The sequence below is a fragment of the Jatropha curcas genome, chromosome 4, assembly GCF_041381405.1.
Source record: "Jatropha curcas cultivar XTBG-Jc1 chromosome 4, XTBG_Jcur_1.0, whole genome shotgun sequence".
In the NCBI taxonomy this organism is placed as follows: Eukaryota; Viridiplantae; Streptophyta; class Magnoliopsida; order Malpighiales; family Euphorbiaceae; genus Jatropha; species Jatropha curcas.
The window spans coordinates 15861330-15933418 of NC_143154.1; the positions used below are offsets into that span (position 1 = coordinate 15861330).

The 72089-nt window shown below is 37.2% G+C and overlaps 1 protein-coding gene and 1 non-coding gene across 3 annotated transcripts; one reads left to right on the top strand and one right to left on the bottom strand.

Moving 5' to 3' along the window:
- Positions 1-9568: 9568 nt before the first annotated feature.
- LOC105641081 (uncharacterized) lies at positions 9569-19577 on the bottom strand. 2 transcript variants are annotated; one of them, XM_089720493.1, is made up of 9 exons: positions 19298-19577; positions 17509-17733; positions 17286-17374; positions 17031-17166; positions 13239-13313; positions 12632-12753; positions 12459-12534; positions 10620-10679; positions 9569-9897 (listed from the first exon to the last, which is right to left on the bottom strand). In XM_089720493.1, the coding sequence occupies exons 2-9, from the start codon at positions 17620-17622 to the stop codon at positions 9769-9771; spliced, it is 801 nt and encodes a 266-aa protein (XP_089576619.1). In that variant the 5' UTR covers positions 17623-17733; positions 19298-19577; the 3' UTR covers positions 9569-9768. The 2 variants fall into 2 exon arrangements, with proteins under 2 accessions (XP_089576619.1, XP_020537746.1); XM_020682087.3 differs by lacking the exon at positions 19298-19577 and having other exon boundaries at positions 17504-17732.
- A 15579-nt stretch (positions 19578-35156) lies between these two features.
- On the top strand, positions 35157-35263 carry LOC149496885 (small nucleolar RNA R71). Its single transcript, XR_016320694.1, has one exon. It is a non-coding gene; the product is annotated as a small nucleolar RNA R71 (small nucleolar RNA).
- The last annotated feature ends 36826 nt before the right edge of the window (positions 35264-72089 follow it).

Here is a 72089-nt window from a genome sequence, read left to right on the forward strand (position 1 = left end):
GAATTTGATGTGAGATTTGATTTTATTATGTATGATGAGCATGCTCGGCATTTGATGCCATTATGATACGAAGCTATGATCATATGCTAGGCATGTGGGTGTCTTATGTTAATGATCATTTGCTGGGGGTTTAGAGTTTAAAATTGGGAGTGTTTTGTATTCACATGTTTGGCGAGCTCGGTTTTTAAAGGGAAACTCTTGCAGTTTTGCTGTAGGATTTTTCCTAAATTGTTTTCATAAGTTACATATATATATATATATATTTCAAAAACAAATTGAAAAAAATTACTCGCTAAACTTGTCAATACTTAATCACTTCTAATTCATAATCTGATTTTATGATTTATATGTTATATTAGGACGGTGCCTCTGGCACCGAATGTGGCATCCGCCGTCGGGTCTGTTGGGGCTGGGCGGCGGGTGTTACAAGCTAAATCTAAATAAATCTAGGATAAGGAATAATTAATCCAAACCAACTAAGGATAAGGAGTAATTAATCCAAACCAACTAAGGATAAGGAATAATTAATCCAAACCAACTAAGGATAAGGACTAACTAATCCAAACAAATTAAGGATAAGGAATAATTAATCCAAACCAACTAAGGATAAGGAATAATTAATCCAAACCAACTAAGGATAAAAATTAAAAGGGTGGCTCAATTTATTGGTGGCCCAACCCATTAACATCATTACAACTCAAAACTAATAAATATGGGCTAACTTATTATGGGCATGCCATATGCTAGAATTTCAGATTCCATCTCAACATGTGCTTCAATTAATGTGAGAAACTTAGGTGTTCTCTATGCTTCCTTGAGATCTATGGTTGAGTGGTAGCGATTCCGTATCAGCTTCTAACCCCTTAATGCAAGCTTCATACTCGGCTTCATTGTTGGTGCAGTCGAAATCTAACTTGACTGCGATTGGGACGTATTCTCCACAAGGAGTTTTGAACACGACTCCGATTCCATTTCCGTGATAATTTGAAGCTCCATCAAAATACATCTCCCAAACGTCATTTTCTACGTTCAAGAGATCTTCGTCGGGAAACTCCACTTCTTTCATTTAATCTTCCACAGGCAGTTTCGCTAATTGGTCAGCCAAGGCTCCTCCTTTTACTGCCTTCCGTTGTACAAATTTCAAGTCATAAGCTGCGAGCATTGACACCCACTTAGCCATCTTACTGTCAAGAACCGGCCTCTCCATAAGGAATTTCAAGGGGTTTGATTCAGAGATAACATATGTGGTATAGGATGAAAGGTAGTGCTGCAGCTTTGTACAAGCCCAAACTAGAGCCAGACATAACTTCTCTATCTTATTATACTTTAGCTCATAATCTAGCATCCTTTTGCTGAGGTAGTACACGGCATTTTCTACCCTAGTGTCTTCCGCTTGTTGAGCTAGCATTGCACCCATCGCTTCTTCTGTCACTGATAGGTACAATAGCAAAGGTTTTCCTGGCCTTGGCAGTTGCAAGACTGGCGGAGATAGTAAATACTGTTTGACCTGATCAAAGGCTTTCTGACAATCTTCGTTCCATTTGACGGATACCCCTTTCTAGAGTAATTTGAAGATCGGACCACAAGTATCGACCAATGGATTAATGAACCGGCTGATGTACTATAGCCTTCCCAGGAAACCCCGAACTTCCTTTTTTGACTTCGGTGCTGGCATTTCTAAAATGGCTTTGGCTTTTGAAGGGTCAATCTCTATGCCTTTCCGGCTGACCATATGCCGCAGAAACACTCCGGATGTAGCTCCAAACAGACATTTTGCCGGGTTGAGCTTTAAATTGTACTTTCAAAGCCTAAGGAAGAACTTCTCAAGTGCTGTGGTATGTTCTTCAGCTGTTTTCGATTTAACAACCATGTCGTCCACATACACCTCAACTTCTTTATGAATCATGTCGTGGAAGATAGTTGTTGCCATTCTTTGATAAGTTGCCCCGGCATTTTTGAGCCCAAAAGGCATGACCTTATAGCAGTAGGTTCCCCACTCCGGGATGAATGCCGTCTTCTGTTTGTCTGGAAAATGCATCATTATCTGATTGTACCCGACAGCGAGATCAGTCAAGGAGACCATCTCGTGTCTAGCCATTCGGTCAACCAATAAGTCAATATGAGGCAAAGGAAAATCGTCCTTCGGACATGCTTTATTCAGATCCCGATAGTCGACACACATTCGCACCTTTCCATCCTTCTTAGGAACCAGCACTATGTTTGCTAACCATGTTGGGTAGGCAATGGGCTCTATGAACTTGTTTTCCAATTGCTTAGCTACTTCCTCCTTGATTTTCAAGGACCATTCTGTTTTCAGCCTTCGTAGCTTCTGTTTTACCGGCTTAGCCTTGGGGTATACTAGAATCTTGTGTACTGCTATTGCTGGGTCAATACCTGTGATGTCACTAGCCTTCCACATGAAGCAATCGGCAAACTTCTTCAAGCATTTGATGATCTGTTCCCTGTTCTCACAGTCAGATGTAATGTATGTATGTTCATTTTCTTCTTTGCCAATGATTATTTTCTCTTTTTCATTTTTTATTTCATTTATTTCTTTTTCATTATTTTTCCTAGGATATGCTTGGAAAGATTGACACGCAGGGTAACCAATGATCTGTAAGCTTTTATTGATAAGGTCAGAATCGTCCTAAAAAATTACATCAAATTTAAAATCCAGATTTTCCAAATCCGATACAAAAGACTCGGAACTGGACACTGACTCGTTTTCAGACTCAGGGTCAGACTCAGACTCAGTACAGGACTTGACATTAGGTCCAAACTCTAGGTTTGGCTCGGGAAGGGTTTTGTCAGTAGCGCGCTTCTCCTCGGTATACCAGTTGGTGAGAGGCCCTTTATTCGGCTTGATCAGGCTCAGCAAGTCTTGGTTCCCATCATTACTAGTAATAGCTGCAACCTCGTCAAAGAGACTGGGCTAAATGAGATCTTCTATCTCCAGTTCGGTTATTGCCTCTGGCTTGTTGTCCCAAGCATCAGCAAATATTTCCAGCCCGGGCAGCATTTTCTTAGCTGTCGGGAAGTAGAATGGTTCCCGGAAGCCACAATAAGGAATTGTTTCTCCCGGCTTGCAAAAATGACCATTCAAAGTCAAAAGGTAAGGCCGCATCTGTATACTCTTCTTCTTTCTTCTCCTGGTCCTTCCAGCAAGGTCTTCATCAGTGGGCTCATAACCTAGCCCAAAGGTCCCTTTGTTCACCGGACACTCCCAAGCTTGCAGTGTGGGATATGTGTTTCCGGACCTCCCCATAACCATTCCCGGCAGGTAGGACATTTTCAGCATTAAAGGAATCATGCAGTTTATTTGCGTCGTCCCGAAATCAAAGAGAATTCGAGAGTTTGCAGTTTTTCCCTCTATGCACTGTATTGTGTCATATTGAAATCCTAAGAGGGGCAGGTTGGCATTCTCAGGGTTGACCTCAAAGAGAGGCTAGCCCTTTGTCTTCTTCAGTTGGCTATAGTCATCCCCTTGAATAGTGATAACTTTGTCCTTGTAAGGAAACTTGACCTTTTGATGCAGAGAAGAGGGCACTGCCTTAATATGATGTATCCATGGTCGTCGCAGGAGTAGGTTGAAACTGGTAGGCACATCAATTACTTGGAATGGGACCTCCATCATAGCTGGCCCAATTGCTAATTTCAATGTAGCAACCCCCAACACTTCCCTCCGGGTGCTGTCATAAGCTTTGACTATCTAGTCCGATGGACTGAAATCTACTTCCTCCAACCCCAGACAGCTAGCTACCCTTAGTGGGCAGACATTCAATGCTAACCCATTGTCAATGAGAACCATGGGCACGGTCTTTTCTCTAGTATGAACAGTAACGTAGAGTGCATCATTGTGATTGCTTCCTTCCTTAGGCAAGTCATCGTCGGAAAACCCAATGCTTTGCATCTTGGATGCTTGTGTAAGGGTGGATACCAACACTTCAGGGCTAACCTCCACTGATGTTTGTAGCTGATTTAAGGCCTTGCAAAGAGCTTGGCGATGAGGGAAAGATGATGCCAGAAGCTCCCAAATTGATACCCTAGCCTGGGTCTTTTTTAACTGCTAGAGTACCGAGTCTTCTTTTGGCTCAGCTGCCCTTTGGTAGGGCTTATTTTGGACTTTGTCCAAAACTATTGGTTCATACTGTCTCCCACTCTTGGTCATTGCATCGACCTCTTCAGATAAGTCATTCAGGTCCAGGACACAGATGTCATTCATTTCTAGGAATAGTTCGAAAGGATCGATCAATTCCTGGTCAGCAACGATAGCATTTATCGCGTGGTTTGGTAAAGGATTAGTGCTAATATTTGGCTTACTCTTTGGAATGATTGAACAGTTATCCACCAGGTCTTGGATGCGGTTCTTAAGTGTCCAGCATGCTTCAGTCTTATGCCCGTTACCCTGATGGTACTCACAGTATTCATTAGCCCTATAGTTCCTTAGCAATGGGTTGGGTGGTGGCCTTGCTTCTAGAGGCTTAATGTAATTTGCCTTGACAGCCTCTCGGAATACAAAAAGGATTGGCATCCCGAGATCAGTGTAAGTCCTCCTCGACTGGCTGCCATTTCTCATATTCCCCACATGTAAAGGATTCATGGGGGTGATACTTGCCACTTCATGAATTTTGCTAGCTTGGCTAGGCTTCTTATACTTTGAGGTACCCGAGTCTTCTTTCAGTTGACCCATTTGGATTAAATCCTCTACCTTGGTCGCAGTAGCAATGAGTGACTGAAACGTTGGTAGGTACTGAGTTTGCAATTGTTGTTGGTAGACAGGCAGCAGATTTTTTATGATTATGTCTACCTGTTCTTGTTCTGAAGGTCGATTGATCATTTAGGCGGCCTTGGCCCTCCACCTCGTAAGGAATGAGGAAAAGGGTTCGTTGCTCTTTTGTTTGGTGGTTTCCAATTCTCTCCAAGTAACATCCACTTCTATATTAAGTGGTACTGCGTGTTAAACGCATTGCACATGTCTTCCCAGGTCTTCATTTTAGTCCGATCCAGGCTGACAAACCATCTCAAAGCAGCACCAGTCAGAGATTGTTGAAACAACTGAGCAAGGAGCTCGCTGTTCAAGCCAAACGGGTTGAGGGCACCCACATACATTTTCAGGTGCGTTTTGGGACAAGTGGTTCCATCAAACTTGTCCATGTTAGGCATCTTAAACTTTGTCGGCAATCTTGCTTCAGGGAACAAGGACAAGGAGTCCATGTCCACCACTTCCTTATGTGTTTTAAGGGCAGTGATTGACCTTTCCAAGAGTTCCAGTTTTTCTTTCATTTTCTGAGCTTCTAGCTCAGCAGCAGTTCTGGAGGGCATGTCATCCAGGTTAAGGGTAGGGTTTGAGGATGTCGGTGCAGCAGCAGGTCCCTGATTGGAGGTAGCAGGATCCCTTCCCGCAGTGGAAGCCCCATTTCCATTACCTCTACCTAGTTCAGCCATTAGGGCAGTTCTCTGGGCAGCTAATGCCTCATTCATTCTAGCCTCCATTCTGGCTTCCAGTTTTTCCATAAGATTTTGGATGTCAGTAAGTGATGCCATTGGTGCAGTTGAAGTTGGTGAAGTTGGTGAAGCTGGTGAGGTTGGTGATATCACTGTAGGTGTGACTGGAACTTGGATAGGCACTCGAACAGTGGGTACCTGTTAGGATAAGGGTAGCTGGATTAGGGTACAGTGGGTAGTATTGTGTATCAGGGTAGCTGAATGTGAGGTAGATTGACTCCCTTGTCCAATTGTGCATGACTAAAAAGAATATTTTGTGTTCTTTTTAATGTTTTTAATGTTTATGATATGTCATGAATGCGCACAATATCACGTCATAATTCGTTTTAATGATTGTGAACCCCTCCCCCGAATATCATAGCATATGAATGCATGTGACTAAGGGCAGAAATGCACGTGAATGTATGAGTCGCCACCTTGTTTAATTATTTTAGGGTAAACTAGGAAAAACCCTAAGTGACTCCAATTTTTAATTAACCTAATTATTAGATTAATTAACCCAATGTTAAGGCATGGTCTACGAACCCGAGGTGGATCCCGAGACTATGTCATGCTGATGAACTAACCAAAATAATGAATGCTTTGCAGGGTAAAATGATGTAATTGGACCAATGAAAAATGTTTATGTGATTTCGACTTGCCGTTCGGGGTTAAATCCCAAACGTGCCTACGTACTTCCGTTTGAATGGAAGATCAAAGTCAACGTAGTTCGATTGGCCTTTTTTAAAGGGCTTTGAATGGGTATACTTTATGCATGAGTGTGTGTATGCTTCGTGCATTTTGTTTAGGCATTCTGCCAAATTGTTTGATTTGATGTTTTAGGCGTTTGTTGCCAAAAAAAGTGTTGATTTAAGGCTTTTTAGCCAAAAGATTAATTAGTTTGAAGGCTTTTAGCCAAAAAGGTTGATTCAGGCAATTTGTTTGCCAAAAAATGATTATTTAGGCGATTGTCGCCAAAATACTTGATTTTAAGGCTTTTAGCCAAAAGATTGATTAATTTGAAGGCATTTTGCCAAAGAATTGATTTAAGCGATTTATCGCTGAAAGGAGTTAATCTAATTTATAGGCAATGTGTTTGCCAAAAATTGATTAACTGAATTGTAATGTAGGCAATTTTATTGCCAAGAAAAATGTGTTTGAATTAAGGCCATGTTTTCAGGTTTCCAGGGGCTTCGCATCAAAATAGGGCCTGAAAAGTGCCTCGGGTGCGATCATGACACGTTCCGGCGTACTACCTCATTTTCTGTGTCACTTGGACTGTTTTATGAAAATTGGCCTAGTCCATTTCGGGGCCCATCAGTGGCTCGTGCCACCTAGGCCCCAAAATTAGTTTCACTTAACCACTCATTTGCCTATAAATTGACCAAGGCTCTAGGCAAAAGGGAGAAGAATTGATTACTTAATAAAACTCTTGCATTTTCATTTCTCAAACCTCTAAAACTAATACTATAAAAATGTTTACAGATTTATTTTAAGAGAGAATTCATTTTTCCCAAACCTTCAACGGATTTTGTAATCAATGTTTCTCCGAAACACTAATCAATCAACTAAATCTTGGATCATTGTTCAAGGAGCAAGATTATTAGGTGTTCTTGGCTCTTTCCATTCAAATCTTAGGTTTTTCTTTAAAGCAAGGTAAATCTAAGAGTCTAATTTCATTTCCTTTGCCTTTTTCTTTTCTTTGGTGATTAAAATCACCCTTCTGAAACTTGGTTATGATGGAAACCCATGATCAACCAAACAAAGGTCTGTATATGCAAAAGTGGCGCACTTGGCAAATAAGTGGCACACGCCACTTCTTCATTCCCAAACACTCTGAAACTTCGTTTTCTAGGTTTCGGTCTAAGTAAGCCTTTTACACCACAAGAGCTATAGCACGAGCCATAACGTGTCGCGCACGTGACTTCAATCCAAAAGCCCAAATTTAACTTTTATGTAATATTAATTCATATCAGCGCGACTTTTTGAATCTAACAATTGAGCATTCATGCTTATTATAGTGTTCTTGATCCAATTTGGCACTCATAAACAATAATAACCAAGAAATAGATAGTGATAGTCATATTTGTTCATCATTCATGATGAACATCAAATTCTTGAATCCAAATCTTGATCCTAACATGAAATCTAACTTATTTAATTTACTGTCCTTTATATTTCTGCACTTTAAATTCTAGCAATTGAAGATTTAAGCATTTATTTTTATGCTTTCTACTTATTGTTGCACTAACCATTAACTTTTAATTTAGTCTTTGCTTACTGTGTCATTTAATTATTGTTCATACTTCTTTTGGTTATTAATTGTTGCTGTGATTTGTGATTCTATGATTATCTATAATTAATTTGTTTATGTATGGTTTGATTTCACTTAATGTTTTTTATTATATTGGGCATAATATAAAGAGTTCATAATGAGCTCTAATTAATTGGAAATTGTAATAGATAGGGGTTTGAAAAATTTTAATGGGTTTTAGGATAGAATGTATTTTAGGTGGATGGTTTGTAACTCTTTTCTCCTCCCTCTTTCTTTGTGTGGTTTTAGTTTTATGTTTTGCTTTATGGTTAATTGTTAATATTGCTTATGAATATCATAGTTTATAAAAATGCATTAAAATCAATTTTAACATCTCAATTAAAGTTAATACCAATATTATGTTGTGAATAATTAGACAAACGATGGAGGTCAATTTATGACCGGGGCATCCGGGTGCCTAATACGTTTCCAAGATCATATCTGACTTCCTTACTCAGACTTTGATCAAAACCGAGTCAACTATTTCTAATGAAATGGTCAATTCAAGATTTTCCCCAAAGATGTTAGTTACTCCAAAAATAAACTCTTACCAAAGTAACAATCTTTTTTTTAAATCCTCATTTTCACAAACTAAGGTCGCCTTTTTGAAGGTGAAACAGGTTTAAAAAAATAAGAAAATAAATATTATAAATTAAAATAAATCTAAGCTTGTTCCACATCCCAAAAGACGCATCTACAATCACAACCCATGAATTTTTAATTTTAGATTTCAATGCTTACTATGATTCATGAATTCGTTATTCATTGCTTTAATTACTGCAATTATGGTTTTCTGCTTTTATGGGTATGATTATAGCTTTTATGTTATTATTATTATTACTGTTTTTATGTTCTTACTATTGTGATTGTTGATTTTGTGTTCTTATGGTTGCAACTATTGCTTTTGATTCATTTTGATTCATTATTCATTACTGTGATTATTGATTTGGCGCTCTTATTGCTTTGATGATTGCCCCTTTGCCTCTTTTTTTGATTGCTATATATGTTATGAGTTGATGTTGGCTAGAATGAGTTCTTAGATGAACTCTCATTGTTCTCGTGTTTAATTCAATAGTTTATGCATTTATATATTGTATATTGCTTAGATCTAAGGGTGTATGGCTTAGATTTTGAGAATTGGGATATAAATCGAGTAGAACGTAACTAGGACCTACAAGGTTGTAATTATTTTCTCCCCTCTTTCTATGGGTGAATTTTAGTTTTATGTTGTGTTTGAATAATTATGCTTTATGGATGTTATGTTTCTGATAAAATTGCGTTAAATGGCTTTTACACCTCGATTAAGTCAATCCGAACACTTTAAAATGATCGAATGGACAAATAGTGAAATTCAACCCACAAGTCGGGATTTTAGGTGTATAACACCTTTTTATAATATGTTAATTTTCCTAAAGAGGGTGGTGATTCCTTTAATCTTACCAAAGTAAAATAGCATACTCTTAAAGAGGGTGACGAATCTTTTTATTTTACCAAAGTAAAATACTGTATTTTTTAAAATGTCCCGATCGCCTTTCTAAGGCTAAAATGGTTTGAGGTGTTTTCTTATGCTTTGTTACTGATGAGAATCGTGTAACCACTCGCCTATTTCGATGAAATAAAGATTAAAATCCCAATTGTCTTCAAAAACAAAATGGGTTATTCCTAGAATTTAAAATTAGTTATAATGAGGGACATAAAAGGAAAAGTAAATATCTCATGTCAATTTGACAAACATTTTAAGACATCTAAAAATGAAAGTATGGACAAACATTTTGGAATGGAAGTATTTATTACCGTGGTCAAATATAATATACGTACATGCAAATGTTACAGTAGAAGCTAATCCAAGAAAAATATAGTTTTGCACTAAACGATTATCAAAAATCATTTACAAGCTTCAATATGAAGGAGAGAATGCATAGGATATGCCCGAGCAAACACCAATTGAAATATTCCTCAGTTTCTCCTTGCTAATGCCTCTTAGTTAATGTCTTTTTCAGTCCCTTGATAATCTTCCAAAACCATATCAAGTTCATGGCAGACAAAACTACTGGCACAATTAGTGCCAATAGAATCCCAAATTTGTGCATTTGCTTCACCTGTTGAGTGAAAATAGCATCAGCCCAGAACTAATAAACAAATTGACTCTTAAAAACAAACCACAAAATATATATATATATATATATATATTAATGACATCAAGTCTTGATTTATTTCCGTAACTTGCTTGAAATGCGAGTCATTTGGAAAATTTTTTTCGAGGAAAATGTTTTCCTTGCAAAATATTTTCCAAAGATAAATTATTTTCCAAAAACCAAGGGAGTCCCAAATTGACATTCTATCAAAAATATAATCCTAAAACTTTTAATTTTATATACCAGTATTTTAGTTGTTCAATTAGTTTCATATCTTTTTTCTTTTTTCAAGAAAAAGTAATTGTTGCGGTAAAGAGAGTGACTGGTGTAACTACATAGTTACTCCATTGTGACATAAAGGCTACAAAAGTAGCTCCTTTGGCAACGCAGGGAAAAGGCTGCATACATCAACCCTCTCGAGAGCCGACTAATGTAGGATGTTTTCTGCACTGGGTCACCCAGTAGCAGATGTGATAGCTTTACACTTGCAGTAAATTATTATAATACTAACGAAAAGCTTTTTCCGCTAAAATTTAGAACACTCAGTAGGAGGATGATTACTAGCTTACAATTGAATTAAAGAACCTTACATCTGAGATTTTACGCTAATATTACTCTTCTTTTCCAATTTTGCATCACAATTTAAATCTTATCCTATGCTGAAATTTTAGTGGGATAGTTGGTACCTGATCGTAGTGCAAGTAGACATGGTAAAAAAGATATATAAACAGGAGAATCCTAGCAACCTGCAAACAATTTTATACTGACATAAACATCATAATAATGCTCAAGACTGAAAATTTGTAAATATCAGGCGCATACATAGGATTTCAACAAGACCAAAAATTTTATAACCTATAAATATAATAGGAATTTTTGTAAAGATGAAATAGAAAAGTTAGACCACATATTATAATAGCGCAAAGTAAATTTCTAATGATACTATTTTCCTAGCAGAATATGGTTCATATTTTCTCAAAACTAGATGGAACCACAACTCCAATATCTAACTATAATCAGATCTAAAAAGTATCAACATGAGATAAAGAAATGCTACTAATATTGCAGTAGAAAAATGACGGACTTTAAAGCATTTTAAATTAGCTACTTCTAAATTGCATTGCATTTCACTTGTCTATACAATTATAATCCTAGCAATTATAGCATTTCTTTTGGTGCATGATTTTCTTGTTATGAAACAAGGGCCCAAATCATTACAGACATTATTTTATTTAATCTGCCTAAATAACATTTCTGACAACATTTTACATTAATACGTGAATTATGGTTCATCTATATAATAATGGGCATGACCACATTTTCCAAACCACCATCTTAATTTTGGAACCGCTTATTCAAGTTCCAGTTCCTAAGAAAGGTCGAACTAGAACCGAACTACTATTAGACAATTCTTTTGGAGGCTTTCAGAACCACGTGTTCCAGTTTGGGACCAATATATAAACAGCTGTTTTTAAATTGTTTTTAATTTTTAAAATTTTTTAGCTTTGTAGCACAAATAAACTAATAATAATAATAATAATAATAATAATAACAATAAAGTAATATTGAAAAAAAAATTAAATGAGTTCAATAACACGTCTAAAACATTTATTTAAAAAATTATAACAAAATAGAAAATAGATAGGGATTTCGTACATATTCTTTAATTTAAAAATTTTTTTTTTCTTCTTTTATACTTTCAAACCAGAACCGTCAGTTCCAAACCAAAAATACAAGTTTCGGTTCTAAAAAAATGAGGAACCAAATCATAAACACAGTTTTGGTTATGCTTCAAAATCAAGAATCATCAACCATGGTTTGGTTCCAATTTTGATTAGTTTGGCTTCAATTCGGCTATAATGCGGAAGCAAACTATGGTCATGCAATGCATGAGTAGGACATTCCTTTTATTTATATTATGCATGCTAAATTCATCCTTTTGGCACTTGTAGTAGCACAATACCAAGAAACTGGATTGGACGGGAGTGGGAAGATCTCCACTATAGAAGTTGAAGGCTATAAAGGGCATTCATGTGTAATTTAATTTTGTTTTTCTTTTTTGAAGACAGAACAGGGGCAAAGTCAATTGTAGATTTATATAAAATTTTAAAAATATGAAGATACAAATTATTTAAATTAGCATAAAGTTCAGTGGGAAACTTAAAGATATATTCTCAACAGATCAAAAAGTACATGCTTATCATAAAGTAGCAAATGGTTCAATATGGAAAGGTTAAGCACATAAATGTGGTAGGATTTAAAAAATTGATGGATAGACCTAAATATAATAGCATGGAGTGAAGGCCCTATATCTTCATGAAACTATAGCTTTAAACCAAGCAAAATGAAGAAAAAGACCCGAGCTAACCCCAAGTACAGATAAAAGCTTACTTGAACAAAGTCAAGAAAAAAAAAAAAAGTAATGGACAACATATATATGGAATTCACATGACAAATATCATAAAAATATTATGTGAAATGCACATCTCAAAGATCAAGTTGAAATTAAGTTACCCTTCACCTACCAGCCAAGCCAAGAATATTACTACCCCATTTATGAGATATGCTCTAGACCTTTTCAGTCCAGCTATATCAAGATACCTTCACAAAAACAAATTGACCATCAGAAATGAAAAAAAAAAACAAAAAAAGAGACCAACCTGAAAGTAATAAATGATTCAAAACACTTCCATATTACCATCTCAAATTGATCCCAGGGGTAGTTGTCTCAGATATAAGAACCATGTAAGTATAAAGCTGCCCTTCCGAAGTCAACATAGCATATGCCACAGCTATCATGGAAAGAAGATGATGAATCACCTGACACACAGATGATCATGTCCAAGACCTAGTTCAGGCCAAAGAAACTTCACCCTTTGACAAGGAAATAGAAAATGACAGTAGGAAAAGAAAATTATGGAAAAAAAAAGATCCCTGAGATTGACTGCTTAATAAAGTTTTTTCTCAAAATTTTCTATCTAAAATAATAATTCCGCCCTTTCTCACAAGTCTAGGGGACTAAAATTGCAAGTTCCAACAACTAGAAGGGTCAAAGAGTAGTTAGCACCTATTTTGCATAGGTCATTTAGGTTGTCTTAGGTGACGTGGGGAGATCTTAACTTTCTCATGACATAACCAAAAAAATAAATAAAAAAAAAAATAAAAAATAAAAACTTTATAGTTGGTCATGATTGGAAATGATTTCAAAAAAACAAATGCTTGAAAAGAAATCGGAATGAAGTTATCGGTCTTAACAATCTTCACCCAAAGACAGAGATTAGAAAAAGGCAAAATAGATAACTTACATATTCCATCCCACCAAGAGAAGGATAAAACCAGATAATCATCCCGAGGTCAGCAATGAAGTAACCAACAGAAACCTATCAAAGTTACACCAAAGGAGAAGATGAAATAACCTTTCAACAAATAAGACATGAAAATGCAAAAACTATGTAGTAGAAAACTAACTTCCAAGAAGAACACAAAATTATGTTACATTAGTGAGCCAACCAGGTATGCTCTGGTTGGTCTTCTCACTTATGTGGAGTATAGAAAGTCTCAGGTTCAAGACCTCTGGACCATAAAAGTTTCACTAATTTAGTAAGTAAAGAGAAAAGCTACCCCTTATTGTGTAATCTACAATGTAGGGAAAGAGGAAGTTTAATGCTTGAAAAATCACTAGACAAATGGCACATTATCTTACTCAATAAAACTCACATTGATAAATGGTAGTGCAGAGATTCATTCAATCGTAGCACATGCACACAGAAACCGGACTCTGTAAAATTAATCTCATTTGGGCAATACATCATTCATTGATCTAATAATATAGTTGAGTAGGTGCATAGTTTAAGTACAAAAGAATGCTTGAATCACATCCATATCTCAGCCATAAACTGCTTTTGGTTAAATCCTAACACATACTTCACATTTTTTAACTTACAACGTAGTTTCCACCTAAACTCAGTAACTAGCTTTAGTTAAACTAATCCAAGTAGAAGTTCGCCCTCTGAAAACATCACAGAACCATATTGATTTCACAGGAAAATAATCCAAATTGCTTTCTAACCCAGCCTTCAACATTCCTTGGCACTTTTGGTGGAAGTTATTCTTGATTGCTGTTGTTTGCCTTTACTTGAAGCACCACCTCTCCAAGTATCCAAATTAATTGCACTTCTTGGAGCACCCCTTTCTCCAAAAACTAATTTCACATCTCAAAGCACTGTCTTCTTTTTTATCTTTTTGGGAGCATCACATTCTCCAACCCTTCCAAATGACTTTTTTTTTTTTTTTTTCTTAGAGCACTTGTTTCCAAGCTTCATTCACTAATTTTCTGGTGTACTTCTCACCTAAAATACTCTTTCTGGATACTAAACCTTCTCCTTGTGACTCTACACGGAAGACTTAATCATTGGAGTAGCTTCACCAAAATGATTCTCCTTTTTAGTGCTCCATGTAGCAACAAAAATATTCATCACAGGGCTACTAGTACATCATACATGGCCCTTTTCAGAAATCTTCAACAAACTTTTAGCAATTTTTGGACACACAAAGTTCCTTTTCAAGATTTTTTAGTCTATGGACATACTGGACATTTTCAAAATTTTCAGCATCCTGGTTCTTTTAAAACTTTTCAGTTTCAAAATCCAAAAAAAATACTTCTCACCCTTAAAGGTCGGCGGAATTTACAAAATACACAAACTTGGTGAAGCCATGCTTCGTCTCAAACCAAAGAAATGAAAAGCTGAAACTATTTTCTTTTCCTTTCAACACAATGCTTCAACAAAGCTACAAAACATTGTTGGTTAAGTACAAAAGAATGGCTACATAGTTTAAGTACAAAAGAATAGCCTTAATCAGACCCATAATGAAGCCATAAACTGCTTTTACCATACTTGAGATTTTCTAACTTACAAGACATACTTTCTACCCAACCCTGCTGACTAGCTTGCCAAAGTTTAAACTACTCTAAATACAAGGTTTCCCTCCAAAAACAGAATTCAACAAATCTATAATCAGAAAATCCATTATTATTGTGCTCTTCCAGCACAATCAAAAAGAAGAAGATACGAGCAGTACTAGGATTTTCACACTTCACAAAAGCCTTCTTCACAAACATTAATCCTTTAATGCACAATTGACAGCAGATCAATTCCTAAGTTCTCGATCGGACGGCTAGGAAGGAGCTATTTCACTCAAAAACCTAGATTTATGTCTGCTAAACATTGAGGGTTACCAGGATAAGTAAAGTGCCCATATAGTTATGTATATATTTTGTACTTAGTAAGTTTAATACATTCTAATAACTATTATTGTCTAATCCTGTTACTTTAATTCAAAGTTTATTATGAATGCTTTTATATTTCTAATTCTGAGAGGACATGAGCCCATTAGTCTGTTAGGACTTAACCAACATTTAAGCAATAAGACAAATGAGAATTTGAATTTTTTAAGACATATTTATGTGGACAGGAAATCAACAAAATTCAAATTCAAAGGTTCAAGAGTTTTAGAATTATGGTCTAGATTTTATCTAGGATTTAATTTAGATATTATAGTATATTTCTATTACTTTATACTTAAATTTATTTGTTGATTTTAATGAAGTGCTAGTCAAAAGCTTTAATTCTAAGAGGGCAATTCCGTAATTTTGTCCTGGTTGATCTATGTAATGGTACCCCTTTTCAGCGAATATTGGGAGTACAAATCCTTGAAGAATAAGGATTAATTTTAGTCCTATCAAAAGGTTAAATTTAGTTTGAGGTCATCAATTCCCATGCCTGTAATGCTTTTTAAGTAAGCTTTCAGTCAATAAATTTACTGCAGATTATGCGTTTATGTTTGAGTTGTGTGAAGCGATCTAAAAAGTATAATTCTTTCTAATTAGGAGTGAATCCTAGATCATATTAGTGTGGTGCTAGTAATTTTATTTTCGTTTTGCTCAATTTTTCCTTTATTTTCTAAAGAAAGTCAGATTCGCCATATTGATTTTCAAACCCTAAAGGTTGATTTCAGTAAACTCTAGCCCTAATCTTCGAAATTTCAAGCTTTCCCAAGCTGTCCTGCGTCAGTTGTTTGGTGTCAAATATTTTCTTCTGCTGCTCCCTCCTTCCTCTACTACCACTGCTACAGAGTACCAGCTATTGTTAACAGCACTGCCAATGGCCACAAATTCCTCTCTTTTCATCACTGTAATCAGCCCCTAAACTCATCCTTTCATTAAACCAATATAAGCCCTAGTCAGCACTCTCTACTTCACATAAATTCCTACAGACTAGTCCTACAACAGTAGACCACTGAACAGCCAATTTGCTTTTCAACCCCATTCAATCCAATCCCAGTTCAGTCTAAAAACACTACTGCAACCATAACTTTCAACTCCTAAACCTAGAGCCGATAATCTATTAAACCCTAAAAAACAAAATCTATAGGCAGATGTCAAATCTATGCTGTGCCAGAAATATTTAAGCAACAGGCCCTTCCCCACTTTTACAAAAGCTTCATCCTCATTTATATCACCTTCACCCATGCATACAATTCGATTTCATAAAGCATGGACAAATTTACACTGTAGTAAGCTTACTGATGCTCCAAGAGAGCACCAGAGTTTCCATCTTTAATATTTTGTGCAAGTAAAACGGGCTTTATAGGAATTAATCAACAATATAGCTCATAATTTGCAGCATTGAGCCTCAAAAACTAGGTGTTTTTATAGTCACTAGAGCTGACTATAGAACACGCAGTACTGTTCAAGTATAATAACTAACAAGAAAAAAAAAAATAGTTATAATAAAAAACTATTTCATTTATTGTAATATTTTCCTAAGAGTAAGCATTCACAAATATCTTGAGCCGGTTGATCATTGCCTCAAGCTTAAAAAAGAAAGAATCAATCTAGATAGTAGAATATAGATAGCAAAGCAAAACTTCAGGATCCACCACTCATCTTTAGTAATACATACTGAAGCACAATCACAATGATCAGAAAAGAGATTCCAACTCCTAAGTCAGACCTTACTCGAAACAGAAAAAATCAGAAAATAAAGGAAGACAAATATCTTAATTTGAGGAGAAAATAGTGAATCTAAGCAATTTACCCCCAGCGCAAAAGTGGACAGTGAAGAACTTTGAAATGTGATAAGACCAGCATGACTATCAGAAAAGAGTTTGGAGCAAAATACTAAGTACAATGATATAACTGTGATGAAAATGGCATGCAAAGTGGATATGGCCCTGCATTGATAGTTAAAAGAATAACAATAATTAGTAATTAAATAAATAAATAAATAAATAAAAGGAATTAGCAGCAGAAAGGGAAAACAATGTTAGATTAGTTGAAAATATTTTATTACCGGTTATTCCATTCAATACGTTGCATTTTTGTAAGGTTGGAATAGCTCTTGAAATAAACAGCACTGAAGAATCGGGTAAGATCATAAACCTAAATGGAGAGGAACAAATTAAGGGAAAGCAAATGGAAATGAAGTCAGAGACGATAATGCATTCTTCAAAAAAATACAATAAGAATGTATGTTTACTTTTACTGCAGAAAAAGAGTGAAATATTATACCATACCATCTTGCAAGAAAAAATGCCAACAATAATAGAAGTGTATGGTATAAAAGAATCAGCTAGCAAATATTCCTTCAGCAGCAGCTCTGCCTGATCTTGGTAAGATTTTATTGCCATGGCAGTTCCTGAACTACAGCATAATCCACAGTGAATGAGAATAACTGAAGGGCCTCTTTGCCACCTGACTTTTATGTATATATTGTTCTATATGTTCCTCTTTTATTTGTTCTGTAAATGCGGCAAGGAATGAAACACATAATATTAGCAATCAGAAAAATATTATGCAAAGCATTACAAAGGAATTTAGCCTTTGGTGAAATCTTCTGACTGATTAACTGCAGAAGCAATATTGCTTTACTGCAGTTTTGACTACATACTGAGATGATGAGATGTGGGACACTAGATCAAATTGAAAAGTTTATTTGGAAATTCATCAAAAAGCTACTTAATGTTGAAGATCTTAAAGAAAGGCACAATGAACTGCTAATACAAGTATAACCTTCCTTATTGACAAAATGGGGGGAAAAATAAATTAGCCAAATGGAATATATAGACTGATTGAAGGCATCATGCACTTAAGACAAGTAAGAAAACAGATGAATTTACCATGTAAAATAGAGCATGGACACACACAAAAAAAAAAAAAAAAGATAAATCTTTCTATCATTGTAGTCAGTGATGGAGGCAGGGGAAACTGGAGGGCTCCCCCCCCCCCCCCCCCCCAAACCAAAACAAACAAAAAAAAAAAAGAAAAAGAAAAACAATAATAATAATAATAATAATAATTTTCAAGCTTTTATTTAAAGAAAAAATTGCACAAGGACCCAAAGGCTGAAAATTTATTTTGCACCTCCTAGAAAAAAAAAAAAAAAAATCTAACTCTGTCTTTGATTGTTTTAAATAATAGATGCACAATTAAGCATGAGAAAGCAATTAGAAAGCACAGAAACAAATAAGGTGGCTTATTTATATGAACCAATAAATAGTCAAACACGATCCTAATAGGCAAGAAAATGTAACTTTCAGGGACCACCATCTAGCATGTTAATGCAAATTTTCGTCAAAAGGTTACACAAATGCACAAAGTAATGCAGCAGAAAGCTCATTGCAGAATTAAGTCCCATACCCCACCCAGCCTACAGAGGTAAACGTGCCTCATTAATTTAATCGAGCATTAAGTATTGGCTGAATCAACATTATCAACAGTTGCATTTTCATTCATTCTGACTCCAAAAAGGGGCAAAAGAAAAGGGAAACTGCCCCATGAATTGCTGCAATTTGATCCATTGTCAGATGTCTAGGACCAACATGACGATAATATATATATATATATATATATATATATATATATATATATATATATATATATATATGCTCTTACTTTTCAATTCATAGGCGTAAGGATTTAATAAGGTAATAAAAAGTTTAAGTTCCCCATCCAACCATAGATTCAGATGTAATTGTTACTGTTTAATTCTTCATATTCTGCCAACAAAACAAAACCTAAGACATAACAAATTCAGGGAAAGGACCAAATAGAAATCAGATAAACCTATCTTTACCCTCAAAACTACAAAAATTACCACAGCCCTTTAGTTTTTCTTGGGTATGAATAGCAAACAACTGTAGCACGAAAAATATGTATTTAATAATATCAACATGATTTTTTTAATATTAATTTCTTTTTCCTCCCCCAACAAGAAGCAAACATATGTTCGCAGAAGAGAAAGAGACAGTTCTGATTCTACTTGCGAAACAGAACATTTCTTGAAGCGTTAAGCATCGATTTTACCTGAACAGGAAATAGTTGCCGGCAGATACGGTTAAATCTACCCAGTCCGATTTTGTTTTCGTTATTGATTGAAAGAGGAGTTTTGGTTCTCTTTTAATTTCTAGCGAATATATAAGAATGTGTTGGCCACGGTATCGTGGAGCTGGTGTGTTGCCTTGAGAAATGAAATGAAGAAAAGAACCAAGGTGATGAATGCTGAATTCTTAGGAACGTTCTGCTCACGCAAAACCAATCGAATGGCATAAAGTAAAGCACCCACACGCTTAGCGTTGTGGACCAAGGTCACCTTCTTGATTCTTAAAAATAAGAAAAAAAAAATTAAGCCTCACCAGTTTTTGTTTTTTGTTTTTATTTTAAAAATAAAAAACTGTTTTATTTTTTATTTTTAGTTTCAAAAACTATTTTTATTTTTAAGAATTCATTACATACCATAAAATATATTCTGATTTTGAAAATAAAACTATTATTCTAAATATTTACTTCATAACATTCTGACTTAATAAAAATATTTTAGTGCCTTAATTATATTTACATGCCGCTAGAATTTTCCAAAAATTGAAATAAAAGAGATAATATTGAAAATTGACTGTAATAGAATAAGGAGCATCTGAATAGTCTGATGATGTTGTAGATCAACTACTCCGATTCAGCAACATGCGCATGACAAGTCAATGCGGTAAGCATAAAGTTTAGTAGTGCTTATTTTCCATTTATAGCAGGAAAATACACTTAAGCAGTCCTAATATCACGTATTATCATACACAATATTTTATCATAATCATGATATAGCATATTTCAAATACATAATATAAACATTCATAGTCAGCATGGTTAATTAAATCCAATAATCATATATCACTAAACTATACATACTTAATCATGATATCACATAAATTAGCATATGTTCATAAAAATAATATAATTATTTATATAATTAATTTATGAAAATTATGTTTTTTATTAGGCTTTTAGCATACTTTTAAGAATTAAATAGCAGACAGAGAATTCCATAATAAATATACGACTCGAAAGTCAATATAACATCATACGATCTATCGGTCGGAATCAAATGGTCATATCCAAAAATGGGGTTTGTTAGCCTTTATAAAAATTGGAGTTCGTTAGCCCCTATAAGACACTGTGTGCCACATATAGACAGTACTGTATTCATATGGCATGTCATACCTCTATATAACTATTGACTCAACCAAGTAGAACAAGGCCGATAAAATATTTATTATAATTAATTCATTTTATAATTTATTCATACCAATGTTCTTAAATAAAATATCCAGTTTCATAATTACTCCAAAATGATTTATTACAGTTCGAAAAATATTATCTTTTATAAATCCTCTTTATTCGTAAAAATTATATTCTTTTATACTAAACATTTCATCATAATTCATATCCATAAATCATTTATTAAACGCATAATTATACTTATTTTTTTATAATTTATTATATTCACAAAGAATATTTTATGAATGGCACCAAAAATTTATATCCTCCAATTGAAATCATAATCATAACATATTTTCACATAATTACTTATAATTCACTAAGAGGCACAAATTCTAAGACTATGGCACAAATTCCCAATGCGCTAATATTAAACATAGTATATCACCACCTAATTAATCCATATTTCGCTTATTTTCTAATATTCTCCTAACTTGGACTTAAGTGGATGAAATAATTAATTAATTGGTCTAAAAAGATTTTTAAACGCAATATTCTTTAGCTTCCTAAATTATGCTAATTAGCTACCAAATTGATGTAGTAGTCATAAAATCCTATTATTTTTATTATTCCTATTATTTACCAATTAAGTACCGAATTAAGCTAGATATCACCAATTAACTATCTATTCACTTAATTAAATTGCTACTAACCAATTAATTTATTACTACTACTAAATTATCACTAATCCTAATTAATCATAAACTTAATTAAGGCTAAATTATAATTTGATCCTTGGAGTCCTTAATAATTATAAATGGGTCGCACTTGGAATAAATAGACTAATGGTATATTAAATTATCCATAGTCTAAAATTAATCCCTTTCAAGGATCCAATTTATAACGATGATTCTTAATCAAGTTCCAAATTTTTAGTCCATAATTAATGCAAATTGCAATTTCATCCTTACAAAATGTTGCAATGGTCCTTAAAGTTCTCTTTTTTTTCCAAATCCTCCTTAAGCATAGAGAAATTTTTCCTTAGTCCTTGGAACATGTCTAAATAAGTCCATGAGTCATGAAAATATTATTTGGTATCCAAAATAAATTCTATTTAAATTTCACAAAAATCTATATTTAGCATCTACAACATTCATGCATGTAGATAGAAGCATAAAATCACTAAAAATTAACATAAAGTTTTAAGAAAAATTATTATTAGGTTCGGCCAAATCAACATCCATACACTAAAAATTTACACAATGTGCATATTTACAAATATTGAACATTTAAAGCATATATCAACTTATTTATAACTCAAAAATTAAGTCTTGAAGCATGTAAACAAAGAAATCAAACATAAATTCATAGAATACCTAAAATAAGGGAAATAATCACAAATCTCAATCTTTTTATGCTCTAATCTTCTCCTTTCCCTTGGATTGGGAGGTCTCTCCCTCTAAATCAAGGAAAAATGAGGAGCTTTAAAATAAAAACGAAAATGAAATATATATATATATATATACACACTAAAAAGATGCAAATGACATGTTTTATGCAAGACTAGCAATGGAGAATGAAAATATATAAGGGTTTGAAGAGAGAAAAAGACAACGAAATAAAATGTGTAAAAATTACACTCTTAAATGTTTGATCTTGCAAAATAAACTTCAAAACCGTTGTATATGCCTTAGTTCTCCATAATATCTTATTTTGGTGAAGAAACATAAGTGTTTGAGTAGGGAGAAGAAGGTGGTTCGGTTATAGTGATGAAGAGAAGAAAAAAGGAGAAAGAAGGAAGAAGGAAGAAGAAAAAGAAAGAAAAGAGAGAAATGGGAAGAGGAGAAGAATGGTGCGTTGATTTTGGGAGTGTGCAACAAAATGAGTGGTTTTATTTTGTCTTTTGGTTAATTGAATGCATTAGTTTAAGACCATAGGATAATAGGTGCATACAAGATTATGAACCATGGGATTTGGTGTTTTAATTATTGGATAAGGAATCTTTTTAAAATAATATCTTTTAGTCTTTTCACGGTAGTTAAAGCATAAATCCTTAGTCTTAAACCATTGGGTAAATAACACATAGGTGCACACACCAATTTTGTCTTTATTATAGAATGATATAGATTTATTTTGGTCATTTTCAATCAAATGGCTAAAATTTGACACTAAACAGATGCATAATATAAATTCTGACTGTCTAGCATAAATTGCACTGTGTTATCAAAACACAGTCTCTACACATGATAAATTACTAAAATGCCCTTATAGCATAGTAATTCACTAAAACCACAATTAAATCATAGTAATATGTAATTAGACTCAAAAATTATTTAATGCATACTAATGACATGCTCAGAAAATATGGATGTGACAACTCTCCCACACTCGAAATTACCTGAGAATAGCTGTCGATACTACTGTCTCATACTGTCCTCTCTCTCTCAAGTGGCTTCTTCAACCTCATGATTCCTCCATAAAATCTTAACCAAAGGTATTCTCTTATTCCTTAGCTCCTTAACCTCTTTGGCTAAGATTTGAACCGACTCTTCCTCATAAGATAAATTTGTCTGTATCTCAACTGCCCTAGGAGAAATCACAGGAGAAGGATCTAACCTATATCTCCTCAACATTGAAACATGGAATACATTATGGATCCTATCCAACTCATGAGGCAAAGCTAGTCTATAGGCTAACGGACCCACACGCTCTAGAATCTCGTATGGACCAATGAACCTAGGACTTAGCTTCCCTTTTTTACCAAATCTAAGGACCTTCTTTTAAGGTGAAACCTTAAGAAAGACCTTATTACCCATAGCATATTCCACATCTCAACTCTTTAGATCAGCATACGACTTCTGATGGTCTGAAGCCTCTTTTAGTCTACTCTGAATCAATTGAACTTTTTCCTCTGTATCTCTGATCAAATCTATTCTAATGATCTTTCCCTCACTCAACTCTGGCCTACAAAGAGGTGTCCTGCATCTCCTACCATACAATGCCTCAAATGGAGCAATCTGAATACTCGACTGGTAGCTGCTATTATAGGCAAACTCAATCAAGAACACATGAATGCTACTTTTCTTTTCATTCAATTTCCTATGTTTCGGAGGGCTATGAACTCCCAATCATTGTATCCTATTTTCTTTTTCTTTTCAATGAATAATTCCATCGGTTCTCTTCTTATTGATTCTTGTTTTCTACACTTAGAGACAACAAAAGACAACAACAAATCTTTTCTTTCAAAATTATTTGCTGGATTAGCATTTGGGCCTCCTACCCTTGGATTAAGAAATGAAAGCACATTAAAGTGGATTATTTAACTAAGGACGGAAACTTACATTTTTGAAAAAAAAAAATGAGGTGACCATTTTATCACCTACAATATTCAGAAAGAGATGAAATATGCAACTCCCTCATGTATGCATGAACCTATTTAAGTGCTAGGGATTTTATTCATGGTTTTTCTTTATCGATCCTTCCAAGGAAATCAATGAGAAAATAGCATTTGACCTCCTGATCGCCGTCCAAAAGAATCCAACACTCAGGCAGGATCAACAGCCAAAAATCTTCAAAACAAATGAGCAAATTTTGACCAAATAAGCAGAGAGGAAGGTCTTGTAATCAACAATCATACCCCATAAACAAAAGGGAAGAAAAATCTGAAAATCAAGCTCTTTATCGATCATACTTCTTTCAACATCATATAGAAGTAAAAAAAAAAAAAACTACTTTAATACAATAGTCGTTCATTCTAACTACTCATTCGCCTATTCTCCTTCTAGTCAAGTTGATGGCATTGAGCAACCAGTCGCAAGTATGTCACAAATGCATGACATAGATTTTGCATTTAAACTAAGCACCATGCGTTAATCTCATTTTTTTTATGGTCGAAATCATCATCTCAGACATAGAACCTTTTGATCTGGTCTTGATTAACGATCCGATTAAAAGGCTTCCCATCCGCAGTGACCAATTTAGCGGCACCCTTGGCCAACAGCTTCTGAATTCTAAACGGTCCATGCTAGTTGGGTCTGAATTTCCCTCCAGGATGACTCTGGGCTTCGTGATCTAACAATCTGACCAACACTAAATCTCTATTCTACAAAGCCCTTGGATGTACCCACTTATTGTAGAAACGGGCAATCCTTCTCTTTCTCATCTGATCATGGAATCTGGCATTCAATCTTCTGCCATCTAAAAGTGCCAGATCTTCATATCTTTTTTTGACCCACTCTTCTTCGGTCATACCAGCTTCCACAAGAACCCTGAGAGACTTCTTTTCGAGCTCTACTGGTAACACTGCCTCCATCCCATATACAAGCTCAAAAGGAGAAGCTCCATTCATTGATTTGGAGATAGTTTGATGCTCCCAGAGTGCGAAAGGAAGTTTATCAGCCCAGCTTCTATACTTCTCACACATTTTGGACAAAGTTCTCTTTATCTCCTTATTGGCGGCTTCCACTGCACCATTAGTGTAATATCCCTTCCCGGTCCACCCGTAAACCCGAATAAACCGAGTCGAGACGTTACAAACTGGTTGACTGTATGTCTTGTCATGCTGATATCATAATGTATATTGAATATAATATCATGCTGATGTTGTTTACAATAATAATGTAATTTATATTTACAAAACATGATACTAGTATCAAAATGAAATGGGCCCAACTGAGTGCCCTGTACATGCCATAAAAAGGGTAGACAAAGATACATATTAAAATGAGTAGCTACCCTGAAGACTGAGTCTTCTACAGATGAACTGTGACAGCGGTTTTCGCAAGTGTACGAAATCGCAACAAGTAATATAGAGTAAGAAAGTATCGTATCCACAGGGATTGTTTATCAATTACCAAAATTATGTTAACCTATTATTATTTAGACGATGATAAAAGGAATTCGCTGTAAAGTAAATAAAATTCAAAGTAAAAGAGATCAAACACAAAATTTAGGTGAAAAGAAATCAGGGGATTAAGCTACTAGGGAATTTGATTTCATTTAATTCTATCCAGCTTATTCTATTAGTTCATTAATCAAGTTTAATTGTTCAAGTAGGAGAAAACAACCCTAAGGTTACTAACAAGCTCTCCCGATTTATTGTTAGCTATTCTAATCCAATTTAATCACCTATCTTAATAGTGAAATTAAACATGAATCAGATCATTAGGTTTTATGGTTGTTTTATGAATTCACAACTTAATACTTTATTAACTTATGAAAGCCCCCCTTGAGTCAAACCATATAGTTTCCACATCAAGTTATTATTCTCAAGTAAATTATTACCTTGTTCATATCAATAACCCTTCTCCCGAATGTGATTATTGAAATAATTCAATCCAGGGGAATTTTTCTGCCTGGAAGCCTTAAGCACAATAATAAGTTATAACAAGAACAAAGAAAAATAAATCTAATATTATAAGCTGGAATCGAATTAAATTACATCAAATCCCTTGTATAAAAGTTTAGCTAGACATAGTAATTAAATTAAGCTCAATCATACTTGAATCATTCATTATATTTAAAGACAATAATAAAGAAAGAAACAAGATGAAGAGTTTAGAATAAAACTGTATCACAACTATGTTGATGGCTTCCTTGAATCTTAGCACAATTATTTGAAGCTTGAAATCTTTGAGAAGAAGAGAATTATGTAAAGTGTTGCACAAAAAACGAGATCCCCTACTATGAGAAGTTCCTCCCTTTATATAGAGATCCTGAAGGCAAGTCTGACTCCTTTTAGGAAAATAGAATCCTTATTTAGCACAAAATCCTTTATAGGAGATCATAACTGTTTAGGCTCTTGATTTCTTCTTGATTAGGACTCCTTTTTCTTCAAGAATAGGTCCAGGTCTTGTTTAGTGTGTTTAGGAAACTCCCTAAGTCGGCCCATGTGAGAAAGGCTTGATTTGCGTGTTAAATTCACGCTGGTTCCGCCTGGGCAGCACGGGCGTGCTTCATGGCACGGGCTGGGCGTGCTGTAGTCTGGAGGTCTGGCTAGAGTTGCCATGGGCGTGCTATGCTTGACACGCCCTGGTCCCATTGTAGCACGGCCGTGCCTTTTGACACACCCTGGCCGTGCTCTCTTCTGTCTCTCCTTTGGTTTACTTGGCTTCTAGCACGGGCGTGCCTTCCAGCACGGGCTGGGCGTGCTAGAAGCTAAGTGCCTTGCATTCTAAAGTTCTTTTCTGCGCCAAATTTCTGCAATTTTCTCTTAGATCAAGCGGATTAAAGACTAAGGAAGCTTTTAAACACAATTATACTAAAAGTGATTTAAAATTAAATTAAAGAAGTAAAAACTTACTAAAATTCTAATAAAAACTATATTAAAAATACTATAAAATTTACACTTATCAAAATTCCCCAAACTTAAACCATTGCTTGTCCTCAAGCAACAAAACTAAGAAAAAATAATTTGACGACACTAGTTTAACATGGTTGGAGATGATTTCAATAATCTTTCAAGATATCATGATTAGTAAACAAGTAAATAAACCCAGTCGTTCTCCATGCTATTCATATTTAAGCTTGACTTTTATTTTTGTATAAAACACATTCATTGAGTAAAATACAAGTTTAAAGAGATTGTCAACACTAATATTTATTCAATTTATGATAAATAGGACATGAATTATCTAAAGAATTTTCAACCTTTCAAAAATAAGACAATTGATAGTGCAACAGTGGCATTCCCATATGCAGAATTAGTCATTCTTTCTCCACGATTTAAATGCATACAATTAAAAGATCAAAAGGTCTTTATTTTGGGTTGTAATGGGGCTTTCTTGGTGCAAATTTTGCTTAATCAAAAGAAAGGATAAAAGGGTAGTCAAAGAGTACAAAAGAATGTATAATATTCAAGATTCTATTTTAATTAAACTTTTACTAGTTCTAGGGAGTGTTGGTTTTGAAGCTTTCTTACTAGCTAGAGGCATCTTGTGCAAGGTCTTTTCTTAATATTTTGGCACTATTCTTACTTGCTTTACCATTATTCTTGCATTCTTTTGATTGCTTTGCATGTGCCTCTTTATTGATTCTTTCCTCTTTTCTTTATTTGTTAGTATTGATTGATGAATTCTCCCTCTTTGTTGCTATATTCTAATTAAAAGTCGAATCTTTTAATCATACAATCCTTTGTACTTAGGGTAAGAGATTTGAATTTGGCTTTAATGGCCTGGTTTATTTATGGTGAAGAAGAAAATTGTACGGTTTAAAGCTTCAAAGTGGGTTTCAAAGGTCATATATTTTTGTTTAGGTAGTTTAGGCTATATAGGTGTCAACAAAAATTGCCTAAATCATCTCTTTCAAGATGTAAACATTTAAATTTCTCGCCTCGAAGGAAGTTCTAATTTTTGTTCTAGGAATGCCAAGGTTTAAAATACTTTAGAGTAAAACACACCTTTATATCATAACTTTCATAAAAATCAGTGTTTTAAAAGTCTAGAAACAAATAGTTTAGATCAATGAACATGATTGAGTCAAAAATTCAAATTCAAAACTTAAATATGCTAGAATTTAGAATCGACTATATTTAACACTCATTACTAGACATGAGAACTTTCAAGCTTACTTGTAATCATTCCAAAAATGTTAAACAAAAACAAAAATTTTTGCCAAAATTCCCTTCCCCCAATTCAATCAATCACATTGTCCCCAATGTGCATAAATTCCCCAAACTTATTGCATTACTAGAAGGAAAGCAGTAAGAGAGAAGAAGAAATCTTACCAACATTGTATTGAACAATACAATAGAACGGGTGTGGGAAGAGTCTTAGCTAAAAGAGCAACTAAACATTAAGAACAAAACAAGCTAGTAAAAAGTTATAAAAATTCAAATAACAAATAAACTAAAGTGAAAGCAACCAAGACAATGTATTAGAACAAATAAACAAAAATAAAACAAAGAAAAGTGAGAAATCCGTCAATTCTCTGGTGGTGGAGGTGGCTGCAGAAGCTGGAGGATGGTCTGGAGTTGGCCTTGCATGGTGTCCATCCAAGAATCAAGACTGCCGTTCATAATCTCGATGGACTGGAAACGGTCTGCGATCATCATTTCCATACATTTAAGGCGCGTGTCAAAGAGGTCCATCCGAGACATCATTCTTGCAAGGACTTCATCGTTCGACATGTTGGCTGTGCCTTGGAACGATGGACCGACACCGGAAGTACCTGCACCAAAAGAAGAAGGAAAAGGAGGAGGATTATCCTCTTCCATGTTAGCTCCACCGGCTGCCTCTGCTCCTGCATCATCAGGATTAGCCTCTGGGGCGCCCACTACTTGATATGTATCCCCGACTTTTTCAATCAGTTTCATATGTATCATAACATCTAGGTCCAGTCTAGTACTACGCCCTCCTCCTATACTATCATAAATTGGCCTAGCCGGGTTCCAAACCTGTAAGTATCTAGCAATCCGAGTTACAAAACATCCCACCATTATGGCCCCCTTGTCGGCTCCAGCCACCTTTCCAAATTTTTGGCAGAGCCAATAACCAACATTCAATAAAACCCCATTCTCAATAGCCCACAGAAAATATAATTCGTTCAAACTTAGCACCCCATCGCTTTCACTCCTTCCAAAAATGGAATTAGATAAGAATTTGTGATTGTAGCGCAAGGAAGGTTTTTTTAATTTGGATGCTTTAGAATATCTAGGATTGTAATTCACTTCACCTGTCAAATTTTGCCAAGTATTACGCGCACTAAAATCACTAGATATTTGTATCTGGCTATTGTCTGTAGGAAACCCAAAAATGTGGCTAATTTCATTCACAGTTAGTTCAAAGTCTTGACTAAGAAGCCTAAAGTTAACCCTGCTTGGTGGTGAATTAGGCAATAACGGAATAAAAGCGCGATAGGAACTCAGAAATTCTAGAGTTAGAGGGGCATAGACTAAGTCCTTCATATCAATAAATTCCCCCCATCCTATTCTCTTAAGAGGGTCTAACACAATATCCCTAAGACCCACTTGCGCTAAGGCAGCCTCATCGATAAATCTATTCGGTAAAATAGGCCGAAGAGATAATGTTGTGTACCTTTCTTGTTGATCGGATGAGGCAAATTCGAATGGAATTTCAGGAGGTGAAGGAGGTTGAGGAGCCGTGGAGGATCGCGTAGTCGAACGCTTCCAAGCAGCAACGGATGATGCGGGTCTGCTACGTTTGTATCTAGGAGGCATTGTTGGAGTTGATTATGTGAAAATTTTGGGTGGAGAGTGTTTGATTTGAGAGAAAAGGGAGAAGAAAAGAGAAAGTTTGAGAGAAAGGAGTTGACGGCTAGGGCGTGCGAGATGGAAAAGAGAAGGTTTGGAGGCGTGCTCTTTAAATAGGGGCGCCAATAAATGAGTTGGTCTGATCGTGGCACGGCCGTGCTGATGAGCATGGCCTGGGCGTGCTCCCCTCTGACTTGCAAAACAACAAAAGTGGCGTACCTGGCATGGGCGTGCTACATAGCACGGCTTGGGCGTGCTCTTCTCTGCCTCTCGTTTTGAAAAGTGCCTGGTGATAGCACGGGAGTGCTATCTGGCACGCCTTGGGCGTGCTTGTCCCTGCCTCTCAAGTTCTTTTTGCGCTCGCGCATATGAAAGTCGCGCTCGCGTATTTTGCTGGCAAACTTTCTGCCTCTCAAAGGTGCTTTCTCGCGCCCGCGCATATGAATATCGCGCTCGCGTCTTCTCGCGTCTTCTGGTCCAATTTCTTCTGACACTCAGATCTGCTTGTCGCGCCCGCGCATATGAATGTCGTGCTCGCGACTTCAGCTCGCGCCTGCGTATATGAATGTCGCGCTCGCGACTTCAGCTCGCGCCCGTGCATATGGAAGGTGCGCTCGCGAGTTTTTCTTGCAAATCTTCTGACTCTCTTTTCTAATTGTCGCGCTCGCGCTTGTGAATGTCGCGCTCGCGACTTGGGCATTTTTCTTTGTTGAGACTTGCTTCGTAGCGCGACTTGGGCGTGCCACTTAGCACGGCTAGGGCGTGCTTGGTTCTGGATTTCCACTTTTTCCTACAAAAACTCTTAACTAAACAAAAGAACACTTATGGAGAAAATTTGGGATTTTGACAAATAAAATAGGGAATAAAAATAAATAAATGGACGAAAATTTAATAAAAATAGATGGGTTGTCTCCCATGAGCACTTTTGTTTAATGTCGTTAAGTTCGACGCACTTATCTTAATTTAGGCTAAGCAAGACCAATTGTAGTCATGATGGGTTCAAAGGTTTCATTATAATAGCTTCTCAAACGTTGAGCATTTACCTTGAAACTTCGATTCGACTTACCATCCACTATTTCAATCGCGCCATGAGGAAAGATTTCCTTGATTGTGAATGGTCCAGACCATCTAGAGCGCAACTTACCAGGAAATAACCGAAGTCTAGAGTTATAGAGCAACACCTGCTGGCCTACCTTTAGATCCCTCATGATAATGCGCTTATCATGCCATTGTTTAGTGCGATCTTTGTATATTTTGGCATTTTCATAAGCGTGAAGGCGCATTTCATCCATCATGTTTAGCTGTAGCAATCGCTTTTGACCAACCTCCTTTGCATTAAAGTTAAAAAATTGAATGGCCCAAAACGCCTTATGTTCTAACTCTACAGGAAGATGACAAGCCTTACCATACACCATGCGATATGGAGACAAACCTATAGGCGTTTTGAATGCCGTTCTGTAGGTCCATAGAGCATCGTCTAGCTTTTTGGACCAATCCTTTCTCGGTTGTCCAACAGTGGTTTCGAGGATCTTTTTGATTTCTCTGTTAGTGACCTCTACTTGTCCACTGGTTTGAGGATGATATGGAGTACCTACACGATGAGTGACACCATATTTTGCAAGAAGGGAGTCTAAATATCTATTACAAAAATGCTTACCTCCGTCCGTGATTATCGCCCTGGGAGTTCCATGCCTTGTAAAAATGTTTTTCTTGATGAAGCTCATCACACTTTTGGCATCGTTATTTGGAAGAGCAACAGCTTCTGCCCACTTTGACACATAATCCACCGCCACTAGAATGTATTGATTTGAATATGATGGTGGAAAAGGTCCCATAAAGTCCAGACCCCATACATCGAAGATTTCGACTTCAAGGATGCTGTTCAGGGGCATTTCATGTCTCTTCGAAATGTTACCTAACCTTTGACAACGATCACAAAGACGAACATAGTTATAAGCATCTTTAAAAAGATTAGGCCAATACAAACCACTTTCTAGTATACGCGCAGCTGTCTTGTTTGCTCCAAAGTGGCCTCCACATTCCATTGAATGGCAGAATTTAAGGACACTTTCTATTTCAGTTTCCGGTATACATCTCCTGAAGAGCTGATCACTACAATACTTGAACAAAAATGGCTCCTCCCAATAGTAGAATTTGATATCATGAAAAAATTTTTTTCTTTGTTGGTAAGAAAAATTGGGAGGAGGAATTTTGCAAACAAGATAATTAACAATGTCAGCGTACCAGGGGGTTTGAGCATTTGCCACTAGAAGAAGTTGCTCATGAGGAAAGCTTTCATTGATTTGTAGCTCGCTTGTGTCTTCTTCCCCCAATTCAAGCCTGGAAAGATGGTCAGCAATGAGGTTCTCGGTCCCCTTTTTGTCGCGAATTTCTAGGTCAAACTCTTGCAATAGAAGTACCCAACGAATGAGTCTTGGCTTTGCATCTTTCTTTTCCAGCAAGTATTTGATGGCGGAGTGATCTGTGTAGACTATTGTTTTAGCTCCAATTAGATATGCCCTGAATTTGTCAAAAGCAAAAACAATAGCTAGCAGTTCCTTTTCCGTAGTTGCATAATTTAATTGTGCATCATTCAATGTGCGAGTTGCATAATAGATAACATGCAACTTCCTGTCTTTTCTTTGTCCAAGAACAGCTCCTACAGCATGATCACTAGCATCACACATGAGTTCAAAGGGTAAAGTCCAATCTGGTGTGGTGATGATCGGGGCTGAGATTAACTCCTTCTTTAACCTGTTAAAAGCATCTAAACAATCTTTGTCAAATTCAAAAGGAACATCTTTAACTAGTAGATTGCAAAGAGGTTTAGTGATTTTTGAGAAATCCCTTATGAATCTCCTGTAAAATCCTGCATGCCCAAGAAAACTTCTTATGCCCTTCACTGTGTTAGGGGGAGGTAGTTTTTCAATTACCTCAATTTTTGCCTTTTCTACTTCAATCCCCCTTTGAGAGATTTTATGCCCTAGGACAATACCTTCACTAACCATGAAGTGACATTTTTCCCAATTTAACACAAGATTAGTATCTTCACATCGTTGCATTACTAAAGATAAATTATGAAGGCATGCATCGAAGGAAGAACCAAACACAGAAAAATCATCCATGAATATTTCAATAAATTTTTCCACCATATCAGAAAAGATGGACATCATGCACCTTTGAAAGGTTGCAGGGGCATTGCATAGCCCAAAAGGCATTCTCCTATAGGCAAAAGTGCCATAAGGACAAGTGAATGTAGTTTTCTCTTGGTCTTCAGGGGCTATAGGTATTTGGAAGTACCCTAAATAGCCATCTAAGAAACAATAAAAAGGATATCCTGCAAGCCTTTCAAGCATTTGATCAATAAAGGGAAGGGGAAAGTGATCTTTGCGTGTTGCTTTATTTAATTTTCTATAATCTATACACACACGCCAACCTGTGACTGTTCTTGTGGGGATTAATTCATTTTTTTCATTAGAAATAACAGTCATACCTCCCTTCTTTGGAACAACTTGGACAGAACTTACCCAATTACTGTCTGAAATTGGATAAATGATGCAGCATCAAAGAGTTTAATAATTTCAGCCTTAACTACCTCCTTCATGTTAGGATTCAGTCGCCTTTGATGCTCGATTGAAGGTTTGTAGTCTTCTTCCATTAAGATTTTATGCATGCACACACTTGGGCTTATTCCTTGTAGATCTGAGATAGACCATCCTAATGCTTTCTTGTGCCTTTGTAAAACCTGCAACAACCTTTCCTCTTGATCAAGCGTTAAGTGAGAAGAAATAATAACAGGAAAAGAATGGTTCTCACCTAGAAATGCATGTTTTAAATGAGGTGGAAGTTGTTTCAGTTCATGCTTAGGAAGTTCCTTTTCTTTTTCATTCAAGATGCTTGACTCATTAGCATTATTTTCAACATGCAAAGTGGTCTCCACACATTCATCGACTACGTCAATTCTAAAACAGTCTCCATGATCCATAGGGAGTTTACAAGATTTAAGTACATCAAATACAATCTCTTCCTGTCCAACTCTAAGAGTCAACTTACCCTCAATAGACATCTATCAATGCTCTTGCAGTTGCAAGAAAAGGTCTTCCAAGGATTAGAGATCCTTCCCTGTCTTCATCAATATCAAGAATAACAAAATCAACAGGAAAGATGAATGTACCTACCTTTACAAGCACGTCTTCTACAATCCCTCTAGGATATTTAATTGAACGATCTGCTAATTGCAAAGACATCCTTGTTGGTTTGAGCTCTCCCATACCTAGCATCTTAAAAACTTCATAGGACATAAGATTAATGCTAGCACCTAAATCTGCCAAAGCCTTTTCAAAGTCAAGATTACCAATGTTATAAGGGATAGAAAAACTTCCTGGATCTTTTAACTTTGGAGGCAGTTTGTTTTGGATAATTGCACTGCACTCCTCAGTTAACATCACTGTTTCTTGATCATCAATTTTTCGTTTCTTGCTCAAGATATCTTTTAGGAATTTAGCATAGCTAGGCATTTGAGCAAGAGCTTCAGCAAAAGGAATATTGATTTGAAGCTTCTTAAACACATCCAGAAACTTGAGGAAGCTCTTGTCATCTTGTGCTTTCTTTAATCTTTGTGGAAAGGGAACAGGGGGAACATAGGGTTTTACCTTTTCTTTTTCCTCTAAATCAATGATAGGCACTTTTGATTGTTCTTTTTCCTCCTTTTCTTTCCTCAGTGGTTCATCTAATTGTTTGCCACTCCTCAAGGTGATAGCCTGCACTTGTTCTTTTGGATTCTTTTCAGTATTGCTAGGTAACGTACCTTGAGGTCGAGATGCCATCATGTTTACGAACTGCCCTAACTGAATCTCCAAATTCCTGATTGCAGCTTGCTGGATTTTATGGTTCTCCCTGGTTTCATTCATGAATTCCATGTGTGATTTGGAGAGGGCAGTGAGGAGGTCATCATGAGATTTCTTTTCTGGAGGGTGGAACCTTGGGGGTGCATTCAAGGCATTGTTAGGATTACCATAAGATAGGTTAGGATGATTCCTTAACCTGTTATCATATGAATTTGAATAAGGGTAATTCTTTCTTCCTTGATTCATCACATAGTTCACTTGCTCCAAAGTCTGCGGATTTAAGGAGTCCATGATGCATTCCCCAATTCCATGTTGTCCATTGCACCTATCACACACTTGCATAATCGAATTCACAGGATTAGTAGTTAACATGTCCAATTTCCTTACCATGTTATCTACCTTGGCATTAAGTGCTGTAATGGCGTCTATTTCATAGACTCCTGCGGTTCTTCTTCTTTCGGTATTATTTTGGTAGTGGCTGTTGCTTGCCATCTCCTCTATCAATTCATAAGCTTCATCAATTCCTTTTTTTTCAAAAGATCCACCTGCAGCTGCATCTAGAGTAATTTTGATGTTAGGAGATAATGCATTATAAAAAGTTTGTACCTGTAGCCACTTGGGCAAACTGTGATGCGGGCACTTCCTTAGCAAGTCCTTGAATCTTTCCCAAGCTTCGTACAAGCTCTCTTGATCATGATGAGCAAATGTCATTATCTCATTACGCAGCTTGGTGGTTTTTGAGGATGGGAAGAATTTAGCTAGGAATTTTTGAGCTAATTCATCCCATGTTGTAAAACTTCCAGCGGGACACGATTGTAACCATGATCTAGCTTTATCCCTAAGAGTAAAAGGAAAAAGCCTCAACTTGATTGCATCTTCAGAAACACCATTTTGTTTGAATGTGTCACAAATTTCCAAAAAATTGGTGATGTGAGCATTAGGATCTTCACTAGGCAAACCTCCATATTGGATCGAGGTAGAGAGCATTTGGATAATTGCAGGTTTAATCTCAAAGTTATTAGCTTCTACCCTAGGTCTTGTAATACTTGAGGTTGTCCCATTCAGATTAGGTGTTGTATAATCCCTTAAGGTACGAATCGGATGTTAAAGTGGTGGTCCAACTACGTTTTCGTTTCTGTTTTCGTTTTCGTTGGCCATGTCTGCTTGTTGTTCGAGTTTTATTTCTCTTGCTTTTCTTGCAGCGTTGTGCCTACAAAAGGTTCTTTCAATTTCTGGGTCAAAGACTAGAGGTTCAGTCGTCCTTGATCTTCTTCGCATAAAACACCTGGAACAGCACTTAAAAGAAAATTAAATAAAAACAAAAGAGTGTCTAAATTAATAACAGGGTAATTCGTATTGATATTGATACGCCAATCCCCGGCAATGGTGCCAAAAACTTGACAGCGGTTTTCGCAAGTGTACGAAATCGCAACAAGTAATATAGAGTAAGAAAGTATCGTATCCACAGGGATTGTTTATCAATTACCAAAATTATGTTAACCTATTATTATTTAGACGATGATAAAAGGAATTCGCTGTAAAGTAAATAAAATTCAAAGTAAAAGAGATCAAACACAAAATTTAGGTGAAAAGAAATCAGGGGATTAAGCTACTAGGGAATTTGATTTCATTTAATTCTATCCAGCTTATTCTATTAGTTCATTAATCAAGTTTAATTGTTCAAGTAGGAGAAAACAACCCTAAGGTTACTAACAAGCTCTCCCGATTTATTGTTAGCTATTCTAATCCAATTTAATCACCTATCTTAATAGTGAAATTAAACATGAATCAGATCATTAGGTTTTATGGTTGTTTTATGAATTCACAACTTAATACTTTATTAACTTATGAAAGCCCCCCTTGAGTCAAACCATATAGTTTCCACATCAAGTTATTATTCTCAAGTAAATTATTACCTTGTTCATATCAATAACCCTTCTCCCGAATGTGATTATTGAAATAATTCAATCCAGGGGAATTTTTCTGCCTGGAAGCCTTAAGCACAATAATAAGTTATAACAAGAACAAAGAAAAATAAATCTAATATTATAAGCTGAAATCGAATTAAATTACATCAAATCCCTTGTATAAAAGTTTAGCTAGACATAGTAATTAAATTAAGCTCAATCATACTTGAATCATTCATTATATTTAAAGACAATAATAAAGAAAGAAACAAGATGAAGAGTTTAGAATAAAAACTGTATCACAACTATGTTGATGGCTTCCTTGAATCTTAGCACAATTATTTGAAGCTTGAAATCTTTGAGAAGAAGAGAATTATGTAAAGTGTTGCACAAAAAACGAGATCCCCTACTATGAGAAGTTCCTCCCTTTATATAGAGATCCTGAAGGCAAGTCTGACTCCTTTTAGGAAAATAGAATCCTTATTTAGCACAAAATCCTTTATAGGAGATCATAACTGTTTAGGCTCTTGATTTCTTCTTGATTAGGACTCCTTTTTCTTCAAGAATAGGTCCAGGTCTTGTTTAGTGTGTTTAGGAAACTCCCTGAAGTCGGCCCATGTGAGAAAGGCTTGATTTGCGTGTTAAATTCACGCTGGTTCCGCCTGGGCAGCACGGGCGTGCTTCATGGCACGGGCTGGGCGTGCTGTAGTCTTGAGGTCTGGCTAGAGTTGCCATGGGCGTGCTATGCTTGACACGCCCTGGTCCCATTGTAGCATGGCCGTGCCTTTTGACACACCCTGGCCGTGCTCTCTTCTGTCTCTCCTTTGGTTTACTTGGCTTCTAGCACGGGCGTGCCTTCCAGCACGGGCTGGGCGTGCTAGAAGCTAAGTGCCTTGCATTCTAAAGTTCTTTTCTGCGCCAAATTTCTGCAATTTTCTCTTAGATCAAGCGGATTAAAGACTAAGGAAGCTTTTAAACACAATTATACTAAAAGTGATTTAGAATTAAATTAAAGAAGTAAAAACTTACTAAAATTCTAATAAAAACTATATTAAAAACACTATAAAATTTACACTTATCAAACTGCAGCAGTTGTAAGCCGACTCTCTATGGTCCAAACTCAAAACCTGCGAGTTAAACAGGTAACTCGCTGAGCAAAGAAAGCTCAGTGGATATCTCAACATATAAAGAAACAATTAAACACATACATGTATAGAAAGAACCATGTAAACACATATGGCACATATAAGCACACACATCATGATACTTTCATGATACCTTGATTATCTTTTGTACTGTTTATAATACTGTATAATTCATGAAATGTTATGTCAAGATATCTGTATGGCTCCATAAGGTTATAGTGAAACCGAAGTGATAAGAAAAACTATATGAAACTGGATGAATACTGTATGCTTGGCTGCTATGGCCCATATAATCATATCCACTCAACGGCCTGTAGCCGGAGTATCAAACTGTATGAGGTGCAGATCTGCTATCCTATGTCGCAACATAGCCTTATCTACATGGTTTCTACCTAACCTCAATGGAGCATAATGTGAGTATGTCAATAATATAACACAACATCATATTAATAGGTCATAACGTCATAATTCATAATGTTTATTTGATTTCACATCATTTGCATGCTTGCATGTTGTTTTGATCCATGTTCTAATGTTGTATTTTGGTGTTAAAATGATTGGAGGCATATAAGTGAAGCAAAGGAATACAATTGCATTGAAAAAGAAGTCCAAAAGTGCATGAAAATACAAGTCGCGAGCGCGCCTTGCAAAGTCGCGAGCGCGTAATGCACACCTGAAGGTCAGTGAGTTTCCAGGTGAAAGTCGCGAGCGCGCACTTGAAAGTCGCGAGCGCGTAGAGTGCAAAATGAGAGACAGTGAGTTATTGAGCACAAGTCGCGAGCGCGTACTTGAAAGTCGCGAGCGCGAGAAGTGCCAAATGAGAGACAGTGAGTTCCCAGGCCAAATTCGCGAGCGCGCGATGAAGGTCGCGAGCGCTTACAGGCCAAGGGCCAAGTACGCGAGCGCGCACTTGAAAGTCGTGAGCGCGAGAAGTGCCAAATGACAGTCAGAGAGTTTGCGAGCACAAGTCGCGAGCGCGCATTTGAAAATCGCGAGCGCGAGGTGTGCAACGCGAACTCTTCATGCGATTCGCGCGCGCTTCGCGTTTTCCAGCCTGCACAGTCTGTACTCTTTTGGTCATATCTCTCAATATACAACTCCGATTTGAATGATTCAAAAACCCATGTAAAGCTAACACATAGAGGAACAAATAACTCTTAATAACACTTCCTAATTCCATCATTAAATGGGGTCAAAATCAAGATGAAGTTACTGGTAAAATTTTCCAGCAAAACCTGTTTCAACATAAACTCAATATTCACTTCATTTATTCAATACCTCCCCTGTTCTCCCCTGTTTCTCACCATTACCAGTCCTCCCACTCAACATGAAGCAATATTGTCTCACTAGCAACACACCACAAAATTCTCATGCAAAGAAAATGGAAAAATAACAAGAGATATCAAACCTTTACTCCAAAAAGCTTGAGCTCCTCTTTAACTTCTTTTTTCTACACTCTTTGAACTCCCTTCACCTATAAATAAGAATTCTTATAAATTCTAAAATAATAGCACCAAATGATTCAATTATGAACTTCAAGAAGGTTTACTTACTTGGATAGAAGAAAAATTGAAGTTAAGGCTTAACTACCATTAAAATTGAAAGGAAGGTGGAAGAGGAAAGGAAGAAAATGAAGAAGATGAAGATAAAGATGAAAAATGGGAAAGTGAAGTGATAATCATGGGTAGGCCATCAAAAATCAAAGGATTTATGTAAAACTTCCTAAATGGTACCTCAATTAGCAAAAGGCTATCACTTAATACCCAAGCTTGATCTTTTAATGCAAATAAATCCTCACCCATATGCTTTGATCTTTTTCTCTCACTCAAGTAACTCCACTTATAAACCCATTCTACCCCAACCGGGTTTGGTTCAACTCGACTCAACTCGACTACTCAACTCTATGCTAAGACTCGACTCGGTAGGATGTCACAATTAGCTTGAGGCCAATAAGGAGAAGAATGGCAATGCTCAACCTTATATCTATATAACAACTGACTGACGTCTGCTTGGAAGTGAGAACCATTGTCTATTACTGTGTGATGAGGAACACCATAGCGACAGAAAATGTTCTGCTCAATAAATCTAGCCACCTGTTTGGCAGTCAAAGTTTTGTAGGACTGAGCTTCAATCCATCTGGAAAAGTAGTCCACAATGACTAAGATATACTGATGACCATTTGATGCTACCGGCGTGATCTTACCAATAACATCTATACCCCAGGCTGAAAAAGGCCAAGAAGGAGTTGTTGGATGGAGCTCAACAGCAGGCAAATGATTTTTGTTATCGTGGTACTGGCAGGCTTTGCAATGACTATCATAGCTGACACAGTCACCTTCCATCTGCATCCAAAAGTAGCCTTGCCTCATAATCTTTCTGGCCAAACTCATGCCACTTAAATGGGTACCACAGACTCCATCATGGATCTTCTTCATTATCTCTTCTCCTTCCTTCTTGCCTACACATCTTAGAAGCATTCCATTCCAGGCCTTCCTATACAGTTCACCATCGGCTAGGACATACTTCAAAGCCATTTTCCTTAGAACCGATTGGTATTCTTTTGTTGCATCATCAGAAAAGGTTCCATCTTTCATGTATTGCAAAATATCCATAAACCAAGGTTCTTCCTCTGACTCAACTTGATTCACAAAATGTTCTTCATAGCATTGTATATTTGCTGCGGTAATGATAAATGGCTTCTTTGGGATCTTACTCAAATCCTGCCACGCTGAGGCTAGTTTTGCCAAAGCATCTGGGATTCTATTACGAGTTCTACCTATGTGAGTAAAAGTGATATTGTCAAAGAGTGCTGCTTTCTTTAACAAGTATTTAACATAGGGCTTCAGCCTATCTTCCTCAACTTTCCATCTTTCACTGGCATGCTCAATCACCAACAATGAGTCTCCTATCACCTCAACCTCCTTAGCGCCCGTTGCAAGAAGAGACTCGATTCCCATAATACATACTTCGTATTCTGCCATATTATTGGTGATTGGGAACAACAACCTTTTGCACATTGTTGTCACCTCGCCATTGGGCGCTTCTATCACAATACCAGCTCCAGCTCCATTCCTGTTGGCTGATCCGTCCAAGTATAGTTTCCAAATCCCTTTTTCAACACATAACAAATGTTCGTCTAGAAATTCTAGTTCCCATGGTTCATCATCTGCGATGGGATTCTCAGCCAGGAATTCTACAACAACCCAACCTTTGACCGTCTTCTTTGTGACAAACTCCGCATCTACACTGGACATCTGAATTAACCATTTGGACAACTGTCCTTCTAGAGTAGGTGTTTTCTGAAGATACTTCATAGGATCAATTTTAGAAACAAAGGTGATCCTGAAAGAATCAAAATAAGGCCTCAACTTCTTGATCGACCAGACCACTGCCATACATGTCTTCTCTATCAAATTATACTTCTCCTCAATAAGCAGTAATTTCTTACTGATATAATAGATGGCCTTTTCTACTCCAGCAGCATTTGGCTGTGTCAACATAGCCCCAACTCCTGCATCCTCTACAGACAAGTACAGAATCAAAGGTTCTCCCAGTCTAAGAGAACTTAACACTGGTGGATTCATCAAGTACTCCTTTAATACCTCGTCTCCACTCGGACCATTGTTTCTTCGATCCTTTCAGACGAGCGATGTCATCCACATTGTCCGTTTCCTCAAGTCATATAAGTGGCTTTGTTCTCTTTGATTCCTCAATCGATTGGACAAGTACAATACCAATGTTTTGAAGTATTCCATGGTCAGCACCATTCTGGGGGCAAGAAGTGATAAGAACCTTCACCATTCTCCCATCACAGAAGTAATCACAGAATTTTTAGTCTTTCATTAAGAAGAAATTCTATTTCAGCTAATAAGGGCATCAATTCTCTCAAGCAGGGGGCAAAATCCTCCAAGTCGGATTCAGGGGCAAGTGTTATAAAAAAAAACATACACAACCCAGGGTGGAACCCAACCATCATCAACCTCTTTTACACAAACCCAGGGTAGAACCCGGTTAATGGTTAACCTTTTTCTTACATGAAACCTAGGGTGAAGCCCCAACCAATAACCAACCATTTTTCATCCAAAACCAAGCCATTTGATCATTTCGACTTTAGGTGGACCCTTGGTTCTTAAAGAAAAGAAACAAAAATAAACAAAATCTTTGTTCAAGCCCTCATTAAGAGGCAAAACATCTTTTCAAGCCCTCATTAAGAGGCAAAACATCTTTTCAAGTCCTCTAAGAGGCAAAATCTCTTTTCAAGCCCTCATTAAGAGGCAAAGCATCTTTTCAAGCCCTCATTAAGAGGCAAAACATCTTTTCAAGTCCTCTAAGAGGCAAAACATCTTTTTAAGCCCTCATTAAGAGGCAAAATCTCTTTTCAAGCCCTCATTAAGAGGCAAAACATCATTTCAAGTCCTCTAAGAGGCAAAATCTCTTTTCAAGCCCTCATTAAGAGGCAAAACATCTTTTCAAGCCCTCATTAAGAGGCAAAATCTCTTTTCAAGCCCTCATTAAGGGGAAAACCTCTTTTTTTCAAGTCCTCCAAGAGGCAAAATTTCTTTTTAAGTCCTCAAAGAGGCAAAAACATCTCTAAGTTGCAAACATAAATACATGCATTTGATCATTTCATTTCAAAGAAAAAAACAACGGCGGGGTTTCCTCCTCTGCCCATCCTCAAAATTTGCTCCTTCAGACAGCCACTGGCTCTCATAAATCATTTTTATGATAGCCAGTGGGGGGCAACTGTGAATACTCAAATTTTGAGTCTCAAAAAGCCCGTTTTCCTGGACTGCAAACAGTTCGGCCGGAGAAGCCTCCGGAACGAAAAAACTAGAAAGTCTGTCGGCCGCAGCGGTGGCAGCCGCTATCGCCGGCGGCGACAGCGGCTGCGGTCGCCTGTGAATACCCAAATTTTGAGGCTCAAAGAGCCAGTTTTCCCGGATTGCAAATAGTCCGGCTGGACCAAAGGCCATTTTGGAAGTTCACCGAAAGTGTGCCAATATGGTACTTGAAACGTCCGGGACATCGCGAGGATCGCGGAACTGGTCCCGGAATTTTTTTCGGAGGTCCGGAGCTCCCGAAAAAGCCTTCGGAGCGAGAATCAGCAAAACCACCAGGCACGGCGGCCCAGCCACCGAGCCCTGGAGGCCCGAGCCGCCGAGCCCCGGCGGCCCGGCCACCGAACCCAGCCGCCGAACCCCGGCAGCCCGGCCGCAGAGACCGGCCGCCGAAACAGTCCGTTTTTCGCCTATAAATAGTGGCCCCGGGCCTTCTGTTTTCGACACTCAGTCTGTGTTGACGGACGCTCCTTCTCCCTTACGCTCCTTGCGATTCTTTACTGCTTTTCTGCATTTTTATTCAGCTTTATTATTTTCTTGCTTTGTTATTTGGTCATTTAAAATTAAATTAATTAATATTCCCTTAACGAGGAGCTTAACCTGGAGTTAAGAAGTGGCCGTCGATTAAATCAAGTACGTGAACTAAACTCTGCCTATTTAATTTTAGCATTTCATACATTCTTCTCTTCTACTCCTAATAATTCTATAACTGCATAAATGCATTCATGACATCTTTAGGCAAATAAACTGCCATGAATAAATAAGTGTAGGCTAAATGCCCGGTTAAAAAATAATCGTGGTATTAAAGCCTAAATCCGATAATATTGGCTTAAAATACCTAGTTAATTAATAGCTATGGTATAATCGCCTTTATTTCGAACAAATCTGGCTTAAGTCCAATTAATCAATAATTGTGGCTAAAAAGCCTTAATCAATCACGTTTTGGCAACAAATTGCCTACAATTAAATCAACCACATTTTGGCAACAAATTGCCCACGGTTCAATCAATTTTTGGCAAACAAATTGCCTATAAATTAGATTAACCACTTTTTAGCGACAAATCGCTTAAATCAGAAGCTTTGGCGAAATGCCTTAGAATTAATCAATCTTTTGGCTAAAAGCCTTCAAACAATCATTTTGGCGACAATCGCCTAAATCACATCAACTTTTGGCAAAAATTGCCTAAATCAATTCATTTTGGCTAAAAGCCTTAAATCAGTCATTCTGGCGACAAACGCCCGAATAATCACTTTTGGCAAACAAATTGCCTAAATCTTTTGGCTAAACGCCTTCCAATACCAACTTTTGGCACAAATGCCTTAATCACTTTGGCGACAAATCGCCTAACCCATTTTTGGCAATAAATTGCCTAAATCAATTTATTTCGGCTAAAAGCCTTCAAACAATCATTTTGGCGACAATCGCCTAAATCACATCAATTTTGGCAACAATTGCCTAAATCATTCTTTTTGGCTAAAAGCCTTAAATCAACAATTTTGGCATCAAATGCCTAAAAGTCAATCAATCTTCAGGCAAAATGCCTAAACAAAATGCACGAAGCATACACACACCCATGCATTGAGCATACCCATTCAAAGCCCTTTTAAAAAGGCATATCGAACTATGAGGACTTTGATCTTCCATTCAAACGGAAGTACGTAGGCACATTGGGATTTAACCCCGAGCGGCAAGTCAAAATCACATAAACACTTTCACTGGTCCAATTGCATCATTTACCCTGCAAATGATTCATTGTTTTGGTTAGTTCATCAGCATGACATAGTCTCGGGATCCACCTCAGGTTCGTAGACCATGCCTTAACTTTGGGTTAATTAATCTAGCATTTAGGTTAATTAAAATTGGAGTCACTTAGGGTTTTTTCCTAGTTTACCCTAAAATAATTAAACAAGGTGGCGACTCACACACTCACGTGCATTTCTGCCCTTAGTCACATGCATTCATATGCCATGATATTTGGGGGAGGGGTTCACATCATCACAGCTATCTTTAATGGTTTGTACTACTTCGTCGGCACCAGGAGCATCCTCAGTCTCTAGGGCAGCTTTTTCTTTCATTTTTGTGTGCTTTGACATCTCCAGCATCTTCCTCTCGGCTTCCTCTGCATCTTCTACTGCTAGCAATGATTGGAGGATCCTCGCCTTGGACTTATGCTCTTGAATCATCTTTGAAGCTTCGTCCCCAATCCCAAGAAAGTCTTCAAACTCTGGCATTTTTTGGGACCATTCTGAGCCACTTCCTGGTTGAACCATGCCAATCATAAATTGTGTACCATCCACTAATTGTTCAAAGGAAGGCTCTGGAGACTTGATGATCTGTTCCTCAAAATCTGTCATAAAAATCTCTAAGCCTGGATACGTCTTTCCTCTGCTCTAAAACCCTTCGGAAGCCTCTAGGGTAAAGAAAATCCTATTCAATCCCGGTTCTTTCTTCGGAGACTGAACTTCACACTTCTCTTTCTTCCTGTTCTTTGAGTACCCCAAACCGTATCGGTGCTTCTAACCACATGAAGATGGCACTGGTTCAAACCTGCCTTGCAAATCTCGGCCTAACCCCTTGCCGTACTTCCATTGCATTTTCTTCATCATCTTTCAGGAGAAAGGGCTCATCCTATTAACTGCACTTTTCTCTTCAGTGGTTATAACATTGTCAATTATAGCCACTTGAAATCCAGATAAGGGCACAACTGCCTCTAAACTTTCCACAGCAGCAACATTTAGTTCTTCCTGAGCGTTAATTGTTACAACATCAGTGCCCTAAGGTATCTTGACCTTTCTGTGCAATGTGGATGGAATCGCACCCAAAGGATGAAACCACGGCCTTCCCAACAGCAAAGCATAATTAGCCAAGATTTCCAAGACTATCACTTCCACCTAACTCTCTACTACTCCTGTTGAAATCTTTGCTCTGAATATTCCCTTAGCACTATGCATGGTGTTATCATAAGCTTTTACAACCATGGGAGATGGCTTGAGCTTCGACTCTTCAATCTTGAACTTGGATAACATTTTTAGCGGACAAACGCACAATGCTGACCCATTATCAACCATCACATTACGGGTCTCTCTTCCATTAACACCAACTTGGATGTATAGAGGTTTAAAATGGTTCCTACCTTCGGGAGGAAGATCGAAATCGAAGAAAGTTACCTCACCTATCCTGCGCTACAGCACGTTAATCATATCCACACTCTGAATTCTTGCAGGAACTCTGACGAACGTCATAGCCTCCAACAGAGCTTCTCTGTGTTCTTTCGAAGCTACCAATAAATCCCATAACGAGATGTCAGCCTTAGTCCTCTGTAATTGACTTAGTACTGAATTTGCTGTCACCCCGCTCGGTACTCTGTTCTGGCTACTTTCACCTATTTCAGTAACCTTCTTCGGTGCTTTATCCCCTTCAACTTCCTTTTTCTTCTCTTTGAGTTGCTCTTCACCCTTCTCTGATATCTTCTTTTCTGTCCCATCAATGACAATTCCTTTTCCTCTGACCAGGGAATTGTTGTTAGGATTTTATACACGACCGCTCCGGGTCAAACTCTGGACACCAACTTCATTCACATCATCATCACTACTGTAATACCACTGGTTCGCTTGATCAGCCAAACTGTTCTGAATTGCTAGCTGAACCTGTTCATCTTCATTGTCTGGTATCTCCCTAATCTTGACTATGATACTCTTTTCTATCTGGACTTTCACTGGCTTCCTTTCCACTTCTTCTTCACTGCTGCAGTCATCCCAAATGTTTAAAATAGCATACATCCTCTCTTCCAATTCCGCCTCTGCCAATACCAACTCTTCAGGCAAACCACTTCCAATCGCATTAACTGATCCACCTGTTTGAGACTTGTGAGACGGATAGTTATACTGGTACTGGGGCAAAGGATTATTCCGCGTGCTCGGCTTACTACACTCAGAGGCTTAGTGATCTTCCCACTATCTATCAAATTTTGTATATCATGTCTGAGCTTGAAGCAATCATCGGTAGAATGACCTTTGCATTGATGATACTCACAGTCTTGATCAACAAAACTACCCCAAATAGGCCTAGATGGATCAATTGATAACATTGACAACACTCCATTCTTGATGCAAGATCTCATAACTGTGCTTAAAGGTCTACTTAAATCAGTGAATTCCCTTCTCATTTTCTCATTAACAGCTCCAACTATATTGCTACTCCCCGACTGGTTTGTAGCAGCATTACCAGCATTTCTATTCTGATCACCATAGGAAGACCGGTAATTACCAAACCCCCGGCTTTTCCTTTTCTCTTCGTTGTACAACTCTTCAATATTTAATCCAACCCTTTGTACCAGAGAAAAGTCGGTGAGAGGTTGAGCCAACATCCTCTCCTTAAAGTAAGGTAATAAGCTTCGACTAAAAATCCGGATCAACTCTTGATCCTTTGGCCTCGTCTGGACCATAAACAACTTTGTTCTCCATCTTCAATAGTAATCGGAGAAGCTTTCATCATTCCCTTGCTTTAAACTCTCCAAATCGCGGAGACCAAACTCATCACTATTATCTGTTTTAAAATGCTTGAGAAAAGCAGTCTGAAGCTTGACCCAATCTCTCTGTATCTCCACATCCAAACCGTCATACCATTTCTTATAGATCTTGTGCAACGTCTGAGGAAATGCCCGTAACACATCCTCTTCATCATACCGGTTCATCTGGACAACATGAATGAACTCAGACAAATGAGACCTTGGGTCATTATCTCCTTCGAATAAGGTATGTTTAAAGGTCTTGGAAAAAGTAGAACTTGTGGGCTTCAAGACATATTCGGCCGCATGAAAATTGGTGATTGGATCTTTTTCTTTCAAAACAGACATCTTCTCCACCTTATCCTTCAATTCTGCTAACTGCTTTATCAGATCGTTTTCAACCGGACCAACATTACCAATTGATGCTTGGTTACCCAAAGTGGGTTCTGGAGCCTCCCTTTCCACAACTATAGGGGAAGAGAGTTGATTACTTAAAGAAGGAGGAACATGATTTTGTGCCCTTTCTTGAGCAAAAGCAGTGGCTATTATATCAGATATAGCCTTTAACTGGGCCGGAGAAAGACCAATCTCATTCACACCACTGTCAGCCATCTCAACTACAACTAGATCTGAACCAGAAACTGAACCAGATAAACTTGAACTAACCACAGAACTAACCGAAGCACACTCGGGGATTGGGGACACTCTGACCAGACGTTGACCAAGATGTCGGTGCCACACTCCCGAAGTGATTTCCCGGAACGGATCAATTCTGGCTGATAAATAAAAGGACCTGAGTTAAAGGGGGTTCTGCATGTATGCATGAAGAATATAGGCACATAGGATGAGAAATGCAAATCTAATGTGCTAATAACCAGTATGGAAATAAGATCTCGTTTTTGACGACTGGACCTAAAATTCAGCATGAATAACATAGCAATAATTTACTTTGTAGTCAAGCATTTCTGACATTATCTGTCATCGATCGTTCCTTTTGGATTTAACAATCGGCTATTTTCTCTCGAGTCCCTAATTTTTGCCTTAGAATGAAAGAATTTCCAAGCGGGATATTCCTTATTATTTTTTTTTGTTTTTGTGTCCTTACTTTTTGCTTTGGAACAGATGGTCCCAAGCAGGATCTTATTTTAATTAATTACAAATTTTTGCAATCTCACGCTTACTTTCAAAAAACGTGAGAAATGTGAAAATTCAAAGGAATCACAAGCCCCTTATAACTCCCTTTTCTTTTGGGTATCAATTCACTATAAATGATTGCATTATGTTATTCAAAACGAATTAGAGGTCCACTCTCAAAATCAAGATCAAACGTCCATACCAAAAATTAGCTCTTATTAATGCATGGCTGAAATGAAAATATCACGTGATGCATGAATGTCACAGCATATGAACAGTTTATAACACGCAGGGAACGGGAGTTGGGAAATGCATGCCTTCCAACCTTATCTCTCCCGCACACGAATTCCATTGGTAAAAATTCTAACATCTGTTTCCTAGGATTTGGTATAATCTCGACAACCAGTAGGGGGTTTTGAGATTGGCGATATAAACTCTCGGAATGAATGCGACAGAACAACAGCAAACAGACTCAGGTTTTCCTTATGGGGAAGTGACTAGGGCTTTCAACTACATGCATGGGCTTTGGTCCATTGGGCTTACAAGGTCTGGGTTCCACAAACAGGATTCGGGCTTTCACGTGGGCCTACTCCTTTTGACGCACCTTTTAAGGTACTAGGCTTGCGATTGGTAAAATTGCTAATTCTCGAGTGGATGTGCCTAAAACGCAAGGTTTAGGCTGGATCCACCTCTGAAGTTAACAACAATACCGAGGGATAATTTCGGGTAGAAAGTGGTGAGAAGAAAGGAATGCAGTATGGATGCAAGAACTTAGAAGAATAAAGGAAAGCAAATAAACAAACAAGGACGATTAAAGAATTTTCCGACGGCTTTCTAACCAATTTTATTTCTAATTTTAGAAAACGTAGGCTTTTTAGAGTTAATTTCTAATTACAACCGACTAATTATTAAAAATAACCGGGGATTAGCGGCTGCATTCCTCAGCGGAGTCGCCAATCTATTTTTGTACCGCACCCCCGAGTGACTCGAAAACATCCTTTTATTTATTATTTTTATGTTGTTTATTTTGATGTGGAAAGTAATCTTATTATGGAAAGTGGTGATAAAACATTTTATTGGATACGATGCCGATAAATCGGTCTTATAAACAATTTTTGAGTCATCATCCATTATTTCGGCAATGGGACCGTTTTCAATTTTATTTTATAAAAAGAAGTGACTTCATTTTAAACCCAATTTTATTTAAGGCCAAATTATTAAAAAAAAGACTGGTCAGGCGCACCAATGCGATTCTGGGTAAGGGAATTAGGTACGCGACCCGTTGGAAGCCGACGCCGGGAAAAATCGGCCTCTTTTAACCTATGATTTCTAATTTATTTTAGTTAGAAAAGCCAAATTATTTATTTACTTAAACCCAACCCCAATGAATCGGACCGAGTTCTTATATGGAAAATTACTTAATCGCCCCAATCAAATCTAATTATCACATTTATAATCATTCAAACCAAAGCAATTAAATCGAATAAATAAAAGACCCGCTCTTGCCTTATGGTTCAAGGTGAGCAACAAACCGAACCTAAAATACATCTTACCCAATTCAAAATTAAACCCAAAAACCAAAAAACAAAATCATGCATAATTATTATTTAGCACCTAAATCACATTTTATTTTTTAATTTAATCCTAAACATGCAAATTACTAACAAACCCATAAATTTAATTTCATTTTTCATTCAACCTAAAATTGTAAAATTCATACAAGTAAATACACAAAATTACATTTTAGTACTCTAAACTTAATTAATTTGCAATCTGTTCATAATTGGACATCTTCAGATTTATTGGAGAAATTAAACTTTATTTTGTGCAAAATTTATCATTTTTTTTAAAAAAATTATTTTTGGAATCTTAGAACAGCTGCGTCACGGATCTAATAGTTCCGTGACGGATCTGTCCCTAAAACTCCAGATCCATTAGAAACTTATTTTAAATTCACAATCTGGAAAATAGAACACTGGTTATAGAAATAAATTTTGGATATGAACAGATTCGTCACGCATCTTCCAGATCCGTTACGGATCCGTTGGTTGTGTGACGCAACTGCTCTGGCCCAAGCTTATTTTTCAAATGATTTGTTTAGATCATTTTTTTTATCTAAATATGTAACTTCCCTTCCCGGTCCACCCGTTAACTCAAATGAACCGAGCTGAGACGCTACAATCTGGTTGAACCTATGTCCTTTCATGCTAATATCATGTTGTATGCTGAATATGATGTCAACCTGTTGCTTTTTACATTAGGAAAATATAGATATGTACTTAATATTTACAAGACATGATACTAATTTTCAAAATGAAATGGGCCCAACTGTGTGCCCTGTACATGCCATGATAAGGATAGACAGAATCAAAATATCAAAATAAGTAGCTACCCTGAAGACTGAGTCTTCCACAGATGAACTGCAGCAGTTGTAAGCTGATTCTCTACGGTCCAGTCTCGAAACCTACGAGTTAAATAAATAACTCGCTGAGCAAATAATGCTCAGTGGATATCTCAATTTAATAAGAAATAAAACAATAAACATATAAGCACACATATCATTATACTTTCATGATTTTACCTGCTGTTCATGATGCTGTATAAATTTTGCAACTTTTATTAACCATCGTATAATTTATAAATAATAAATCACATAACTGCATGGCTCCATAAGGTTATAGTGAAACCAAAGTGATAAGAAGAACTGTATGAACTGTATGAAACTGGATGAATACTGTATGGCTGGGCTGTTATGGCCCGTATATAAATCATATCCACTCAACAGCCTGTAGCTGGAGTACCAAACTGTATGGGGCACAGATCTGCTATCCTATATCGCGACATAGTCTTATCTACGTGGTTTCTGCCTAACCTTAATGGAGCATATTATGTAAGAATTATTTAGAAACTATCTAATGAGGAATAATGCATACCATTGATAACGTATAAAGTAACTTGCATGGAAATACTCTAGCTATTGCACCCGCGATGCAATTCTTACTAATATTTATGTAACTAAATTTTACCATTCAGATTAAGGAAATTCTTAGTTTGAATTTAAGTTCACTTAGAAGGTAAAATGCAGTAATAATTTTAGGGTGAATGAATCTACATATGCATTCCAACATCATTTCTAATGTGCTCTTGAAATCTGCCAGACAGCCTGTACATGTTTCACAAATCCTAGCATAACTCTTTCTGTATACGTCCAATTTAGGTTATTCTAAATTCTATGGTTAGCTAACATCTTAAGGTACAAAGTTTTCTTCTATCACATCTCTTAATTACGTTGGAAAGGTAGTCACATATTGAGCTCAAGTAGCAACTGCCAGTCTTCCCTGCTGTTGGTTTCCAGCCTGCCCAGTTTATACTATTTTGGTCATATCTCTCAATTTATAACTCCAATTTAGGTGATTCTACATTATATGGTTAGCTAACACATTAGGCTACAAATTTGTCTTCTACCACATCTCTTAATTACGTTGTTAAGGTAGTCAAACATTGAGCTCAAGTAGCAACTGTCAGTCTGCCCTGCTGTTGGGTTCCAGCCTGCACAGGTTATACTATTTTGGTCACAGATCTCAATTTATAACTTCAATTTAAGTGATTCTGCATTCTATGGTTAGATAACACATTAGGGTACAAATTTGTCTTCTACCACATCTCTTAATGACGTTGGTAAGGTAGTCAAATATTTACCTAAATGAGCAACGTCCAGTCCGCCCAGACTGGTGGTTTCTAGCCTGCCTAGTCTGTACTATTTTGGTCATATCTCTCAATTTATAACTCCAATTTAGGTGATTCAAAAACTCATGGACAGTTAAAACATAGAGGAACAAATAACTCTTCTATAACACGCCCTAATTCCATCGTTAAACAGAGTCAAAATCAGGGTTAAATTACTGGTCAGTGATCCAACAAACCTGGTTCAGCATGAATTCAATGTCTACTTCATTCATTCAATTCATCCCATGCTTTATCACCATTTACAGACCTCTAATTCAACATTCAGCAACATATCTTTGCATTATCCACACACTACAGAAGTGTTCATGCAAGAAAATGTGAAAAACTAAAAGAGATATCAAACCTTCAACCAAAAGAGCTTTAAATCTTCTTCTTAGCTTCCTTTTCCTCCAACTTTGAGCTCCCCTCTCCTATACATCATAACTCTTATAAATCATCTAAAATATCACAAAAGTACGAAATTTAAGAAAGGCTACTTACTTGGATAGAGTTCTAGGTTGAATTTAGTGTTTAAATCACATGAAAAGTGATGGAGAAAGGAAGGAGATGAAGAGAAAGATAAGAGGAGATGAAGAGGAAGATGGAGATGAAGAAGAAGACGTTGAAGATGAAGATGAAGAAAATGAAGAAAGCAAACTGAAATGGAAGTCTCGTGTAGTCCAAATATATCTTTGATTGTGTGTTAAAAATTACCAAATAGTACCTAAATTTTCCATATGTTACGTTTTAATACCTAAACTTTCTATTTTAGTGCAAGTAAGTCCTACTCCTTATACTTTGATCTTTTTGTTTCATTCAAGTAAGTCCACTTCTTTTACTTATTTATGGTACATCCCATTTTACCCCACTCTGGCATTAACCGGTTTCTAGTTCGACCCGACTCGACTCATGTATATGCAACGATTCGATTCAGTAGGATGTTACAAAATATGCTTTAAGAAAACCTAAAATGACCAACGATGAATAGAATACAGTTTAAAGAAGCCTAAACTACTAAAACCACAAAAGTAAATAAAAATACAAAGAAGGGTTAAGCAGTTACCTAATCCTCAGATTGAGGATTGTAAGTGGCTTAAATGCCTTAACAAATGATAGTTAAGGCCTCTCAGAAGCTTTATCACCAAGGATTCAAACACTTATTCTTTTCTCTCTTGATTTTTTCTTTTTTATGATTTTGTTTTTACCTAAATTGATATCTAATGGCATTTTTTCTTCAAATGAACTCAGAAGAGTCTCTGGAGAAAAATATAGCCGAAAGTGAGTTTTTCAAAAAGCCCCTTCAAATGAGAGAAAAAGATCAATTTATAGATGTAGGGCAGCAGAGGATAGCTGCATCACGCAGCTTACGGCTAGGTGACGGATTTGGTAGATGCGTGACGCAACTTCCTTTCTAGACCACAGCCAGGTGTCGCTCAGACAGAATAAAAAACCGTTATGTCATCATTTTTGGTGACGTTATACAAATCCGAATTGTATTTGGATTAGAGTTGCATGACGGAGTTGACAGTGCCGTCACGCGCCTTCTTAGCTGCATGAAGTAACTCTGACCCAACCAGAAACTTAAAATCAGTCTAATTTAAATCCTTGGATTAAAAGACTTCTAGATAGCATTAACCCTTCGTTCTGCATCCTCGTATCCTCATTGGATCAGGCGGGGGCATAAAGACACGCGTCAACAACTAGCATCTTTAACTACTACTTCTTCATCCTTTCCAATTGTCTCAGGTTCATTGCTTCCAAAATCCATAAAATTCTTTTTATCCTGAGGCACTTCAGTTTCAACCTCAGCTTCCTTTCCTTTTCTCTTTTTCTTTTTCTTTCCCTTTTTCTTTTTCCAATGTCCTCTTTTTCTAAACTTAATTTCTTCTTTTCTATTCTATCTTTCTCAACTTTTTCTTTTTCTAAAATATCTTCTTTTTCTTTTTCTTCCTCATCTTCTTCATCTTTCAGTTTCAAGGAACTGCTCTCTAACTTTGAAACATTATGACACTCCTTCTTTTCCAAATCTACTCCTAGAAACTCAAAAATAGGAGTCAACACCATATCATAGGGCAGCTTTTTAGGATTACTCTGCATCTTATCACAGATAGCATGACACAAATTAAAAGGCTTCATTTCAACTATGTGCCACATTATGCACAACTCAACCCGATTAACATAAATGAGAGAGCCGCTCTTAGGATAGATGTAGTGCACAACTAATTTGTACAACCACTTCATATTATCATTATGATTGGAGCATGCAATCACACTCTATTTTTTTGCAGTTCCCTTTCCAGTAATTTTTCTTATAAACTCATCCTTTTTATACTCATCAACCCTAATGGTTTCCTTAATTTTAGTTACCCTGGACCCATTGTTTGGAATTTTATAAATATCACTCAGGTCTGTGTAGGATAACACTCTAGTTTCTCCACCAATTTTCATAAAGAACATTTTTGGACCAGTGGCTTTAAGAGAGCCATAGAATTCTTTCACCACATTCTCATAGCAAGGCTTATTCACAGATAAGAACTCTATCCACCCTTGAAACTTAAATAACTCTTTAAAATCAAACTCTGGTTTCCCAAAGAACTTCCAATCAATCATGTAAGAGTGCATGAGAGGATTTGGGGATAAGATAGATTTACCTTTGCCACTAGAAGTTGAAATCTTTTCTTTTGCTTTTTCTTTCCCTTTCGATTTCTCCGATTTGCTTTTCAATTTTTTCCTTTCCTGAACTTGATTCCATTATCGATTTCTTCAATCCCGACTCTTGATTTTCGTACTTCTTAGTTAACTTATTGAGAAGTTGTAATTCTTTTTCAGTCAAAGAATCAAAGGAGGAAGAGGTGGAACTGGATTTTGTCATGTTTAGGATTTTGAAACAGACAGGAGTTAGGGTTTCGTTGTGAGGAAGAGATGGAGAAGAGAAAATAATGTTTTGGTAGAAGGAAGAGAAATTAATTTAGAGAAATTGTGATTTTAAGAAAGAGAGAAACAACTTAAAAGAGAAGTTATGACAGAGGCGTGGGAGAGAGAAGAAAACAAAAAGCATATAACGGTTTAAAAGAAAACTGAACTGACTTAAAAAAAACACTTAAGCAAAATTTAAAATAAAAGAATTAACACATAAACAAAAAAAATTGCCGCCAAAAAAAAAAAAATGAAAGTGAAATAAAATAAAATAAAGAAACAAAATAAGATAAAAAAATTAAAAAAAAAACTGACTGTTTTAATTTATCTAAAAATAGAATCTAATGTAGATGGTGACACTAGAAATCCACAACAGAACCTTATATAGCTCTTTTAGACACAAAAACGATTTTTAAAGTAAGCACAAAGAATAGAATTTTAAAACATAACACAGAATAGATCTTTTAATCTCAAACATAGAAAGCATTTAGAACATACACACAGAGTTCTTAAGTTAAGAGTTTAGAACTAACATACCAAGTTCTCTTCTAATTAAGCAAAATTGGCTTTCACTAAAAGGTTTTGTAAAAATATCTGCCAATTGCTTTTCTGTGGGAATGAACTCAATCACTATATCACCTTTTTGAACATGATTACGTATGAAGTGATGTCTGAGTTCTATGTGCTTTGTTTTGAGTGTTGGACTGGATTCTTAGATAAGTTAATAACACTTATGTTGTGACATTTGATTGGAACTATTTCTAATTTCAGACCATAGTCTGCCAATTGTTGTTTGATCCACAGAACTTGTGCAACACAGCTTCCAGGAGCAATATATTCTGCTTGTGTAGTAGAGAGAGTAACAGAAGTCTGTTTTTTGCTAAACCATGATACAAGGGCGCTATCTAGAAACTGGCAAGTTCTAGACATGCTCTTTCTATCTATTCTTCTTCCTACAAAATCGAAATCACGATACCCAACAAGATCAAATGTATCATCTTTAGAATACCATAGACCCAAATTAGAAGTTTCACAAAGATATCTTAGAATTCTTTTTACAATAATTGAATGAGATTCTCTAGGACATGATTGAAATCTAGCACATAAACAAACACTAAAGTGAATGTCAGGTCTGCTTGCAGTTAGATATAGTAAAGAACCAATCATACTTCTAAACAATTTAATATCCACATCCTTTGCATTTTCATCTTTTTCTAATTTTAAGGATGGACTCATTAGTGTACTACATACCATGGCATTCTCCATTTTGAACCTTTTTAACAATCCTCGAGTGTACTTGCCTTGGTTTATGAATTCAAATGTCACATTGTTTGATTTGAAGTCCAAGGAGGAAGTTTAATTGTCCCATCATACTCATTTCAAACTCACCCTACATAATCTTAGAAAATTCCTTGCAAAGAAGGTCAATAATAGAACCAAAGATTATGTCATCAATATAGATTTACACAACTAGAATATCAAGTGCTTTATTTGTAATAAATAGTGTAGTATCCACCTTTGCTCTAGAAAAGCCTTTTTCAATAAAAACTTACTTAATCTTTCATACCAAGCTCTAAGACCTTATTTTAAACCATAAAGTGCTTTAGTAAGTTTGTCAACATGATTTGGTTTATTATAAACTTCAAAACCAGGTGATTGTTCTACACACACTTCTTCATTTAGAAAACCATTTAGAAAAGCACTTTTCAAATCCATTTGATATAACATGAAGTTTTTAAAACATGCAAATGCACAACGCATTCTAATGGCCTCAAGTCTAGCAACTGGAGCAAAAGTCTCATCAAAATCGATGCCCTCTTCTTGGTTGTAACCTTGAGCCACTAACCTTGCTTTGTTTCTCACAACATTTCCTTGCTCATCAAGTTTATTTCTAAATACCCATTTTGTTCCAATAACAGAATGGTTTTTAGGTCTAGAAACAAGTTTCCAAACTTGGTTTATTTCACACTAATTTAGTTCTTCTTGCATAGCAAGAATCCAAGTTTCATCATTTTGAGCATCTTCTAAATTCTTAGTTTCTATTTGAGAAATGAGAGCAATATTACCAAAATATTCTCATTTTCTGTTTCTGGCATTTGACTTTCAGTTGCATTCTGATCTTCATGTTCATCTTCTAGTTCCACCTGATTATCAACATTCTGCTCACTTTCTGGCTGTTCTAGTTGTTTTGAGTGTTCATTCTGCTTTTCTTAACTGAAATCTACAACATCATCATTTTCTAAAATTCTAGAAGTAGAATGAGATTCATCAAAACAAAATGAATAGAATCTTCTACAACTAGAGTTTTCTTATTAAACACCCTATATGCTTTACTATTACTAGAATATCCTAGAAAAATGCCTTCATAAGATTTAGCATCAAATTTAGCAAGGTGATTTTTCTTATTGTCTAGAATAAAACATTTACACCCAAAAATGTGAAAATAACCAATGTTTGGCTTTCTACCTTTGTATAGTTCATATGGAGTATAGTTCAGATGGAGTCTTTTTCAGTTTAGATCTTACCAAAGCCCTATTTAGAATATAACAGGCAGTGTTAACAGCTTCTGCCTAGAAATACTTTGGTAAATTAGAATCACTCAGCATGGTTCTAGCCATTTCCTGAAGTATTCTATTCTTGCGTTCCACTACTCCATTCTACTAGGTGTTCTAGGTGTTGAGAAGTTATGGGAGATTCCTGATTCTTTGCAGAAAGCATCAAATTCCTGATTCTTTATAGAAAGCATCACTTCTAATCACAAAGATGTTGAACCCTTTCTCATTTTGTATTCTCTTGCAAAGACGAACAAACATGTCATATGACTCATCCTTATTTCTAAGAAAGAGTGTCCACGTGAATCTAGAGTAATCATTAACAATAACAAGTACATAAGATTTACCTCCAAGACTAGAAGAAGTAACAGGTTCAAATAAGTCAAGGTGTAGCAATTCTAAAGGTCTAGAAGTGGAAACCATGCCCTTGGATTTGAAAGATGTTCTGGTTTGTTTGCCCAATTGACAAGCATCACAAATGCAATCTTTTTCAAACTTTAGCTTTGGCAAACCACAAACCAAGTCTTTCTTAGACAGTTTAGAAATAAGGTGCATGTTTGCATGTTCAAGTCTTCTATGCCATAATTAACTAGAATTATCAACAGAAACTAAGCATATGTCTAGGTTATGCATATCAAAAAGGTCTACTAGGTATATGTTCCCAAACCTTTTTCCAACAAATAAAGTTTTGTTATCATGCATGTTCTGAACTTCACAATAAGAGGGTTCAAAGATCACTCTTCTATTTTTATCACAAATCTGATTTACACTTAATAAGTTATAATGTATCTACTAAGCATACATCTTTTATTGAAGGATTAGAACCTACCACACCAATACTTAACAATTTTCACAAAGACCATTTTTGGACTAGTGGCTTTAAGAGAGCCATGGAATTCTTTCACCACATTCTCAAAGCAAGGCTTATTCATAGATACGAACTCTATCCACCCGTAAAACTCAAATAACTCATTAAAATCAAACTCTAGTTTCCCAAAGAACTTCCAATCAATCATGTAAGAGCGCATAAGAGGATTCGGGGATAGGACAAATTTACCTTTGCCACGAGAAGTCGAAATCTTTTCTTTTGCTTTTTCTTTCCCTTCTGATTTCTCTGATTTGCTTTTCGATTTTTCCTTTCCTGAACCCGATTTCTTTAGTCCTGACACTTGCTTTTCGTACTTCTTAGTTAACATCTTGAGAAGTTGTAATTCTTTTTCAGTCAAAGAATTAAAGGAGGAAGAGGTGGAACTGGATTTGGTCATGTTTAAGATTTTGAAACAGACAGGAGTTAGGGTTTCGTTGTGAGGAAGAGATAGAGAAGACGAAACAGTGTTTTGGTAGAAGGAAGAGAAATTAATTTAGAGAAGTTATGATTTTAAGAAAGAGAGAAACAACTCAAAAGAGAAGTTATGATAGAGGCATGGGAGAGAGAAGAAAGCAAAAAGAATAGAACGGTTTAAAAGAAAACTGAACCGACTTACAAAAAACTGATTTGACTGTTCTTTTTAAGGCAATTTTCGAAAATAATTTTGAGAGAGAAAATATTTTTGTACTTATAAAAGAATATTCTCTTTATCCTACAATATAACCTAATTTACTAACCACTGAAATCTTCAATAATCTTCATGATCTTCAAAGAATCTTGGATTTGTCGGAACTTGCCTTCTTTAGCAATTTCCATATTAAAAAAATCTGCATAAAATAATTTTAGCACATATAGAAATATTAAATTTATTTGTTTTGCAAAATCATCAAAATCTCAAGATAAAATTGACCCTTGAGCCAACAATAGTCATTCTAACTTTATGTTTTAAAGGTAACCAAATGGCATCCGAAAGCCATTATTTAGGTTTTGTATTTCAACGCTCTCTTCTTTTGTTATAATAGAAACTAAATTTATATTCATATGTTGTCATTTTATGTGTTTTTGCTTGCAATGATAAGGACCTCTTATATTTAGTCAACTGAATAAAAAAATTATGTAGCCGTGGAAAGTACAAAAACTAAATATACTACATAAGAAAAATACAACAGTAATTAAGCCATGAAAAATGCAAAAGTAAAAAATTGGTTGAACCTATAATAAAATCCTAATTTTGAAATTTTCCTCTTCTCATCAAAAGAAGCATTCCAGTTAATACCATAGTAAAAATAAACATTAAAGACAAATTAATCTTACTTATTCAATTAGTAAAAATATGAAACTCGAGTTATTTAAGGTTTCTTTAGGTTCAATATCAAATTCAACTATATAATATGAAAATGCTGTTGTTTATAAAACAAGGACAGGCTTACTAACTGCTACAATTTACTAAACTTATATCAATATAATGTTTCTAAGCATTTACTAAACTAGGTTGAATTTTATCGAATCAAATAACCAAATATAATACAATAGGCATTATGTATGCAGCGTATTGCATGATTATCTTTTTTGCAAACAACTTTTGATATATAGGGATGAAGTTGTTTCTGGTATAACAATACCTAAATTTATAGTTATATATTTTCATTAGCATTTCTTAAGTTCAAAATGGATTTTTTACATAAATATGCCTAATGTAGTAACAAAATTAGTGTCAAGTAGTATTTGGTGTCCTTGATATCCAATTAACTAGCATCTCATTCATATAAATTTAATACATGGAAACGGATCATTGCTGGAACAAAAAATTTGGTATGTCCTTGCCTGCATGTAAGTCCATTTTAATTATGACTTTAGCTCTTTTTAAGAAGTGTGATTGCTAGTTCAGTTAATAACTTTCAGCATCTTTAAATCTCTCAAATATTTTTACTATTTCATATTGTGCTATGAAATTTCATCTTATTTGTCAAAGTTAATATCTCAATACTTGACACAGCATTAATGTCACAATATTTTTTAGGTTTTCTTTTTGTAACAAATTAATCCTTTGTTTAATTTGTTTAGTAATTTGTTTAATGTCACAATATGCTCTTCTTAACATCTTTTGCAAATAATTTGTTTAATTTGCTTGTCTTTTTTTAATCTTACTTAGGTACATTAACTGTTATTAAATTATTTGATTTTAGATAATGGCTTTTCTAATTCTATAATATTGTTTTCTTTAGATGCAAAGCTAACAGATGATGAGGTGAAAAATCGTTGTTCACAAAAACTAGAAAGAATTCTGAAAAGTTGCTATAAAACTTTTCAGGATTATCCAACAATGCTAAGACCTATTTACCATTAGGAAAAGGTTGATTTTATAACAGATTAATCCTTGATGAATTGCGTTATAATAAAATCTCTTTGTTAGAGAAACATGAACAACTACTAAGGAATTTGACTGTTGAACAGAAGTTTGTTTATGATAAAATAATGACAGCAGTGAATGAAGACAAAGGTGGATTGTTCTTTTTATATGGTTATGGAGGTACTTGCAAGACTTTTATTTGGAGGACTTTGTCTTCTAGAATAAGATCTAGAGGTGATATTGTGTTAATTGTTGCATCAAGCGATATTGCATCTCTTTTATTAGCAAGAGGTCGAACAACTCATTCAAGATGTAACACCCCCTCTCTGATCCCATAAGGCCAGGCAAGAAGCTGTGGGTCCCGTATATCTATGGCACAACCCAAGAGGGGGGGTGAATTGGATTTTCTAAAAATAAAAATTTTGGCTATAAAAACAGAACTCAGAATTCTAAGTGCAGCGGAAAAATTAATGAACTTGTGAAAATAAGTTATGGATTAGAACTTCCTCATAATGTTCTATTCAGGAAAAATAGAAAGACTATGCAAAGTGCAGCTATTAGTTAGAACTGCTTCACAATGTCTTATTCAATATTAGAACTGCTTTATGACGGAAAGCTATTGTAATTAGAACTTCCTTATAAAGTTTAGCAAATCAGAAAGGACTATGTGAGAGACAGTTATCAAAATCAGAACTGCTTCACAAAGCTTTAATCAAGTTTAGAAGATTGATTAGAAACCCAAATAGTGAAATATATTGAATATAAAGGAATTGTTTAGAACTTGGTATATTCACTTTAACAGAATTCCAGAGTTCTATTGTTCAGAGAAGATTAAGGCTTATTTCAATTTTCGAACATCAAAACCATTAACAACTTTAGCATTTCTAGAGTATAAATAGAAGTGTAAGTAAAATAGTATCAAGCAAAACTTCAGAAATTAAAAAGATCAACACAGTGATTTATAGTGGTTCGGCACTAACTCGCCTACATCCACTCCCCAAGACTCATCTTGAGATCCTCAACTATGTTATCTCTTTTCAAGGGTAAGAGACAAACCAATAGTACAAGGCAATAGACTCATCTTGATTTATAGTAAACCCGCTGCTGGTTGTCGAGATTAGACCAAATACTAGGAATCAGATGTCGGAACTTATACCAACGGAATCCATGTGTGGGAGAAATAAGGTTGGAAGGCATGCATTTCCTAACTCCCGTTCCCCTGTATGTTATAAACTGTACATATGTTGTGACATTCATGCACCACATAATATTTTCTTTTCAACCATGCATTTAAGGGCTAATTTTCGGTCTGGACATTTGACCTTGATTTTGAGACTGGACCTAAAATTTGTTTTGAATAATATGATGCAATCATTTATAGTGAATTTATACTCAAAAGAAAAGGGAGTTATAAGGGGGTTGCGATTCCTTTGTATTTTCACATTTCTTGCATTATCTGAAGGTAAGTGAGAGATTACAGAATTTGTAACGAAACAAAATGAGATCCTACTTGGGACCATCTGTTCCAAGGCTAAAGGTAAGGATACAAAAACAAAAAAATAATAAAAAGTGTTCCGCTTGGAAATTCTTTCATTCCAAGGCAAAAATTAGGGACTCGAAAGAAATAGTCGACCGTAAATTCCAAAAGGAACGGTCGACGATAGATAATGCCAGAAATGTTTGAATACAAAATAAGTTATTGCCATGTTATTCACACCGAATTTTGGGTCCAATCGTTGAAATCGAGATCTTATTTCCATACTGATCATTAGCACATTAGAACTGCATTCCTCATCCTATGTGCTGCTATTTCTCATGCATACATGCAGGACCTACTTTAACTCAGGTGTTTCTATCTATCAGTCAGAATTGATCCTTCCCGGGAAATCGCTTCGAGAGCTTGGCACCAACACCGTGGTCAACGTTTGGTCAGAGTGTCCCCAATCCCCGAGCCTACTCCAGTTAGTCCTGTGATTCGTTCAAGTTCATCGGATTCAGTTTCTGATTCAGGTTTGGCAGAAATTGCTGACAACATTGTGAATGAGACTAGGTTCTCTCCAGCCCAGATAAGGACCATTACTGAGATAATAGCTGCTGCCTTGGCCCAAGAGAGGGCACAAAATCAGGTGCCTCCAGCTTCAAGCAACCAGCCTACGATTGAGGAAAGGGAAATTCCATAACCCACTTTGGATAATCAGGTGTGAATACCCAAATTTTGAGGCTCAAAAAGCCAATTTTTCCCAGACTGCAAATAGTCCGGCCGGACCGGAGGCCATTCGAAAAGTTCACTGAAAGTATGCCAATATGTACTTGAAACGTCCGGAAAATTACGAGGATCGTAGAACTGGTCCCCGAATATTTTTTGGAGGTCGGGAACTCCCGGAAAAGCCCCCGGAACGAAAGACTAGCCAGTCCACCGGCCAAGGCGGCGCCGGCCGCCGGGAAGGGCAGCGCCAGCCGCCCGACCAGGCGGCAGTGGCCACTAGGCTGGGCGGCAGCGGCCGCCTTCCAGCCCAATTTTTGCCTATAAATGCAGCCCCGGCACTCCGTTTTTACTGACTCAGTCTGTGTTGACGGACACTCCTTCTCCCCTACGCTCCTTGCGATTCTTTACTGCTTTTCTGCATTTAGCATAGGCTTTTATTATTTTGTTGTTGTGATACTTGGTCACTTAAATTGAATTAAATTAATTAATATTCCCCAAATGAGGAGCTTAATTTGGAGTTTTCAAGCTGAAGCTAAGAAGCGGTCGTCGATTGACTCAGGGAATAACTAAACCCTATCTATTTAATTTCAGCATTTCATGCATATTTCTCTTCTACTCCTAATTCTACAACTGCATTCACACCACCATAATCATTTTGGCGGCAAACTACCTCAATTAAACATGATTAAGCTTAAATGCCCGGTTAATTAATGATCGTGGTATTAAAAGCCTAAATCCGACAATATTGGCTTAAAGTATCTAGTCTATCAATGACTATGGTATAATCGCCCTTATTTCGAACAGTTCGGCTTAAGTCCAATTAATCAATAATTGTGACTAAATAGCCTTAATTAAACACGTTTTTTTTTTTGGCAATAAATTGCCTACATTGCAATTCAGTTGATCACTTTTGGCAAACAAATTGCCTATAAGTAGATTAATCTTATTTAGCGACAAATCGCTTAAATCAAAGTCTTTGGCAAAATGCCTTGAATTAATCAATCTTTTGGCTAAAAGCCTTCAAATAATCACCTTTGGCAAACAAATTGCCTTAAATCAATCAATTTTGGCGACAATCGCCCAATCAACATTTTTTGGCAAGCAAATTGCCTAAATCAATTCATTTTTGGCTAAAAGCCTTCAAATGATCAATTTTGGCGACAATCGCCTAAATCACATCAATTTTTGGCAACAATTGCCTAAATCAATCTTTTTGGCTAAAAGCTTTAAATCAACATTTTTGGCAACAAATGCCTAAATCAAATCAATCGATTCTTTGGCAAAATGCCTAAACAAAAATGCACAAAGCATACACACACTCATGCATTAAGCATACCCATTCAAAGCCCTTTTAAAAAGGCCTATCGAATTACGTTGACTTTGATCTTCCATTCAAACAGAAGTACGTAGGCACGTTTGGGATTTAACCCGAGCGACAAGTCGAAATCATCGAAATCACTTAAGCATTCCATTGGTCCAATTACCTTGCAAAGCATTCATTTATTGGTTAGTTCATCAACATGACATGGTCTCGGGATCCACCTCGGGTTCGAAGATTGTGCCTTAGACATTGGGATAATTAATCTAGTAATTAGGTTAATTAAAATTGGAGTCAACTTAGGGTTTTTTCCTAGTTTACCCTAAAATAATTAAACAGGGTGGCGACTCACACATTCATGTGCATTTCTGCCCTTAACAATATACATTTTATATGCATATTTTCGGGGGAGGGGTTCACAGTTTGGCGACTCCGCTGGGGAGATATGTAATCATTTTACATAAAGTGGACTACGATTGTTGTGTAAACTAACCTGCCCTTCTTTAGGGTATTATTTTACTATGCTTTGTTTTGCAGGGTACCCTAACATGAATCGAGTATTCTTTCTTTAAGAATACGAGATGAGGAAATTTGGACTCAATTTGTACAATTTAATTAAAACATTTTAACTTGTTGATTTATTTGCACGATTGAGAATCCTTTTCTCCATTGCATAAAAAATGAATTTCAAATGAATTTCTTCTCTCTCTGTTCAAACTTCTGAGTCTGGATAGCAAGTAGCGCTGATCGGCAGGTCTCTTTGATTATGTCGACGGACAGCCAAAGCGTCCTCCTTGTTACCGCAAACCCTCCCTAATCCTTTTGGGGATGGCCCATGAGTATGCATACCGTTGGACCCACGCGAAACTCTTTGTTTCACATTTGGTTAGGTATATCCATGCTCAAGGTTCAAGGGTCCCTTAATAAGCCAATTCTCTATTTGTGTCATAGCCTATATAACCTATCCTTTAGGACTGTATGCACCCAATGATGTGAATCATATCATAAACAGATTATGACGTGATGTTGTGCGCATTCATGACATATCATAAACACAAAGAGAACACAAAACACTTTTTTGTTTTTAGTCATGCACAGTTGGACAAAGAGTCGATCTACCTCACATCACTACCCTGATACATGAACCACTGTACCCTAATCCAGCTACCTTTATCCTATCAGGTACCCGCTATTCGAGTGCCTATCCAAGTTCCAGTCACACCTATAGTGCTATCACCAACCTCACCAGCTTCACCAACTTCACCAGCTTCAACTTCACCAACTCCAACTGCACCAATGGCATCACTTACTGACATCCAAAACCTCATTGAACAATTGGAGGCCAGAATGAATGAGGCATTGGCTGCCCAAAGGACTGCCCTGATAGCTGAATTGGGTAATGGTAATGGAAATGGGGCTTCAGCTGGGGGAAGTGGACCTGCTACCTCCAATCAGGGACCTGCTGCTGAACCGACAAACCCTGCCCTTAACCTGGATGACATGCCCTCCAGAACTGCTTCTGAGCTGGAAGCTTAGAAAATGAGAGAAAAACTAGAACTTTTGGAAAGGTCTATTACTGCCCTTAAGACACACAAGGAAGTGGTGGACATGGACTCCTTGTCTTTGTTCCCCGAAGCAAGACTGCCTACAAAATTCAAAATGCACAAATATGGACAAGTTTGATGGAACCACTTGTCCCAAAATGCACCTGAAAATGTATGTGGGTGCCCTTAACCCATTTGGATTAAGCAGCGAGCTCCTGGCTCAGTTGTTCCAACAATCTCTGACTGGTGCTGCTTTGAGGTGGTTTGTCAGTCTGGACCGGTCTAAGATGAAGACCTGGGAAGACATCTGCAATGTGTTTAATACGCAATATCATTATAATATGGAGGTTGATGTTACTTGGAGGGAACTAGAAACCACCAAACAGAAAAACAACGAACCCTTTTCCTCGTTCCTTACGAGGTGGAGGGCCAAGGCCGCTCAAATGATCAACCGGCCTTCTGAGCAAGAACAGGTGGACATAATTATAAAGAACCTGCAGCCTGTCTACCAACAACAACTACAGACCCAGTACCTACCAACGTTTCAGTCACTCATTGCCACTGCTACGAAAGTAGAAGATTTAATTCAAATGGGGCAACTGAAAGAAGACTCGGGAACCTCAAAATACAAGAAACCTAGCCAAGCTAGCAAAGTCCACGAAGTGGCAAGCATCACCCCCACGAATCCTTTACGCGTGGGAAATATGAGAAATGGCAATCAGTCGAGAAGAACATATACTGATCTCGGGATGCCAATCCTTTTGGTATTCCGAAAGGCTGTCAAGGCATATTACATTAAGCCTTTGGAAGCCAAGCCACCACCCAACCCATTACCAAGGAACTACAGAACCGACGAATACTGTGAGTACCATCAGGGTAGTGGGCACAAGACTAAAGTGTGCTGGACGCTCAAGAACCGCATCCAAGGCCTGGTGGACAACGGTTCAATTATTCCAAGGAGTAAGCCAAACATTAGTACTAATCCCTTACCAAATCACGGGGTAAATGCTATTGTTGCTGACCGGGAATTGATCAATCCTTTCGAGCTATTCCTAGAAATGAATGAAATCTATGTCCTGGATCTGAATGACCTAACTGAAGAGGTCGATGCAATAACCAGGAGCGGAAGACAGTATGAACCACTAGTCTTGGACAAGGTCCAAAATAACCCCTACCGGAGGGCAGATGAGCCAAAGGAAGACCCGGTACTCTCACAGTTGAAGAAGACCCAGGCTAAAGTGTCAATCTGGGAACTTCTGGCATCATCCTTTCCTCATCGCCAAGCTCTTTGCAAGGCTTTGAGTCAACTGCAAACATCGGTGGATGTTAGCCCTGAAGTGCTGGTATCCACCCTCACCCAATCATCAAAGATGCAAAGCATCGGATTTTCTGACGATGACTTACCCAAGGAGGGAGGCAGTCACAACAATGCCCTTTATGTCACTGTTCAGACCAGAGATAAAACTGTGCCCATGGTTCTCATTGATAATGGGTCAGCACTGAACGTCTGCCCACTAAGGGTAGCCAGCTGTCTAGGGTTGGAAGAAATAGATTTCATTCCATCGGACCAGATAGTGAAAGCATATGACAGCACCCGGAGGGAAGTATTGGGGGTTGCTACACTAAAATTGGCAATTGGGCCAGCCATAATGGAGGTACCGTTCCAGGTAATTGATGTGCCTACCAGTTTCAACCTACTTCTGGGTCGACCATGGATACATCATACTAAGGCAGTGCCCTCCTCCCTACACCAAAAGGTCAAGTTTCCTTATGAGGACAAGGTTATCACTATCCAGAGGGATGACTACAGCCAGCTCAAGAAGCCAAAGGGCCAGCCTCTCTTTGAGGTCAACCCTGAAACTGCCAATTTGCCCCTCTCGGGATTTCAATATGACACTGTGCAATTCATAGAAGGAAAGACTACAAACTCTCGAATTCTCTTTGATTTCGAGACGGTGCAAATAAACTGCATAGTGCCTTTGATGCTAAAGATGTCCTATCTGCCGAGAATGATTATGGCAAGGTCCGGAAAGACATACCCCACACTGCAAGCCTGGGAGTGTCCGGTGAATGAAGGGACCTTTGGATTGGGTTATGAGCCCACTGATGAAGACTGTGCTGAGAGAACCAGGAGGGGAAGGAAGGAGAGTATACAAATGCGGCCTTACCTTTTGACTTTGAATGGTTACTTCTGTAAACCGGGAGAAACGATTCCTTATCGTGGCTTCCAAGAACCATTTCGCTGCCCGACTACTAAGAAGATGCTGCCTGGGTTAGAAATATTCTCTGATGTCTGGGGCAACAAGCCCGAAACAATAACTGAACTAGAAGTGGAAGACTTCATGCAGCCCAGTCTCTTTGACGAGGTTGCGGTCATTACAGAAAGTGATGGGAATCAAGACCTACTGAGCCTAATCAAGTCGTACAAAGGGCCTCTCACCAACTGGTACGCCGAGGAGGAGCACGCTGCTGATGAACCCCCTCTCGAGTCAAACCTAAAGTCAAAGTCTGTAATCAAGTCCTGTATTGAGTCTGAGTCTGACCCCGAGTCTGAAACCGAGTCAGAGTCCAGTTCCAGTTCTGTGTCGGATTTAGAAAATCTAGACTTTAAATTTGATATAATTTTTGAGGACGATTCCGTCATAATCAATAAAGGCTTGCAAATTATTGACTACCCCGCGTGTCTATCTTTCTAAGCATTTCCAAGCAAAAATAATGAAGATCAAATAAATGAAATGAAAAATGAAAAAGAAAAAATAATAATTGGCAAAGAAGAAAATGAACATACATACATTGCATCTGACTGTGTGAACAGGGAACAGGTCAGTGAATGTTTGAAGAAGTTTGCCGATTGTTTCATGTGGAAGGCAAGTGACATCACGGGAATTGACCCGGAAATAGCAGTGCACAAGATTCCAGTATACCCTGAGGCTAAGCCAGTAAAACAGAAGCTAAGAAGGCTGAAAACAGAATGGTCCTTGAAAATCAAGGAGGAAGTAGCCAAGCAATTGGAGAATAAGTTCATAGAACCCATTGCCTACCCGACGTGGTTAGCAAACATAGTGCCGGTTCCTAAGAAGGATGGAAAGGTGCGAATGTGTGTGGATTACCGGGATTTGAATAAAGCATGTCCGAAGGAAGACTTCCCCCTGCCGCATATTGACTTGTTGGTGGACTGAATGGCTAGACACGAGATGGTCTCCTTGACCGATCATGCTGTCGGGTACAATCAAATAATGATGCATTTGCCAGACAAAGAGAAAACGACATTCATCACAGAGTGGGGAACCTACTGCTACAGGGTTATGCCTTTTGGGCTCAAAAATGCCGAGGCAACCTATCAAAGAATGGCAACAACCATCTTCCATGACCTGATTCACAAAGAAGTAGAAGTGTATGTGGACGATATGGTTGTTAAATCAAAAACAGCTGAAGAACATACAACAGCACTTGAGAAGTTCTTCCTTAGACTTCGAAAGTACAATTTAAAGCTCAACCCAGTGAAGTGTCTGTTTGGAGCTACATCCGAAATATTTCTGGGGCATATGGTCAGTCGGAAGGGCATAGAGATTGACCCTTCAAAAGCCAGAGCCATTTTGGAAATGCCGGCACCGAAGATGGAAAAGGAAGTTCGGGGTTTCCTGGGAAGGCTACAGTACATCAGCCGGTTCATTAATCAATTGGCCGATACTTGTGGTCCGATCTTCAAATTACTCAGGAAAGGACTAGCCATCAAATGGAATGAGGATTGTCAGAAAGCTTTCGACCAAGTCAAGCAATATCTGTTATCCCCGCCGGTTTTACAGCCACCAAGGCTAGGAAAGCCTTTGCTACTATACCTATCAGTGACAGAAGAAGCGATGGGTGCAATGCTAGCTCAACAAGTAGAAGATACAAGGGTAGAAAATGCCGTGTATTACCTCAGCAAAAGGATGCTAGACTACGAGCTAAAATACAATAAGATAGAGAAGTTGTGTCTGGCTCTAGTTTGGGCTTGTACAAAGCTGCAGCACTACCTCTTGTCCTACACCACATACGTTATTTCTGAATCGAACCCCTTAAAATTCCTTATGGAGAGGCCGGTTCTTGACAGTAAGATGGCTAAGTGGGTGTCGGTGCTTGCAGCCTATGATTTAAAATTTGTACAACGGAAAGCAGTGAAAGGCGGAGCCTTGGCTGATCAATTAGCAGAATTACCGGTCGAAGACCAAATGCCGAAGGCAGAATTTCCTGATGAAGACTTGTTGAGCTTGGAAAGTGAAGTCTGGGAAATGTACTTCGATGGAGCTTCAAACTACCATGGAAATGGGGTTGGAGTCGTATTCAAAACTCCTTGTGGAGAATATGTCCCAATCGCAGTCAAATTAGATTTCGACTGCACCAACAACGAAGCCGAGTATGAAGCTTGCATAAAGGGGCTAGAAGCAGCCTTGGAAAAAGGAATAAAGGTCCTCAAGGTTTTCGGGGATTCCAATTTAATAGTCTCCCAAGCTTTGAGAAAATGGAAAATTAAAGAAGAGCACTTGGTTCCTTACTTATAACGCTTGGACGAATTGGCTCAGCAATTTGAGGATTTATCATTCCACTACTTGCCGCGAGCCAAAAATCAGTTTGCTGATGCTCTGGCTACTTTGGCCTCCATGGTTAATGTAGGGGGAGACCAAGTCATTCGACCTCTGACAGTTCGGCTACAGAAACAGCCAGCACATATCATGAATTTGGTCGATGACAAGCCCTGGTTTTGGGACATACAGAACTATCTTCAGAATGAAGCCTACCCAGAGGGATCCACCAAGACTGATCAACGGACATTAAGACAGTTAGCATCTGGATATTTCCTTACTGGGGGAGTTCTGTATAAAAGAAGCTGGAATGGCCTGCACCTAAGGTGCGTTGATGAGGGAGAAGCTCAAACCATCATGGATTCCTTACATAATGGGGAGTCTGGTCCACACATGCACGGGATAGCCTTGGCTTGGAAAATCGTAAACCTGGGTTATTACTGGTCAACCATGAATGCAGACTGCGTGAGGCACGCGCAGAAGTGCCATGAGTGTCAAATTTTTGCTAAGCTGCAAAAACAGCCTCCGGTCAACTTGAATCCCATTGCTTCACCTTGGCCCTTCGCAACTTGGGGCATAGATGTGATCGGAAAGATCCACCCGAAGGCTTCCAATGGTCATCAATTCATCCTGGTCGCTGTTGATTATTTCACTAAGTGGATTGAGGCAGCCTCCTATTCGGTCTTGAACGCCAAGAAGGCAGCACAGTTCATTCGTACTAACATCCTTTGTCGGTACGGAACGCCATTTGAGATCATAACTGATAATGGGTCCCATTTTCAAAGTCAATTCTCTGATTTGTTGAAAGAAAAGAAAATCCAACATCACAAGTCCTCACCCTATCGTCCACAAACGAATGGGGCTGTAGAAGCTGCAAACAAGGTTATAAAAGTCATTTTGCAGAAGACGGTTAGAAAGCACAAAGCTTGGCATGAACAGTTGCCAAATGCCCATGGGGATATAGGACTTCAATCAGAACGCCTACTGGGGCAACTCCATATTCCTTAGTGTCTGGTATGGAAGCAGTGTTGCTTATTGAGCTGGAAGTTCAGTCGGCGAGAATTATCCGGGAAAGCCAGTTCAACGAAGCAGATTGGGCTGAGAATTATCATTTGCAACTCTTGGGTATGGATGAAAAGCGATTGCGAGCAATCCACCAAACTCAAGTTTACCAGAGAAGAATGGCGCGGCATTTTAATAAGAAGGTCAAAGACCAAAAACTGGAAGAAGGTTGTTTGGTCCTGAAGGAAATTAGACAGCCAATCATAGACCCACGTGGGAAGTTTCGCCCTCATTGGGCTGGACCCTATGTGTTGAAGAAAATATTGCCTGGTGGAGCCGTCATTTTGACTGATTTGGATGGTTTGGAATTCACGAATCCATGTAATTTAGATCAGTTAAAAAGATATTTTGTATAATAAGCATTGCATAATGTAAAAAGAGCTACATTAGACCTGATTCTCCTCAGAAAAAAGAAATTATGTATCGGAGATATGTAGGCAGCCCTCTTTGGGCGCGGTCTAAGCATTAATAAAAAAAAGGATCATTTCATAATTCATTCTTCTTTGCCAAATAAAAAAAAAGAAAAGAAAAAGAAAAGAAAAAAAGAGAAAAACCCGCTAAGTCGAAAACCCGAAAGGGCGGCTTAGGCAAAAGTCGAGGCCCGCTAAGTTGAAATCCCGAAAAGGGCGGCTTAGGCAAAAATTAGAGCTTGAGTAAATAAAGTTGGAAAATGCTTGGAAAGATCAAAAGACAAATCACATTCTCAATTAAAGCAATAAAGTCAAGCAGAAAGCAAAAGAATCCAAAGAAAAATAAATAAATAATGAAGTCCAAGTCCCAAATAAAAAGTCAAAATAGAAAAAAAAAACAACAAAAGTCCAAAAAGCCTATAGGAGTCTAGGTGTCCCGTCGTCTCCGTGGGGCAACATCCCCCGAGTCATCCCTAGTTGCTAAACTCTCTCCAACCTCGCCTGTCCGA

Coding starts and splice junctions, on each gene's coding strand:
- LOC105641081 (XM_089720493.1), bottom strand. CDS start 17,622: ATGGCAATAAAATCTTACCAAGATCAGGCAGAGCTGCTGCTGAAGGAA. Junction 13,314..17,030: donor TGTCCACTTTTGCGCTGGGG/GTAAATTGCTTA, acceptor TAACTTTGATAG/GTTTCTGTTGGTTACTTCAT. Junction 10,680..12,458: donor TAATATTCTTGGCTTGGCTG/GTAGGTGAAGGG, acceptor AATTGTTTGCAG/GTTGCTAGGATTCTCCTGTT.